Source organism: Microtus oregoni, unplaced genomic scaffold, assembly GCF_018167655.1.
Source record: "Microtus oregoni isolate MIOR12 unplaced genomic scaffold, Mior012 000062F_ref0000492, whole genome shotgun sequence".
Taxonomy (NCBI): domain Eukaryota; kingdom Metazoa; phylum Chordata; class Mammalia; order Rodentia; family Cricetidae; genus Microtus; species Microtus oregoni.
Window position 1 is genome coordinate 5,125,320 of NW_024543872.1, and position 72,089 is coordinate 5,197,408.

The following is a 72,089-nucleotide window of genomic DNA, read 5'->3' on the forward strand; positions in this document are numbered from 1 at the left end:
TATTCTACAGCAGTTTTATGAAAAAACAATGCTTTTTATGGCTGCACCTTTCCATTTTGCCAGTTAAGATATTGAACTCTTAATTTAAAGCAGTAACTTGTCTAATACAAAAGAACAGAATGAAATCTAGAAGATATTTTAGCAGGGAATTGACTATGATCAATGTTATACTAAGCAATTAATTGATAATTTTAAGATAGTGATTCTTGGACAATTGTGTTTGCTCAATTCAAAGACTAGAGTAATCTAGAGTAATAATCTTTTTTTTTTCCAGATGATTGTTGCTGTAATTCGCAGACCTATATTTTGTTAATGTTATAGCTAAAAATCCCTTAAAGAATGTTATGTTGAGGGGGCTGGAGAGATGGCTCAGTGGTTAAGAGCATTGCCTGCTCTTCCAAAGGTCCTGAGTTCAATTCCCAGCAACCACATCGTAGTTGCAAACGCCCCCATAGAGGAGTTGGAGAGGAACCTTTGGTCCAGTCTTCCCCACCCCCTTGAGTGCTGTTGGTTCAGGCCTTGTGTAAGGGTTTGGAAGATGACCAGACTCTGGAGGACATCATTTGTGTGAACAGAGATGGAGTGCCTGATCTGTGGACCACCACTCTATACTTCAGGGTGCCATGCTGCTCTGAGGAAGAGATGCTGAGCTGCTTCCAGACATTTGGGACACACACAGAGACCCAGAGGCCCTGCTGAGATGACCTGACCGTGATGACTACAATTTTCTGCAGTTTGAATCCTCTTTGCTTTGGACCTGAGATGCAGACTGAACATTTGACTGTTTTTGTCTCTGGGACACAGAACTAATTTTCATTAAAATATTGGACTGGAACTGGTATTTGATAACAATGTCATTGTACTCTTACCCAGCAGAAAAGCTTTTCTTCTTTTGTTTAATGTGGATTTAAGAAAACTGTGATATGTTAAACTGTGGACTTATTGTTAAATATGGTATTGATCTGATAATGTTTAATTATGGTAATGACCTAATAGTGTTTGTAAATTCATATAAGATGTTGAGAAATGTTGGTATTGACCAACAATGTTGAAAAATAATGGTATTGACCTGATATTTGTAAATGCTTATAAGATGCTGAGAAAAATTGGTATTGATCAATAATACTGAGCATTATGGTAATGACCTGATGATGTTTGTAACTGCTCATGTTGGGAAAAGTTTGACACACCCTGTAAATGTTTATATTTAATGCATAGGTTAAGAATTTTAGATTTTGATACAATGTGAAAAGTTTGAGGTGCTCTCTTCTCCTTTAAATAGATTATAGCCTTTAGAGCATGATTATTCATAAAGCATTATAATTTATCCTGACAAGAAAGTATGGCTCCAAGACACAGAGCCCAAAATATCTCTCTCCCAAATCTCTTTTCTTCACAGAGATCAGCAGTCAATGATGGGTTTGAAGCTTTTTCCCAGATGAATGCCTGTTCCAAAGATGGGAAAATCTGGGTAAATGGTCTTTGCCCAAGGCAGGTGTGATCTTCTGTCCTGTTGCAGAAGCACAGGTTTTATTAAGAGAGTGGATTGTAGGCCCATATTTCTGCATGGTATGGCAGCCAGACTCAGGCCATAGTTTGTACCTGAGGTGGTCATGTAGCCTTCCAGACAGGCTATCGTTACCGTTACCCTAACAAAGGGTCAGGATGAACCGGGCGGTGGTGGCGCACGCCTTTAATCCCAGCACTCGGGAGGCAGAGGCAGGCGGATCTCTGTGAGTTCGAGACTAGCCTGGTCTACAAGAGCTAGTTCCAGGACAGGCTCCAAAACCACAGAGAAACCCTGTCTCGAAAAACAAAACAAAACAAACAAAAAAAAAAAAAATAAAGGGTCAGGATGTTGCTCTGCTCCTTCTTTTGTGATCTGGAGGATGCCTGGGATAGAGTGGTTAATTCCTACCTAGGTGATACAGCTGGCATAAAGAGCAGGAAGACAGGGAGAGGTGACAAAATGGGCATAAAAAGGTGTGATCAAAGGTGTGGACTTGAATAAAGCCATTCATCTGGTTACCTAGAAAACAGAATGCTAATGAATTCCCCCCTCGGTTTACGTTTTGGTATAAAGGCTCTTTGGAGAATAAACGCAGAGGAATTTTCAAGATGTGAACTCAGGATTTATGAGGGATCACTGAGAACCTCCCTCCTGATAAAGGCATGTGAGTTGTGTCTTAATTCCTGCGCCTCCCACTGGTCCAGAGAGATAGTTTACGTTGGGGTTTGGACTCCGACAAATGATGTCCTCCAGAGTCTGGTCATCTTCCAAATCCTTACACAAGGCCTGAACCAACAGCACTCAAGTAGAGTACTTCAACTCTTTCAAGAAGTGCTGTGACTAAGAGCCAAGCAACCCTGCCCTGCTCACCTCAAGCTTTTACAACACCCCCAGATGATTCTAATAGTTCTCTTATCTGCAGACATATCCTAAGACCCCTCTATCTTAAGATGGGCACAGTATCAAACCCTACATATACTGTTTTTACATGACATTATTACATACACTTTTATTATAAAAGCTTATTTCATAAATTAGAAACCAGATCTGTAATTGTTAAGTTACCTTAATGCCATAGAGAACTGATGTGGGATTCTCCTCTATATGCTGTGAATACCATTAGCTAATAAATAAACTGCCTTGGATGGTTGATAGGGGGAACTTAGGTAGGTGGGGAGGGGGGGGAACCTATGCTGGGAGAAAGGAAGCAGAGTCAAGGAGAAGCCATTGAGCCACCACTGGAGACAAACATACTGAAACTTTAGCCAGTAAGCCACAGCCATGTGGCGATACTCAGATTACTGGAAATGGGTTGTTAAAAGATAGCCAGTAAGAAGTCAGAGCTAATGGGCCAAGCAGTGTTTTAAATAATATAATTTCTGTGTGATTATTTCAGAGCTGCTGGGTGGCGCTGGGAAAGAAACAAGCTGCCGCCTCCATACCACAGTGAACCTGAACTGAGTTGGTTAAGTGGCTAAGAGTTGTGCAGCTTATTCAATTCAAACATGAAGGTTAATTTGCTTCAAGTTCATTTCTACAATTCTATACTTAGTATTTTCAAACCAAAGCTATTGTTGGATAAGAGGACTGCAGAAAAGGATGTGTGTGTGTGTGTGTGTGCATCAAACAGATTTAAGAAATCATTCACAAGTGCCTAAGCTGGGCCAGCAAAAGCCCAACTGAAAGCACAGCCAGAGCATTCCCACCACAAAAGAAAAAACCCAAATCAGATACTGATTATATACAATTTATTTAATAAATTAATGTCATTCAAAATACAGTGCCAGAGCATTATGCAGTTGAACATGCCAGCAATGTTTGTCACGAGGCACCCGTGCTCACGTTGCATTGGTGGTGCCCCACAGCTGCTAGTGGTTCCTGGGATTAATGCCTGAGCAGTGCTAGTGTCTGCTCTCCTGCATACTCAGTGCAGACAATTCCTGCACAGCTCACCTTCCTACCCCACCCCCCAAACATACACACATCAGGTTAAAAAACATACCTAAGAGATACCTACACACAATCACTCTACAGTAATGCTCGTTATTAAATTAAGATGTAATGACCTGGTTAATCCATTCTAAAACTTTTTAAGATGGAGAACTACATCAGCAGCAGGTGGTTATATGCATGAGCCAACGTTAATGTAATATGGAAAGTGGAGACATTTACTGACTAAAGCTCCACAATGACCCGCACAATGAGGGACTAGCAATTCATTTGCAAGCCCAGCAACTTAAGTCCGCACCTGGTAAGTGACCAGCTGACTGGACAACCTGTATTCTAGATAGACAAGTATAGTCAGTGGGAAGGGAATACATGCACCTAGGAGAAGAGTGAGACTGGTCCTGCAGTCACAGCTTCCCTGTGTGATACCATAGACACAGAGGAGATCTTCCTCAGCAACAGTATAGGATTTGAAAGACGTTTCTAGACTGACATGAATATTAGTGTTAAGTACAGCTGAATTATGCTAGAGAAACTATATTCCAGGACTTTAGAAGTACAGGAATTCAATACATATACTAAAATAATCTCAGCACAATTTTGGTATACCACACTAGGAACAAAAAATTCCTTTTAAAAGTGAAGTTTTGGACTGTACATACACAGGGCTAACAATGTTAGATAATCCAGACTCTTATGCTCACATGATACACATCAAAGTCTCTCAATTATCAAATAACCTATTTCATATTACAGAAGCATTATCTTTCTGTATGACACACTGATATATATATTATACTGATGCAAATATTAAGTAGGTCATAAAAATAAAATGTATCAAAGATAGATTTTTATGTACTCATACTTAGTCCTTTCATATCCTCTGGTTTAACAAAGGATATCACTAGTCCAGCATGTGCACCCCCTCAACTCCCCTATACAGGGGGAAGCGCAACCATTTCTCCATCCAGTTCAAACTCCTCAGTCCCATCTGGTGAAAAAAGGTAAGTTGGTGGCTTCCATGGAGATTCTTCAAGACAGGATGGATAAAGCTTCCCCACAGTGCATCGAAAATCTCTCCCTAGATCCCACAGCACACGTTCAGATATGTGCTGCCGCAGAGACCACCGATCAAGTTCCAAATCATACTGGTAGGTGACGTATTTAGCTCGTTCATTTAAGTGAGTTTCTCGCATAAACACACAAAGAGAATTTGAGATCACAACAGCTCTAACACAGGGATCAGAGTACCTTTTAGCAGGGATGTTGGCTGCCATTTTCCATTCGTTTTTATTCACATCATAAATTTCCACAGTTACTGAAGACCCATCCACAGTGCCAGAGGGGAGTCTTATGCCAGAATTAGTAGCAATATGCAACCCTCCAATATAGAAAATTTTATCGCCAAAAGCTGCAGCTGAAGCAAAAGATCTGCTAGTCTGCCTCATGGCCATCTCCACCCACGAGTCAGACCTCGGAAAGTAACAGTACATGAGGTTCAATGTCATCACATAAATGCAGTCATGAACCACAACGGCTGCACTCCACTGCCAAGCACAGGGTAAGGGGCTCACCATTGTCCACTCATCCTTCTCAGTGTCGTATCTTTCTACAGTCCTCCGATTAAGTTCTCCACCAACACTGTCTCCTCCAATTGCATAGATATAGCCTTCACAGCAAACCAAGGATGGCTTCACGCGGACAAAGAGCATCGGCGTCTTTGGAAACCAGGTATTTTGTTGTGCATCAAACCAGTAAAAGCAATTCACAGTTCTGAAGGCGGTCTGCAGTTTGCTTGTCTTACTGTGATTTGTTTTTGTGTTTTTCAGGGGCACCTGGCCCCCTGCTATGTAAATATCATTATCAGGGGTTACAACTGTCCCAACCTTATGCAAATCAGCTGGCGGGTTGCATAACTTGTAAACTTTCTCTGCCTGGGGGCTATAACAGACAGAAGAGTAAAGACTACAAGGGTTTTCTGATGATGCTTCAATGAAAATCATCATCTCCTCCTTAGTCATCCCAAGTCTTGGTTTGAAAAACTTGGGCATAGACTTATAAAGACCTTGAACCACAACAGACTTATCATTGGGCGGGAGCCCCTGGAACCAAGCTCTCTGTGTGACTTCTGAAAGTGCATCAATTCTGATTTGGCTAAGAACCGAAGACAAATACTGGGATCGTGATTCTGTGTTGTACTCCAGCCACAGCATTGCAGCTTCTCGGACTGTCTCTTCCTTCTCGACGTTTAGGTTGTCACTGCTGAGGATGTCTATCAGCAGGTCGTGGGACAGCTGCAGGAAGGCTTCCTGGTGGCACACAGCAGTGAACTTGTGCTCCACCATTCTCTTAGCACTCTGCTTCAACTCTTCACAGCTGAAGAGGTCAGCAAAGCTCAACAACCGAACACAGTTCTCCGCATTAATTTTTTTAATTAAATATTCTCGACAACGCTGTAATACATCTTCTACCTAAAATAAGGGGGATAAACGATGATAGATAAAAAATAATTTAAAAAACGCTGAGAATCTAAATCTAATATCCTACATTGAGAGCTACTCCCATCCGGTTTTTTTAATTAATTTATTTATTATTTTTGGTTTATTGAGACAGGGTTGCTCTGTGGCTTTGGAGCCTCTCCTAGAACCAGCTCTTGTAGACCAGGCTAGCCCTGAACTCAAAGATCTACCTTCCTCTGCCTCCCAAGTGCTGGGATTAAAGGCGTGCGCCACCACTGTCTAGCTCCCTCCAGTTTATTTTCATGTAAGATATAGGTTTCCCATAGCAGACTCCCCTATACTGTCAATTTTTACTACCATATGTATGTATGCATTCATACACACACACACACACAAAAAGAGACAGTTTCCTGCAATAATAAAATTAGACTTCAAGACTACAAGACTAGGCAATTTCCATTTCTTCCTCTTGCCCGACGACCTATTTACCGCTCCTATTCAGGCTGCTGTGAGTGACCCATACAGCAATCTCAGATTTAAGGAGCTATTTAAATGATCTAAATGCCTATTTAAGGCTGGTTCCTGAGATCTAAAAGTTCTTCCTTGGTAGAAACTTTGTTTCTTTTGTTTTTGCAGACAGGGGTTTGCTCCATGTAGCTGGTGTCACCTCAACCAGCCCTTCTCTTCTACCTCCCAGCTGCTGGGAGTACAGCATGGTACCATGCCATCATGCCTGGCTGCAAACAGCAGTTTTCAAAGTACAATGTGTTATTCCAAAGCAGAGAAAGAGATGATGGGAATAGCCATACTCCTATAAAATCTGGAGGGAGTCTAAGCAATACAGAACAGTTAATCATACTAAAATACATCAATCATCATACTAAAATACATCAATCATCTATTTTAGCTAACTACTTAATAGCTCAATATAGCTCACAACCATTACTAGCATCAAATCTTCCATAGCAATCCAAATGTGTTTGTGAGAGTTCTATGAAACATAATGAATTTAGGCTTTAAACACTGTAAAAGCTCTTAACTTCAACAATACTTAACTTGAAATCTAATTCTGAAGAGCATCAGGCAAAATATGAAACCAGAGCCAGCTGGTTGTGGCGCATAGTCTTTAATTCCAGCACTTGGGAGGCAGAGGCAGGAGGATCTCAGTGAGTTTGAAGCCAGACTGGTCTACAAAGTGAGTTTCAGGACAGGCAGGACTGTTACACAGAGAAACCCTGTCTCAAAAATAAAAAGATAAGAAAATACAAAACCAGTACGAAAATGACTCTGTATCTCTTTCAAGACAGGCCTCACTGTATGCAAAGCTCTGAATGCCCTGGAATCTGTGATTTCCCGGCACTCTGATTACAGGTGTGTACCACCAGACTCAGCTCACTGATTTTCAATTTACAGGCTCTGTATTCAGATCCACACAGATAAGACCTTGTGTTTAATAGTGTTACCCCTGAACAAATGGGAAAATAAACTTAGTATTTATTTCTAAACCAATGTGGCTGCTATTTTGTCACTCGCCTATTTGTTTTATGACATTCCTGCCATAAAATCATTTACCAACTGAGAAAAGTCCTGTTTTTTTCTTCATTTCACATTTTATAACCAGAAAGTGACTCATATAAAATTAACATTAAAACTGTACAGATAAAGATCTATCTATCATGAATGCGGGCCTGGTAAGATGACTGGTTATGAGCACTGGTTGCTCTTCTAGAGGACCCAGGTTGAATTCCCAGCACCCATATGGCAGCTCACAGCTGTCTGTAACTCCAGGGGATCTGGCCCTCACAAAGACATACACACAAACACACACACACACAGGCAAACACCAATGCACATAAAGTCAATAAAATAAGCTCCACCTCACTGGCAGGTTAGAAGCCCGCTTTACCTGCAGGAAGCAAGCTGTTTCGTAGAGCTGCTCTACGGTGCTGTCATTCACCGCCAAGTTCCCTGTGTATGCATAGGTTATTATCATCTGCAGGGCCGCAGCATCCACATTCCTCAGGTGCACATGCGTCTGCTTGCTTTCACTTAGTCCACTCATGAACATGGCCCTAGGGGGACACAGAAAGCAAGCTTAATAAAACAAGCTGGGTAACACAGGATGTTTATTCAGGTATCTATTTTAGAAAGACCTTCAGAGACAACGAGAAAATCATATATAATCCAGGGCTGAAGACAAGACCACTATGCCATTTTGAGGGCGGACATCAAAATTAATTTACTCTTCATAGTCACACAATGGGATACTATTCAGCAATAAATCAGAAGTGTTGCTAAATAAATGAACCTCAAAAACACCCTGCTCAGTGAAGAAGCCAGATACAAAAGACACAAGTTTATTTACATGAAATGTCCAAGAATTGCCAAATATACAGAGACAGAACGTTACCTAGATGTAGGAGGACTGAACTGAATATATAAGATAAGCACAAGGTGACAGAAACGCTGTAAATTAGACGGTGGGGATGGCAGCACAGTTCTGTCACCCACAGAATCCAAGTAAAATGGCTCCTGGATACCCTCAGCACACGAAAACAAAGATACTAAGTCCCCTTTTAAAATAAGGCATATTAGTCCAAAACATACACACATCTTTTTAGCTTTATTTATGTATTTAGTACCTACCAATCTGCCTGTCTAGGCTGGTCTTGCTTCTGATTCTCACCTCTCTCTTCAGTGCTGAGAATACTGACATGCCCTATCACACCTGGTTCATGTGGTCTGGAGATCAAATACAGGGCACTTCATGCATGGAAGGCACATACTATACTCACTGAACTACAGCCTCATCCAGCCTGCCACAGGCTACTTGTAATACCTCAAACAATGTAAATACACAAATAGCTGCTCGACTGTAAGGTTTTCTTTCTTAAGAGTATTTTCTATTTGCAGTTGAAGATGTGGTAAAAACTGCAGAGAGCTGACTGCAGACTTAAAAGGACTTATGCTATGTAAATTCTACCTTTAAAAAGCTTACAAACCACTAAAGAATTTTCTAAACATGCAGCTCTGTTACAAAAAAATATGCAGGAAACTATGCTGGAAAGACTATTGACACTGTGGGAAAACAGACCAACTCTTTTGAGACGGGGTATCACTGTTTTATCACTGTTCCTCCGGCTGTCCTGGAACTCACTATGTAGACTAGACTGCTGAACTCAGAAAGATCTGCCTGCCTCTGCTTCTTGAGTGCTGGGATTAAAGGCTGTGGACCACCATACCAGGTTCATACTGAAACTTTCAAAAGTCCACTTAAAAAGAATCGTTCCATTGATTTATTGTGAAGGTCTACTGTGTGTTGTAGGATAGGGCTTAGACCACAGTGCATGCGTGGAGGTCAGAGAACAGCTTCTGAGAGTCGGCCCTGTCCCTCCACCTGTGGAACCATAAGTTGTCAGGCTTAATGGTAAGCGCTGAGCCACCTTGCCGGCCTGCCTGCGAGTATACTTAACTGGAAGAATATTGTTGCATACACAAGAGAAAAAACCTCTGTATGCAGTGGTTTAAAAGAGTGAGTCCCAAAATAGTCACTAGCTTGGGTAATACAGTATGGGACACATGTGCTCAGGGCTACAGCTCAATAAGGTTCATGCAGTAGAACAGAGCATGAACTCTAAAGATGAGTGGCAGGTCACAGGCCTTTAAATGGGCAGGTCTGGGAGGGAGCTCAGTAGTAGAGCACTACGTGTAACATACATGAGGCCTCAGGCTCAATTTTAGTCTCATGCTGCCTCAGAGTCATCTGAGAAACTCATCTGACAGCGAAGGAGACTGTTGTGAGCTTAGATTAACTATGATGGATTCTTCCCTAAAATGAATACTCTACACACAGACAGAGCTCAAGAGCTAAAGGTTGAAAACTAGAGGATTGGCTATGAACCTAGAGCAAGCATCTAGTTAGAGATAGAGCATGCCAGGAATAAACACAAAAACTAGAGCAAGCATCTAGTCAGAGATAGAGCATGCCAGGAATAAATACAAAAACTAGAGCAAGCATCTAGTAGAGATAGAGCATGCCAGGAATAAATACAAAAACTAGAGCAAGCATCTAGTTAGAGATAGAGCATGCCAGGAATAAATACAAAAACCATTACAAAAGGCTGATAAAGCCTAGCTATTTTCTGAACACAGAACAGGATATGGCAGAAAGCAGATAAGAGTCAATGCTACCTGTTTACTTTCAACAAAATACCTGGAAAAAATGTTAATAAGTAACAAATTTTAAGGCCAAGAAAGAAAGTTCATCATTGCAAAAAGGTGAGTTAAACTGCATACGTGAAGACCAGCTGAGTCAAAAGGAAATGATATAATCACCAGTAAAGAATGTAATAGCAGAGGAAAATTGAAGGTTAGGCACTAATACGGGAGCCATGACTCAGCTACAAACTGACCAGTTACAAAAGGAAGACCACTCCTGCCCCCAAATCAAGAAAACCATACTTAAGAACTCCAGTTCAGAAAACACACACACGCCGGGTGGTGGTGGCACATGCCTTTAATCCCAGCACTCGGGAGGCAGAGGAGGCGGATCTCTGTGAGTTTGAGGCCAGCTACAGAGAAACCCCGTCTCGAAAAACAAACAAACAAACAAAAGAACACATACACAACAATGAAGGAGAACTCAGTTTGCGGGGTTAAGGAGTGCTTGAACCACAGACACGTGCAACACCAGTCAGCCCAAGAGGTGTGTGCCTCTCAAACTAAGGAGGCAGCTACCTGGGAGAACTGAGACTATAGTCAGAGAAGTACAAGTTCAAAGCCAGTCAAAACACAAAATTTTTAAAAGGGCCAGTGTGTCTCAGTGGGAAAATTCCTGTCTTGTCTATGTTATACCCTGGGCTTAATGTTCAGTAACTATAAAATATAAAATAATAGTAACAACAATAATAAATCCACCTGTGGCCAGGCACAATAGCTTACACCTGTACTCCCAGCACTTGGAGCCTAAGGCAAGAGGATCACGGTGGGCTCAAAGCTGGGCTACCTAAGTTCTAAGAAACAAGTGACAGCTACGAGGTCAAGAGAAGGCCTGCATTTGGCCTCTGCTTCAGTTTCTTTCTCCAGGTCCCTTGTCTTGGCCTCCCTTTGTGATGGACTGTGGCCTATAAGCTGAAATCATATTTCCCTGCCCCGTCCTCAAAAAAGAGATACACTGCAAAATAAACTGAGGTTCCTAGTGATCCTTAACACCACACAAAATGAGCAATGCAGACAGATACGAAAATCCAGGCAAACAGGGAGGGAACACAGGTCCCAGAAATCCCATCGAAGCTAAAGGACGAACACAAACGCGACTGAGTCGGGACAGTGTTCTTAGAAAAGATGCTACCAGCTTCACTTGTCTGAGAGGGAACTCTGGAGCAGCAGTGCAAGATGAGTGCTCTTTACATTCACACCAGCAGCGGCCTAAGGCCAGGAACAACTGAGGTACACAGACGACAGTGAGAACCGTTCTGTAAAGTGACTGCTTCCTAAACACCAAAAATAGCAAAGTCTGGCCAATGTGACCACGGACACTTAAAAAATGTAAAATTACTGACTGACTGTGTGGGTATGTGCCAGGGTGAGCCAGTCTTCCTCCACTATGTGGGCTCTAGAGAATCGAACTCAGGTGTTAGGCTTGGTTGCAAATACCCTACTCACTAAGCCCTATTAGCTGGCTTAAAAAAAAAAAAAAAGAAAAAACAAATGACGAATTACATAATTATGTAATGAGCTTAAGAGCCATAGAATGCTGAGTAATTCTCAAGTAGTAACTCAATCATTGAGTATAAAATAATCAGTAAGTCAATGTTACCAAGATACAATTACTATTTGAGTAACAAACTACAAAGGAAAAACACAAGGTACTTTAAAGGCAGAATTTTGAGAATGGGGAAACAGCTAGTGGATAAAATGCTTGCTGCCCAAATACTGAGGATCTCAGTTCAAATTCCCAGAATCCATTAAAGGCAGGCCCAATCACATCTGTAATCTCAGTTTTCTACAAGGAGATGGAGAATCCCCAACAAGGCTGGCTTATTAGTGCCAAACAAGGAGACACTGTCTCAAGCAAAATGGGAGGCTAAGTCTGACACCGAGGCCTGTGCCCTGACCTATACACATACATTGGCACGCATACTCCCGCACATACAATATACACATACCACATACAGAAACATAAAAAGAATAAAAAGCAGAATTAGCTGTGTATGTAACAATCCTGAATTCTGAAGGCCGAATTCCACTAAAAATACTTGAGAAAGATGTATTATTAAGGCATATACTATAATCTATTCAGTACAATGAAAAGACACATAAGGGAAAAACATTCTTGTGGCTAAAAAACTAGTCCAAAAATAAGATCTTAATGATACACACGTACCCGACTATTCTATGCACTCAATAAATATAAGTGGTTGCTTTAGGAAAATCATGTTCCCATAAAATCATGGAAGCTAAAGAAGGGAACTACAGGCCGGCGTTGGTGGCGCACGCCTTTAATCCCAGCACTTGGGAGGCAGAGGCAGGCGGATCTCTGTGAGTTCGAGACCAGCCTGGTCTACAGAGCTAGTTCCAGGACAGGCTCCAAAGCCACAAAGAAACCCTGTCTCGAAAAACAAAAAAAAAAAAAACAAAAAAACAAAACAAAAAAACAAACAAACATGGTGGAGAGATGGCTCATTAGTTAAGAACACGGGCTGCTCTTCTGGAGGACCTGGGTTCGATTCCCAGCATTCATAAGGTGGCACACAACCATGTATGATTCAAGTTCCAGGGAATCCAACACCCTCTTCTGGCCTTCATTGGCACTAAATGCAGACAAACATACACATAAAATCTAAACTTGTAAAAGGTGGCTTGAGGGCTGGAGAGATGACCCGATGGTTGAGAGCACTGACTGTTCTTCCAGAGGCCCCACGTTCAATTCCCAGCACCTATACTGTAGCTCACAGCTGTCTGTAACTCATGCATGTAGTGTAGACATGTGCAGGTAGAACAGCAACACACATTAAACAAACAGGAGGCTCGAGTGACGGCTATATACGACTGGTTGGTCTTCCAGGACCTGAGTTCAATCACCAGTGCTGACATGGTGGCTCCCAATCATCTACAACTCCAGTTCCAGGGGATCTAAAACCCTTCTCTAGCCTTTATGAGAAGCAAACATACATGTTTTGAACTTACATGCAGGCAAAACACCTGTACACACAAAATAAATAAATGAAAGGAATTAGCTACTATAAGTAATGGAAGCCTTGAAAGTACTGTTTGTTGCCTGTACTGGGCGGTGGTGGTGCATGCTTTTAATCCCAGCAGCAGGTGGATCTCAGTGAGTTCAATGACAGTCTACACAGAGAAGCCCTGTCTCAAAAAAAAAAAACAAAAAGAAAAACAAAAAGAAAAAACCTGCCACCTTTAAATTGTAATATTACAGTATTAATGAAAGATTAATGCTGCTCTGTTTTCAAAAATCTTAATTCAGATAAATAACTTGATAAATAGTATTGAAAATACTAGCAAGATGACTTGGCAGATAAAGAACCTTGCTCCCCAAGCCTAATAACCTGAGTTCAATACCTGGGAACCCCAAAATGAAGAGAGAACCAACCCCTCCAGGCTGTACTCTGAACTTTTGCACACAATAAACAAATGTGATTAAAATTTACATAACAAAACAACATGCTATTGCTACAACCACAAACTTAATGAAGAAAAAAATAAAGCCATAACACAAAAAATATTAATTGAATTTCTCTTGCATAGTTTTGTGTATGTGTGGGGAAGGAGCGCACATGCATGTTTCTCTATGTAACCCGTAGATCCGCTTGCCTCTGCCTTCCAAGTGCTGGGATTAAAGGCATTGCATAGTTTTGGTACCATATCAGATGACTTCAAAGTTAACTTAACACTAAATAACCTGCTCACTTATTAATAATGCTGAAGCAGGAGACTCATACAAGTTCACACAATGGAGACCAGCTTGGACAACAAAACAGCAGCTCTGTGACTACACAGATGTCGATCTATAACAAAAGCATAGAGCTCTTCCCAACATGGCTAACCAGTTTGCGATTAAGTCATTAAGAGAGAGCTTATAAACTCAGACATCCATTTGCTGAACCTAAAACCCTGAATTTTTACCCCAGCCAAGACAGTGGGTCTGAAACACAAAAATGATGAGCACTGTTCAGTTTACAAGCACTCTTCAGTTTATAAACAACCATGTTTCTAAATGCACTATTAAAAAAATAAGAGTAAATGAAAACTATGCAAGACAAATGCTATTAACATTTCCTGTATTATGGTTTCATTTTTTTCTTCATTAACTCTGTGGCTGCCAAAACAACATGCTGTGTGCGTGTACAATAGTTGATGTGTGGAAGCCAGCATACAACTGGAGGGGCTGGTTCTGTCCTTACACTTTGTGGGTTCCAGGGATTGAACTCGGGTCCTTAGGCTTGGCCAGCAAGGGTCTTTACCTGCCGAGTTATTTTGCTAGTCCACATAATGAGTTCAAGAACCGTCAAAGCCACACAATCTTAAGAAACGAAAATGAAAACTTTAGCGTTTAAAATAATTCCTACTGGTAGAAGACCATCATTCCAGCGATGGCTCCATGGGGTCAGGTGCTGGTGGGTGAATCTGAAGATGTGCGTTCCAGTCTCAGAATGCATATTCACAGTCATGTGCAAAGCTCTTTAATGTATAGCTTCTAAGTTTGCACTTGAGACCCACCAAAAATTCAGTAACCTCCATTTTTAAAGCTGCATCTGATTATTGTAAACAGGCTTTGTAACAGAGAGGAAAATAGTGTCTGAAACTGCATGAAAACCCACACCGTAAACTGAAACCAAAGTGGCTGGCACTTCACAGGCAACTGGCATCCAGGCCCTGGCTTGGTGACGCCACGCTGAGGAATGTGCCATCTCTTCACTTTTAGGTAAATCAATCTTCCAAGTCCATTTAGTCTGCCTTGCTACAGCTGCCACAAACAGGCAGCAGAGGCAATTTTCCTGTAGCAGAGATACTTAGCCCACATTTAATTTATCTTACTCATCCTGACTCTTTTCACACTGAGCAAAACTCACCTTAAAAGTCAGAGAGCAAAAAGCAATTTCTTTACCTTAGTTGCTATTCTCAAGAACCTTAAACCTGAAAGTTCTAATTTTTATTATTTGTCTACAATGGACTGCAACCCGGAATTGTGAGCTAAAATAAACCCTTCTCCTCGAAAAAAGGAAAAAAATGTTTATTATTTCTAAAGAGCACAACTCTATAAACTTCCAGGTTCTAAGACACAGAGAGCACCAACACTATCATCGGCACTGCATGGAGTCTGGTAAGGCTGGGGGGTACCAAAAGAATAATTATCCAAGTTATTTCCCTTAAGGTGGTGTTTCTGTTGTGATTAATGTTTATGATAGCATCTAAACAGCATCAACTAGCCCCTAAAAATTGAGTCTGTTACATAACTCTTCAGTTTATAAACAACCATGATTTCCTAAATGCACTATTTAAAAAAATAAGAGTAAATCTCATTTTTCTTTTCAAGAAAAAAAAAACAGTATACTGAATATAGCACCCCAAAGTAAAACTATAGTCAATTTCAACAATTTTCAAGTATTTAATACTTTTGTAAAAACTTCATCTGTTCCTTAAAGGAAATGCTTTGACAAGTACTGAGTAAAAACACTGGGGAGGCAGAGGCAGGCAGATCTCTGTGAGGCCAATTTGGTTCACATAGTGAGCTTAACGATAGCCAACGCTACACAGTATGACTTTGTCTTAAAAAAAAAAAAACAAAAACAAAACCAAAAACTTTGAAAAGAATTCCTATTGACAGAGGATTAGGTGGTTGTTGGGCAGGCCTATTGATCTGAGTTGCCGTCTCAGAATCCACATAAAGGAGGAAGGAGAGAACCAAATCTGGCAAGGGCATTATCCTCTGATCTCCACCGTGTGCTCCGGCATACCTGCCCACATCCACGCCCACACAGTGCAGTAAACTGAAATAAGACTGTTACTACAAACTAAGAAAGATCAGCTACTCACCTGAAATAGGAGCTGCATGTTGCAAGAACCATCTTATGGCAAGGGAACTCAGTGCCTTCAACGATTAACACTATGTCAGTAAACAACTGCTGTTGGTAAAACAGGTTCAACTGCCCCAACAAGGACACAGCATACTCGGTATTGACCTGCCTTTCCTCCTGAGTGGACATGACTGCATTCCATCAATGTCTCCCAGAACACATTAGAAAAGTCCGTCTTGATGGAAGGTCAAAGGAAAACTTCCGAAATAAAGGAGGGCGTCCACTTGCTCTCATCTGTAGCACTCAACCAGAACTGACGCAATCCGGTGTATCCTGAGGCTTACAGTCTTTGCTAGGTCATCCTGCGCTAGAGTTTTTCAACAGAGTCTCCAGACATCCTGCTCAGATCTGCAACTGTGCAGCTCATGAATAAAAGGAAAAAATACAGGAGGTAGATTTTGTTGCAACATCTTATGTTCAGTAGGCTTTCTGCAGAACTAAAAAGAAAAAAGTTCAGTTAGAATACATAGATCAAGCTCTTAGAATACAATGTTTAAAACAACAGCCTTTGATATACTTTACATTTACGTAAAGTTTCAATCAATTTTAGATACTAGCAGAAAAATGAAACAGAAGAAAAACGAATTGTTCAAGTCTGTAACATTTAAAATAACTAGGCTGCAGAAAATCAACAGCTGTACTTTAAACTTTTTGCCTTCCACACAAGAAGTAAACATTGGAGAAAATAAGCACAGGAATAAACAGCTGACTTTAAGGTTCTTTAGAGAATTTAAATTGCAGAAGCCAGCAACACATGACTGCAATTTAATGGAGAAACAATACTCAAACAAATGCCCTCTTCTGCAGTGGTTGTCACTCTCCAGACATATTTATACAAAGACTACATAGCAATGAGATTCAAAATTATTAATTTCTAAAACTTTAAGAAATTCTAATGTGTACATGTGTCTGTTTATGTGTCAAGCATGCAGTTCGTTTTGAGGAGCTGGGGCTAGAACCCAGAGCCTTACAACACATCATCAAGCACTCCCCCACTCAGTCACACCTCCTTCTCTCAACTATACACTGCAAGTATGTGTAATTTAGCTCTTTGTCATGTGTTTTCTTTTAGAAATGCGTATGAGTGAGAATAACATTGCTACACAGAAAAACACCAATACTATACAAATTACAATGTTTTCCAATTTAATGTGTGAACTTAAGTTGCCAGAATATTTGAATGAAGAAAGAACAAGTTTCTCCTGGAGACTCTATCACATTAAGATGCATTACAGACCACCAATAAACCCAAGTACACATAAAAATTAGACATGATCAACATGGGATTTGAAATAAGACTGACTGGCTAGCCAAGTGGTGGTGGTCCATGCCTTTAATCTCAGCACTTGGGAGGCAGAGGCACGCAGTTCTTGAGTTCGAGGTCTACCTGGTCTACAAAGTGCTACACAGAAGAAACCCTGTCTTGAAAAACAAAATCAAACAAACAAACAAGAGGGACTCCACTAATATTGGAATTGCTAGGCAATCACTAATGATGCCTAATCTTGATTGTCATCTTACAAGTTTTAGGACCACCACGAAAACAAAGCTCTGGGTATGTTTGTGAAGGAATTTCGGGTTAGTTAACGTGACCTATTTTAAAGGTTCATAGCACAAGCAACACTCTGAGGTTCCCATACTGAATAGAAAGGAGAAAGGTCACAGGACAGCGGTGTTCAGTACTTGATGCTCCGTGACTGTGGGGTGCAGTGACAACCGGTGGGTGGGAGGCCCTGCTGGTCAGAGATGGCAGTCTACCATGGCCTGGGAACTTTCACCAAGCTCAGCAACATGGAGGACTCCCTCCTCAGCCAAACTTCCTGCTCTCTATTTGTCCTTCATAAGCGGATGTCTCTAGGCCAGGATGCCTGACTTATCTCACGGATGACCCTTGACATAGTTCCCTGAAAACGCTCTTCCCCTGATGCCCACACAGTAATTAGGTTAATGCGCTAGTCATTTTGATAGGGTCATGCTCCCACTAATCCAGCTAGGATAGGAGTGTGCCACTTACTGCAAATTAGGGTTTGTCCCCAGAAATAAAGTTGTCTCATTGAAGTCGCCTCCCAGAGGGGATGGAGGGCCATCCCTGTCATATCAACAGCCTTCTGAGCCCTGTTCCCCTTTGTGGACCTATGAACCATCCCTGAGGAAGGACAACAGCTATCTCAACTCTTGCCCCATGGACTGTACTCTAAAACCGTAAGCCAAAACAAACCCTTCCCTATGCTGCTTTTATCCATGCATTTTGTTCTATCAAGAAATAGTAGCACCACTCAATGGGGGGAACCCACATCTATATTCTACTACATAACATTCACTTAATAAAAGCAAAAAACTGGAGCTAGAGGGAGGATGGCTTAGTGGTTAAGAGCACTGAGGTCCTGAGTTTAATTCCCAGCAACCACATGGTGGCTCACAAACATTTGTAATGAGATCTGGTGCTCTCTTCTGGTGTGAAGGCATATATATAGGCTGAACACTAATAAATAAATAAATCTAAAGAAAAAAAAGAAAGAACACTGGCTGCTCTTCCAGGACCAGGGGTCAGCTCTTAGGGCCTACAGGGCAGCTACCAACCTTCTTTAACTCTATTTCCAGGGGACTGGAGCTCTCTTCCAGCCTCCTTCAGCTCTGCATATACATGACACAATGCACACGCAGGCAAAACACCCATAATACATGCAAAACAAGCAATAATACAATTTATAAACAAGCAAAAATTCAAATGAATTAAAAGTTTAATTTAAAAAAATGTTTGGAGTTAGAAACTTGGTATTTCTAACATGTGGTATCAAAGGAATTACAAACCAGAAAATGAAGAGGGAAATCCAAATAGGTGGTTACCCATAAATTAACCCCCAAACTACCTCAATTTAAAATTTCATAACCCCGAACTGCAAAATCAGAAAGGAAAGTAATTTTAACGTAAAACATCTATGTATGATCATTGGAACCACTGCTTTTCCTCAAAGTATCAATTATTTAGGGTGACAAAGAGCTCACAATGTATCTTCTGGCCAAACTACACAATTGCTGAAACTACTAGTAATAGTCAGGTGTCTAGTAAGTTAATTGTGGAAGAAACAAAAACAGGTGTAAAGGTTGTGGAGGCCCAAAAATGCAAGTCTATTTCAACCTTGTCGACAACAAATTGGCTACACATTGTGACCGAGGGTGTGGTTAGTTGGTGTTTTTTGACATTAAGATGGCTCATACAGGTAGATCCACTCCACCCTGAAAAATGGTCAGGATATATTTTTTGTTTTAGTTATGAACTGATTGGCCCAGTATCTCAGGCTTCATAACTCTTACAACTTATATTAGCCCATTATTCTTATCTGTGTTAGCTACATGGCTTGGTACCTTATTCAGCGGGGCAGTTACATCTTGTTTCTTTTATGACTGGGACAGAACTGCAGACCAGGACTTCCTTCTTCCCAGAATTCTCCTGTTCTCATTGACCCACCTCTACTTCCTGTCTGGTCAGGATATTCAAGTTCTTTTGAAATAATAGGATGTTTGACCTTGGGAATGGCTACCTTCAGGATACTTGGTCTAGGATGGGTTTACTGCCTAAACAAGAGTAATCCCAGCACTTGGGAGGCAGAGGCAGGCGGATCTCTGTGAGTTCGAGATTAGCCTGGTCTACAAGAGCTAGTTCCAGGACAGGAACCAAAAAACCACAGAGAAACCCTGCCTCGAAAAACCAAAAAAAAAAAAAAAAAAAGAGACTGCTAATGACTTCATGTCTCAAAGTACTGAAGCAAGTAACTGTTCTAGTTGTCCTTTGTGTCATGTTAAAGCAGTCTTCTGTCTTCTTCCCCCTCTGGTATTGGGGTATAAAAGTGTGTGGAAAATTAAACACAGGAGGATTTCAGTATTCACTGAAAATTCCTCCTGGTAACAATATGATATATATTATTATATACTGTATTAAAACCCTCAAGCCAGGCGGTGGTGGCCCAAGTCTTTAGTCCCAGCACTAGGGCGGCAGAGGCAGGCAGATCTCTGTGAGTTTGAGACCAGTCTGGTCTACAAGAGCTAGTTCCAGGACAGGCTCCAAAGTAACAGAGAAACCTTGTCTCAAACCCCCCCCCAAAAAAAAACAAAACACAAAACAAAAAACCCCCCAAGAAATCTATGGCAGCATTCCATAAATGAATACATTATCTTTTGATGGTGTTGTTGTGCTGTGACTCCCACACCTGAGCTGTGTATATGCTAAGCTAAGGATGATTAACAAATTGTGATGCCCACCAACACCAATATTTTCTGTAACAAAATTCCTTGCTCTAAAAAGGAAAACCTGAAAGACTCTAAATACTCTTGAGTATTGGAGTGAGAACCACTTATATTAAGTAACTAAAGGGAAATGTTTGTCAGAGACAAGATCATCTCTGAACTAGAGAAAGACTATTGGGAGTCGGTTGAACTGTGGAAGTGAGACCTGATTGAAGAACAGGTCATAGAGAAGGGGTATTACTGGGGGGCTTTATCTTGTCCTAGCCTCTTCCTGTTATTGCTCTGCTTCCCAGAGATGTGAGCTGTTTTGCTACCATATCCTCCAGTCAGAATGAACCAAACCTCTTCTTCAAGCTGTTCTCAAGCATTTGATCACAGCAGTAAGTTTCACACACTACCCTACATTATGTACCATGTGACAATACACCTTTTTCTCTTTTCAGAAGCTGTTTTGCATATCATTTTATTTTATATCTAAAATTAAAGGACTGGTGATATAGCATAATCACAGAGTGCATACCTGGCATATTCAAGTCCATGGTCTCAATTCTCAGCACAGCAATAAGAAATCATATATGCCTTATCAATAGAAGTTGGCTTCCTTTACTGAACAATATTGAAGAAACTGTTTCTTTGAAGATAAATTAACACTACACAAAATGAATCCGACTATTGCTTTATTGAGTATTTGCCATGTGCCAATAATTAATTATGCTTGAGGCACTGAGAAGAGTTGCCAACCACTAAAGCTCCCAAATACCAAGTACATTTATTGTCAGCTACAAATCACAGCCAAAACTACAGCTGATTTTTAAAGTCTCTTAGAAAGCAGGGAAAGCGTGAGGGCAGAAGAAGGGTGGACAGGTAACTAACTGTAGGACAGGCTGGTATAGAAAACATTTCTCCAGCACAGCTTTCCTTTACCTGTCAACTTGTCTAAGGGAGATGGGGACAAACCTAAGGCCTTGCATCTACTAAAATAAGCTGCTGACACTCCAGCCCAGGCTGTTTTATAGTGAGATACTGTCAGCTTGAGCTCCAAATGTGGGCATTGGTTTGCTAGGGTTTGTTTTTTTTTGTTTTTGTTTTGGAGAAATCTTTATTGCCAAGGCTGGCCACTAAGTTGAAATTCTCTTGCCTTAACTCCCTAGTAGTAGTGGGACTACAGGCCCCTGCCACTATGCCCTGCTCAAACTACAAATTATTGGCAGGCACAGAGAGCATTTTACTTTTTGCCTTAAGAAATTCTGCAGAGAAAGTAAAATGTGCAGACCCAGCAAGTACTTGTCCACCACTAAGAACAAACAGTTCACACTGAGAAGGGAAAATTTATTATCTACTTAAATATTCTGGGTTTTGTTGAGAAATGAAAGTTACCTAGCTTTAAAAAAAAAACAGACTCTCAAAACATGTATTATTTTTCCTTCACACCTCCATCCCAAAGGCAGCATACAACCGAATGGGCTTGGTTTAATAGAATCCTATTCACAAAACTGACCATACCACTGTTTTAATCTAGTTTTGTTTTTAGTAGTGGTGTTTATGTTCTTGTTGTTGCGCTGGGATTAAAGGGGTGTGCTACATCTGGTTTATGGAAATACAGGGCTTCCTGTATACTAGGCAGGCACTTTAACACATGAGCTGGGGGGTGGTGTGGGGAGCTGGATCTTACTATGTGGCTCAGGCTGGCCCAAGGGTACCCTTGCCTCTGATTCCTGAGTGCTGCGAATACAGGAGCTACAGTGTCTTTACAGTATTTCAGGATGAACAGCTACTGACTAAAATATGTTTTATTAGAATATTTTCTCTTTAGATCATAAAGACAAGTAAGCAAGTACAGCCTTAAATTATTGAAAATTGAACTAAATATGATTTTAGTTAACCTTATCTGTATATATTGTACATATTACACTTCTTTTCAAAATTGAAATACTTTTTGGTATTGGTGGGGGTTTTTTTTGGACAAAGTTTCTGTAGTTCAAGTTGTCTGGAACTGAGTTCTGAATGGCTTCAAACTCATAGCAAACCTACAGCCTCAGTGAGTGCTGGGATATCAGACATGAGCCACCACACATGGGTTCATCTAACACCTCTTACCTATTCAAACAGTGCTATTCCTGGTTCAGTGAGCTTTGAAAATAATTTTTCCCCAAAAGAGCAAGGAAGACATCCCTCCTCTAGATATACACACATGTTGAGAATGGCAGTTAGAGATTCAAAAATACTTTAGGCACACATAAGCGCTTGTTATCCCAGCCAACAGCCAAGACAGGAAGAATGCCTGAGCCTAAGGTTCAAGATACCATGTCCAAAATCACAACAACAACAACCCAACCAACTGAACACCCTACTATCTGAGTGTGGTGGTGCTCACCTGATTTAGCTCTTGGGAGGCCAAGCTGAGCTACACAGGAAGAGATTTGTCTCAAAACCAGAAACACAAAGGCAAAATGTGGCAGGGGGTTCTGATTGGACACAAGAGAGAAGGGAAGCTGAGCACTAGCAATGTCTCTCTCTTGAACGTGGATGCACTTAACTCCTGCTGCTGTGGCCTCTCAGCCATGATGGACTATAACCGGGAAGCCTCCTGTGGCTTTGGTTGGGCCATTTGATCACAGCCAGAGGAAGAGAAAGAGGAATAGAAACCAATACAGCTGGGCTACAGTGATACGGTCTCAAACAGCAAAATAAATACATACATAAAAACTGCTAAGGATAGACTTGAAATGTTTCTATCTCCCTAGGTAGTTGAGGCGATGAACATATTAAAATAATTTGATTTAATCATTCAAACATTAAGCTGGGGCTGGAGAGATTGCTCAGAGCTTAAGGGTTTATGTTGCTTTTCTGAGGATCTAAGCGGAGTTCCCAGCACCAGCACCAATGTCAACAGCCTCTGGTATCTGACAACTCTCACCTCCTGGAGCACCCACATACATGTGCACATACCCACATTCAGACTTACATACCTAACTAAAAAGCAAATCTCTAAATTTTACATTGTACCTCACAAATATATGTTATTATTTGCCTGTCAAAAGTAAAACATAGGTTGCAAGTGCAGTCGAGTAAAGTTCTGGCTGCAATCCCAACACTGGAAACACACACACACACACACACACACACACACACACACACACACACGGAGGGAGGGAGGGAGAGGGGGAGAGGGGGAGAGGGAGAGAGGGAGAGAGGGAGAGAGAGAGAGAGAGAGAAAGAGAGAGAGAGAGGGAAAGGGGGGGGCAGTGAGTAAGCTGGGTATGAAGCACATGCTCATCTCAGCTACTCAGGATAATAAAACAGGAGGACAGCAAGTTCTTAGCCTGAGCACATACTAAGACACCAGCTAAAATTTTCTCAAAGAAATGATACAGTGACGAAAGAAAGTCTTTCTCTAGGGAGTGGGCTTCCATCTTCTAATAATGCAAGTGTCTGTCACATAGAAAGTTGAAAATTTGTTAGAAAGAATCCAAGACATTCTGGACAATAAGTATTAAATCGTGTGTGTGCGTGCACACATGAGCATGCAAAAACACAAACTCAAACTACTTTGGGAGGAAGCCCACTTCTGCAGCTCACTAGCTCTGCACCTCAGTTTGCTCATACAAAGAAATGGGAATAAAAAGAACTCTTCCACGGCTTTTTCTGGGATTAGAGTATCATACTTGAACAATGCTGAAAGCAGAGCACTGGACACATTGTGAACAACTTTTAGTGGCCCAATCACTGGTGAAACTTTGTAGCCCCTTCTCAAAGGCCAAATCTCCACATGGTATCAGCCCCAGAGATTCTAGTTACAAGTTCACAGTACCAAGTAGAGCTCCCTCTTTTTATCTTTGATAAAATGTGTGTGTTTCTAAAACAGTATCTCAGGCTGGGTCGGGCTGTCCTGGAGTACTTCATATAATCCAGGTTCTTCTTGATCTCATCTTCCCGCCTCAGCTTCTCCAATGCCAACAGCACACACATGAACCACCATGCTCAGTTCTAAATCATATTTTAGTTAAGAGAAATTGGTTTTTAAGTTGTACAGACTTGTCTGAATTTTCATAATTGTATGAATTATGAAATTTATCAGCCTAACAAGATTAATCTTGATATGGCTGATGTCAGTGCAGACAAATTAAAGCCAGAGGCACTATGGCACAGCTACTGAACAAGCCTCTCTTTGAAAGAGGTCCCTCCTTTGGGAGGACTAAATGGGGTTGTCCTTTAAAGTTACTAAAACAACCAAAACTTGAGAATGTTTAGAAAAGATATCTGATCTTTTTTCTTTATTTTGTTATGTACTCCTGGCTGTGCTGGAAGAACTTGTTATGTAGACCAGGTTGGCCTCCAAGCCACAGAGATGTGCCTGCCTCTGCCTCCTGAGTGCTGGAGAAGTGTGCCTGCCAGCATGCCCAGCTCACGACTTGATCTTTAATGACACACGCCACACAAGGGAGTTTCTGGAGCTATGATAAGAAACAGGTGCGAGGGAGGAAAAAGCTGATGGGTCTTTTTTTTTTTTTTTTAAAGAATTTATCAAGTGACTGCAAGATGGCTCAGTGGTTGGGAGTGTTGGTGTTTTTCCAGAGGATGCAGATTCAAGTCCCAGCACCTACACGGCAGGTCACAGCTGTCTGTAACTCCTGTTCCAGGGGATCCCACACCATCACACAGACATATATGCAGGCAGAACACAAATGTACACAAAATTCAAATAAAAATTAGTAAAAGAAATAATTTATCAAATTTGAGCAGGGAAGTGGTGGTGCACACCTTTAACATCAGCACTTGGGAGGTTCGAGGCCAGCCTGGTCTACAGAGTGAGTTCAGGGCAGGTTCCAAAACTAAACAGAAAAAAACAATAAATAAATACCAAATTTAATAAATTTCAGCACTTTCTCCTACCCTAATAAAACCTGAAGCCTGTTCCTAAGTGTGCCTTCCTCAAACCAAAGAGGCGAGCACATCTCAATCAGGTTAATGATCTGCATTTCCGTAAATTCAAGAATAAGGACAAGCTCCTAAGCTGTATCATGATCAGGAAGCTACCACAGCCTACGACAGAATAACTGAGCACAGGGGACCATTTTGGATTATCACTCCTTTACCTCCATTTTACTCAGTGTCTCAAGAAGGGGGAGGCAGACTTGACTGACGCAAAACTGACCCAAACTTTTCTAGCAGCGCTCCATTTTCTGAAGTCAGTTTCTCCAGCCACAACAGAAGACAGTTTCAGACAAGAGAACCAAGAACTGCTCTGTACATTAATCTTAAATCAACTGTCCTTCCTAATACCCCAAGTTATGTAAGTATCATCTTAGATACTCAAGCACTTTTATATAGAGCTGCAAGGGGCAGAACCCCTTAACATTGATTATAACTACTAAAATGTGTTTCCTTACAGAAAAACAAAACTAAAAACTTGATGCTGAGCATACCCTCAATAGGCTGGGGAGTCCACCTAGCCGACCTTGAGCTACCCAGGAAGACACCCTGTCACAAAAACAAAACCAAGGGCTGGGGCTATAGTTCAGTAATAAGAAGTAGGGTGATTGTTTAGCATTCCCAAATGTTTCAACAAATAAACAAGTAAACCACAAAGGTAAAGTTCTTGGAAGCTCCTGCCTGCAGTGAAAGGCACTAATAGTCACTATTGTCACTGATATGAGTGGAGGAAAGAAGAGATGTTCCCATTGAGTACACTGTCTTCAAGTCCCACAACAATCTCTCCTTTGCACAAAAGAACCTAAGAACTCCAAATCTCTGACAAAGGCATCAGGAACACCCTTCATCACTTAAGACTGCTAGAAACCAAAATCTCTAGCCCTAACACCCCACGTTAGGTAAACATTTGTTTTATTCAAACTCTGCAAAACTAAGACTGGTATGTAACCGACTCTGATTTTTATTTGTTTTAGGGCAGCAAAACTAACCATTCTCTCAGCCCCAACGGTCTTAGGAATGTGGCTGGGAAGGTGGGCCGACTATTTTCTAAATAGCACGCATATCTGTGGAAAACAGGGTATCTTTTGGCTTTAAAGACTGCATTCACCACAGTAGTGCTAGCCCACAATCCCAGGTTTCAAGAGGCGGAAGCAGGATTCCAAGGCAAGCCTAGGTCACGCTGTAATACAGTCTACCTCAAGAGAGAACTCCGGTTTCTAGGAATTAAACATCTGAAACACATTCGATATCGAAGACATAGATACTAAGAAATGCTCATTATGGTAGTCACACTAATCACTAGGTCGCCTCTTACTCCTCTCAGCTCCTTACAGTCTCTGTAAATAAAGTTAACAGCATTGCTCTTATGCATATAAAAGGGAGAAGTTCAGCACTTATCTGAAGAGGAAATAACACTGTGGAAACACACGGTCTACAAAGGACCATCAACGGAAACGCCATAGTTGCCAAGCGCTATATACTCTCTTTACGATTTCTGGCTCTAAACTAAAAGGACCTGAAATAGCGCTAGACTAACAAAAGAGCAAAGCAATAAGGCAGAACGTTATCAGACAGACGGAAAGGACAGTAGAGCATTCCACATCACAGAGACTGGGGAAAACAAGCAACTGACTTGACTTTTCAAATGGACCTTAGATTACAGAGGGCTTTACCCAAAGGCCGACTAAACCAAGGCATTCTTTCAATTGTAAAAGATCGGGTCTATATTACTCAAACTTGGAGAATTCACAACTCAAAAGTAATGAGGAGAAAAAAACAACAAAACGTAAACAAACGTATTAAGTAGTTGCCTCACAGAAGGAAAATATAATTTCAGTCAGAGCACACTGCTGATAGGGCTGTTGCTCTGTGAGCCAGACTTACAGATTCATGTATAAACAACACGTGACCAGAACGGTCTTTTCCCCCGTTTTCACAAAGCAGTCTTTTCAATTTTATTATCTTAGTTTCTTGTTAAGATAACTTAGAGGGACCACCAAGTAAATTCTAGCGCTCTGCTGCCCGGAGAAGGAGTATTCCTTTTCTTTTAAGTAGCTATAAAAAAGGAATCTTAAACTACTAGGCCAGGGGCTTGGGGCCGGGGAAAGGGAGAGCGCACGGTAACTCAAAACAACTGCACTACAGCAGATCAGTCTGTTGCCCGGTCGCCAGCGTCATCGGGAGAAGCTGAGAGTCGAGTTCAAATTCGCGACTTCCATCTAAAGCAAACAGGTTTCAAAGGGCAGCTTCCCCTTCCCACCGTTGGGCACAAGCAGGCCGAGGGCAACAAGACCTCTGCTAACCCGGGTCTCTCCGGGCTACTGTCGATGCGCCAAGTTAAAAAAACAAAAAAAAAAAACAAGGGCTCGATCGTCCTCCGTCGGCCGCCGCGTCCCGAACACGCGGCCAGCACGGGGGAAAAACAGCTCTGCCTCGGAAGGACGCCGCCCCGAGCCCAGCGCAGGCCGCGCCGGAAACACCGCGCGCTCGGCGGAAGCGCCCGGGTTTGAAAGCCGCCGCCGCCGCCACCACCACCACCGCCACCGCCCCGGCCCACAAAGGCCGCCCACCGCCTCGCGCCCAGCCGGGCCCACCTCGGCTCCCGCCGCCCAGCTCACCGCGCGCCGCTCCGCCGGGCAGCGACTCACGCGGCCGCACGCACGGCGGGGGCGTGGCGCTGCGGGGGACCCCGGGGCCGCTCGCTTCCGTCCCCCCGCTTCCGCGCGCCTCCCGGGTTGGGCCGTCACGGCCTTCCGCCCGCGTCCGCCGCGTCCTGGTCCGCTCCTGCGGCCGTTCGGCCGGCTCCCAGGTGCCCGCGGCCGGACCCCGCCTTCATCGGGCTCACCGCGCCCTTTTCCTTTGCCCCACCGGAAAGCCAAAACAATTGGAGCCGCGCAGGCGCGGGAAGGAAACGGAAAGCAGGAAGGGCGGAGGCGGCGCGAGGTGACGCTGGCGTCTGGGCCGGGGCTTCCCGGGCGACCGCCGGGCTGCCAGGGCGCGTGCGCGGAGCGGGGTCGCCGGGCCACCCAGCTGCCGGGGCTCAGGCGTGGCCTGGGAAGAGCGGTGCCGAAAAGATCTCTGCAGCGGCATCGGGAATTCTGTGCTGTTGCAGTTGTTTCTCCTCGAGGTGTCTCCGGGAGATACAGATATTTGCAGGCTTGGTCAGGAGTGGGGACCAACGGGACAAAACAACACAACACCCCTGGGAGTTGAAGTTGGGGAGGTGAATGGCCGGCCGTTTGCTGGATGGGCTCTGTTTCTTTAGTCCCAGTTTCCAACGCCCTTGGCTTTTCAAAGCACGTACAGTTTGCTAAGGCCTGGGACGTTATTGGCAGTCTTGCAGTTTGGGAGCGAATGGGTGCCGAGGACATTCTCCCTAAGTGACGCCTCCCGCCAGTTTTTACTGCAATGCAGCGGCCACCCTTCGTGCCCCAAATTTCAAAGCGTAGCTTGCAGCAGCAAGTACTTTGTGGTCTGCGTCTGTTTTGTAACTTGCCGTGACTTGTTAACAAGCACAAAGTTGTAGATTTGTTTGAAGATACTTGTCACAGAAAAAAAAGACATTCCGAATTGCCTGCTTCCTAACTTCCACTGTTGAAACAAATCCAGTATGGGGAATAGAGATGACAACAAGATAAAAGCATTAGGCAAAATGGCAGACGCCCTCATCTGAGCTGGCAGGAGCCTGGAGACAGGAAAATCAGCAGTTCAAGTTCACCCTTGACTAAATAGTGAGTTCAAAGTTAACATAAACCACATGAAACCATTTAAAAGTACTGGATTTGTACAGAGAATTCGCAGGGCCCTCAGAATGCATTCCAGAGCTCATATACAATGTATTTATCTACTCCATTTGGCTTCCCTGTAATGATACAAAGAAAATCTAGGTAACTGAAGTCGTTGTGAACACCTAGCACAAGAAACTTCTTAGTAATGGAACTGCTCTGCGCTTTCATTGTGTGCATATAGTGCTCATAGCTCACAGGACTATGATGATACATTTTATAAAGATATGAAGTTTAATCTGGTCCTAGTGGTACAGGTCCTAATCTCAGCATTTTGGAATCAGACAGGCAGATTTCTGTAAATTCAAGGCCATCCTGGTCTTATAGTTGCTCAGTATAAGCCAGCCAAGAGTGCATAGTGAGACCCTGCCTCCAAAACCAAAACAGACTGGCCGTGGTGGTGCACGCTTTCAATCCCAGCACTCGGGAGGCAGAGGCAGGCAGACCTCTGTGCGAAACCTTTTCCAGGATAGCCAAGGCTACACAGAGAACCCCTGTCTCGGGGAAAAAAAAAAAAAAAAAAAAAACAACCAAAACCAAACCAAAACAAACAAGAAAAAAAAATGAGTTTATACAAAAGATGATGCAAGATTTGTAGTCCAGTTAATTGCTTTATGCCAATACCAGTTTCAAAGTTTTGATAATATACTATAGTTATCTAAGATGGGAAAGTCATATGAGGGGTTTTCAAGGAATGTGTTTTGATGTTCTCTCTCTCTCTCTCTCTCTCTCGTGTGTGTGTGTGTGTGTGTGTGTTGAGCGTGTGTGTGTTGAGCAGTCAGTGCTCATGCCACAGCACTTGTGTGGAGGTCAAAAGGCTACTCTGCAGATTTTGTTCTCTCCTTCCACTTTTCTGTGACTACCAGGGATGGCACTCAAGGTTTTGGAGGCCTGCATAGCAGGTTCCTTTCCTGCTGAGTCATCATGGGCTCATATTTTGCTACTTTTGAGTGTGTAGCTATGTCAAGATAAAAAGTTTTCCAAAATGTGGGGCTGGAAAGATGGCTCCACAGTTAACAGTCCTCTGTTTTTCCAGTGGACTTGGGTTCAGTTTCCAGTACCCACATTGTTGGGGGCACAAAGATCCTTGTATTTGCAGATAAGCACTAAGGAAACCAAGAATGTTAAACACGCAAGGTCGTCTCCTCAATGGAGGAAATAAAATAAAATACCATTTCACTCAGAAAGCTGAGAGTGGGTGTTGTTAATGACCTGGTGACCTTTGCTATTTGTAGAGCCAGACCTCATCCAAATCCTCCAGAAAGAGTATCTCAGACCCTTTCTCTCTCTCTCTCTCTCTCTCTCTCTCTCTCTCTCTCCCTAGACCTTTAGATTTAGCTCCCAGTTGATAGAACCAAGCCTTAGGTGAGATAGCCTGCTGACTCCTATGCTGTCTCAGTCAGATCACATTAGATTTTAGGTCCTTAAGCTAATACAGGTAGCTTCTCTCTAAACCTATCTTCTTGGAAGAAATGACATGTATTTTGTGTTGAGTTTTGGTGTGGTTATATCTGTATTACACTAGGAAACTTTTTTCCCCCAAATTATACTGTGTTTATATATGCTGGCAATAAACCATCTGCATCAGACTCTCTAGAAATTTGATCTAGCCTGGTTGACTAAGTTGGGCTGAACCGAGTTTTCATTCATACCTCTTCCAGGTTCTTTTCCCTGCATGCCATGATACTCACGGTGACCCCCCCCCACACACACACATGGCAGCCTTATCTATACTCCCGTTCTGGGAGATCCAGCTCTTTCTTCTGACCTCTGAGGGTCACTAGGCATGCATATGTACCCAGACATACATGCAATGCAAAACCATCCATACACATCAAATTACTTTTAAGTTTTTTCCAAGTTCTCAAAAAATGAACATCATGCATTCAACAAATATTTAACACCCTTGGGATCAAAAAAGAAAGTCTCAGGATGGAGAGATGGCTCAGTGGTTAAGAGCACTGGCTGCTCTTCCAGAGGTCCTGAGTTCAATTCCCAGCAACCACGTGGTGGCTCACAACCATCTGTAATGAGATCTGGCGCCCTCCTCTGGCGTGCGGGCATACATGAAGGCAGAATGTTGTATACTTAATAAATAAATATATCTTAAAAAAGAAAGTCTCATAGGGGAATGGAAGTGTTGGGAGGACAGATCCGAATAGACCACCAGTGAGACAAGTTCTAGGGAGGCAGCATGCACAGGGTGCTCTGATGGTCAGGAAAAGTTGTGTGTGGTGGCTCACATCTGTAATCCCAGGCCTTGCGAAGCTGAGGCAAGAAAACTGTCACAACTCAAGATTGTGCTGAATTCTAGGCCACCCTGGGCTACAGTGTGATAGTTAAGAAGTTCTCCAGCAGGTCGAGTGGTGCATGCTGCTGTCCCATCTCCTCTGGAGCATAAATTAGGAGGATAGCTTGAACTTTAAGCTTGCCCAGGAGCTTGAAGCCTGCCTGGGCAACAGAGACCATAGAGGAGAACACAGCAGGAATTATGTCACACATGGCTTTGTTTGGGGGACAGGGGCTTGCTCTGAGTAGTTTGGCATCCCTAGGCTGACCTTAAGCTCTGAATCCAATTATCCTAGGCTCCCGAGTGCTGAAGGTTCAGCCAGGTGCCATTGATCCAGCCTCACTGAAGAGGTCTGAATGAGTGGGGCAGATTTGTGCCTGTCTTTATTTGTATTTGTTCCCCTTTCCATCGCCTCTGTTGTGTTTGCATCTGTAATGCAAATTCCCTCACAGCAGAAACCACCATTTGGGGCCCGACTTTTCCAGTTTTGCACTGTACTGTCTAGATGCTAATAAATATTTATTGAATGGATAAAGTCCACATCTATTACGAGAAAGACAAAATTTTAGGGAAAAAAAGAGGATAGATCTAGATCACAAAAGGGTTTAATCTCTTAAATTTGGTCTCTGTTCTAAAGATACTAGAGAATCATCAGAGGACTATGATCAGCTTTGTGCTTTCTATGATAACGTGAAGAATAGCACAACAGGGACAAAAGATGGCATAGCCTAAAAGATTTAAACTGAAGCTGAAAATATGTGTGTTAGGGGAAAGCAAGCCTGGCTGTCAGTATTGACGATTCTGCTTAAATAGTGAGACATTTATCAGCCAGCCCCATGTTCTGGGACCTTATTTTACGCAAATAACGACAGTCAGTCAAAGACCTAGTATTATTATTCACAATTGAGATGACTGAGTGCCAAGAAGTTCAGTAACTCTTTGCAGGTTATATGAATAGATAGTTAGACCCACCCACCCACCCAGTAGCCCTGCAGCCCAGGCTGTGAGGCTTTGGAGTCTATGATCTTTGCACTCTGCTTTTTTACCCCTTCTTTCCTCCTCATCTGTTGCTTACCAGGCCTGCTTTCAACCCCAGGAACTACAATATTATCTCAGCAACGTGATGCAAATGGTATAAATGGAAAGGAAAGGAGATTTCTTTTTCTTTATCAAGTAAGACAAATATTACCCAGAATTCTGAGCAGAGTCTCCCTTATATCTTCCTAATAAGGGGAATGAGAATGTTTCAGTTACTGTCTAGTCATTAATCACAGGAAAGAGATCCACTTTCTTGAAGCACATTGCTTTTATCTTTCAGGAAGCATCTTAGCACAAAGACCCTCAAACTGTGAGGCCAAGAGAGCCAATCAGACTTCACAAGCACTCTTTTCTGACTAGCCTCCATGATCCTGGGGAGTCGATCTCTTTCACTCTGAGAGGTTAAAAATCTATGCCTTATGATTGTATATGAATATTATATTATCAACGTAAGAGTGTATTGTCAACATAATGCAAACACAGCATTTAGCGCTTAGTAAACGACTTCTTAATATTTTTTTCCACAGGGTGGCCATATGATCCAACAAATCTGTTACAATTAGCTGCTGGAATTCTCTTGCTCTAATTGTATAAAAGCCACAAGTAGGAAGGGAGAGGCTTTTCTAGAACTGATAGTCCTGGGCCTTTGGATGCTGGAGGCCTAGAGATAGGGCTGACCCAGTAATGAGAACAAAGGCCCTTTTGCTCTAGCTAGAGACGTAGGATTTTAGGAACTCAAATTTATAAGTTATTTCTCTGGGCTTTAACTGTCAGAAACCTCAGCACTGGTCAGCAATCTTAGGCTGTTGTGATGGTCTGTTCTGTCCATTTAAGAAACAAGCCCCACCTACTCCCTTTCCTGTCTACCACTGAGGCAGGCAGATCTTCCTTCTACTTCCAGCCTGAGCTTTCTTCCTTCTCTCTCCCAAAGAGATAGCTGCTGCCATGGCTCCTCTCCTCTCCCCACTTCCTCTCTCTCTCTTCTTCTTGTCCCTCTTCGCCCTCCCTCTCCCCTTTCCTTCCATAACCCACTAAATAAATGCCCATCCTCACTCTGTATGGCGTACCTATCCATCTCTGGCTTTCACCTACCGCGTGGCTCCCTGCTTGGGATCTGCTGTCCCATGGGCCCCTTGGGGACCAGCAGTGTTTTATTTTTACCATTACAAATATTAAAGCCCTAAACAGCCTTAGGTATTGGGACCCTTGGCTTCTTGTATGATTATAGCTCTCTGACAGAGGTTGTTGGGACTCTTGGCATTTAAGACTTGGAGGGTTTTGTCTTCAGCTCTTCACAGCTGTCTTCTGCAGCTCGTGTTCTCCATTCTGTGTTGTCTGCAGCTTCCTTCTCACTGCCACACCTCCTGCCACGGCTGCCTTCATGTCTGCCCCCACTTTACTTCCGTGTCTGCCTAGCCCCTCTTCATATTGCCAGCTCAAGATTTAATAATGACTATCAAAAGCAGGCCAGAAAACTCCAGCCCTGAAGGATGGAGAGGTAAATGAATGGGGAGGAGCACTTGTTCTTCAAGCAAGTGGAGCCGAGTTTGAATTCCTAGACCCAGATGGGAAGCCAGGTATGGCTGCACATGCCTGTAACCCCAGAACTAGGAGCCAGAAACAGATGGATCCCAAGAGCTTCCTGGCCAGCCAGCCAATGGCACAGTGACAGATGAAGATATCTGTTTTTTCACATTAGCCTGTGCATGCACCTGTACCTGCACACTCACATGCACAGAGTGCACACACACACAACACACACAGCACTTTGACAGGCTGTTAAAGATTTTTTTTTTGTATTTTTAAACTATATGCATGTGGGTATGTGCACATGGTTCCTGTGGAGGCCAGTCAGGAATAATCTCCAACAGATGGAATTATAGGTGTTTGTGAGCCACCCCAGGTAGGTGCCAGTAACGAATGTCCTCTGGACGAGTACTTACTATGCACTTTTAATCTCTGAGCCACCTCTCTAGCCCCAACAGAAGCCCTTGCAATGCCACGCATGAGGGGGTCCCCTAGCTGACTCAAGGAGTGTTCCAGACAACTTGCTTATTCTATAGCTAGAAAAGGGGCATGGCATGGGAGCCCCTCACACAAATGAAAGACACTATGCACCAGTCATAAACCTACTGAGTCACCAAAGGAAGGTATCCTCCTGTGCCATGGGCAAAAATGGCTGCTAGAGTTCTTCAAGGTTTGCAAAGGCAGAAATTCAGTGCAAGCAATTTGAAATTCTGCGGTTGATTAGTGCCTTCTGCAACCAGGCATTTTGGCAATAAACTATGGTCACACTCTATCCTTAGGGTATCAGTGAAACATTGAGAGTAGCCAAACCATACTTATGAGCCCAAAGATAGAGCACTTGACTGACAGTCCTCCACACAAGGCAGAGGGGAGCCAGGGAAGGACCTAACAGCCGTCAATTAGAGTCAGATTTCCCCAGCCCAACCACTACTGGAACATCTAAGTTAGTGGGAAAATAAACATTAAAAGGAATGCTTACAATAAAGGCCTATTGTTACCATTAACAATGGTAATAATTAATAGCTGGGAAAGACAGCCCTTGCCTATAATCCCAAGGCCGGGCTGAGGTAGGAAAGTCAAAGTTCAAAGCCAACCTGGGCTGCACAGCAAGTTCTGTGTCAAAACAAAAACAAAATTGGAAACATCAACAATGCTCTTATAATATTTAATAGTGTTTGTCACCAGGCCAAAAAACATTGGAGAGAATTGGGCCATTTTTCTGTCTCAGTTCTACCATGGGATACATGCCAAAAAAATAACCAGAAGCAGGGACCTGAGCAGGGTTTTGCACACCCATGTCCATAGCAACATTAGTCACAGTTGTTGAGAGGTGGAAACAAATGTGAACTCAGGTGAAATGCGAGAGAAAGGAGTTACCTACGTCAGACTATTTCTGCAACGGTGTGGAACTTTATTCAGGACTTTCAGAAGGAAACCGAGACCTGCACAGAAGACATTTACCGAAGGAAATAAACTGCATACAAAGCAACAAACATCCCATGGTTCCACTTACACAAGCCACTTGGAGGAATCAAATTCACAGCGACGAGATGGCTTGTCTTTAACTTGGGAGGATCTAGACTCACCCAGGAGACATACTCGTGAGGGACCGTTTAGATTGCTTTAGCCTCTGCCCAGGCTTGTGAGGAATTATTTTGATCAGGTTAATTGAAGAGGGAAGATCCACCCTAAAAGTGGGGAACGTAAGGGCTGGAGAGATGGTTCAATATTCAAAGCACTTGTTGCTCTTGCAGAGGACCTGGGTTCTGTTCTTAGAGCCCACATTGTGGCCTACAGCTATTCATAACTCCAGTTCCTAGGATCTGTCACCCTCTTCTGACTTCTGGGGGCACCAGGCACACATATAGTATACATACATACATGTGGAGGTTTGAATAAGAATGGCCTCCATAGACTCAGATTTGAATGCTTGGTCACCAGGTAGTGGCATTGTTAGGAGGTGTGGCCTTGTTGGAGTAGGTGAGTAGGTGTGGCCTTGTTGGAAGTGTGTCGCTGGGGTAAACTTTGAGGTTTTAGATACTAAAGTCAGGTCCAATGTCTCTCTCTTCTTGCTGCCTTCTAATTCGGATATAGAACTCTCAGCTCCTTCTCCAGTACCATGTCTGCATGCCACCATGCTTTCCATCATGATGATAATGGACTAAACCTGTGAACTGTAAGCCAACCCCAATTAAATGTTTTCTTTTACAAGAGTTGCCATGGTCATGATGTCTCTTCACAGAAACAGAACACTGACTAAGACAAAATTGTAAGCAGAACACCCATACACATAAAATAAGTAGGTCTTTTTTAAAAAGTAGGTAACACCATCTGCTGGGACTGGGTCCTGAAAAGCACAAAAAGCAGGAAGCAAACTGAGCACCAACGTCATCTGCTTCCTGGCTGTGAATGCGATGTGCCCAGCGACTCCATGCTACCAGGCTTTCCTTACCATGGTTGACTTTACCCTTGATCTCTGAGCCAAAACAAACCCTTTTTTTCCCTTAAGTATTGCATTTGTCAGGGTATGTTGTCATAGTAACAGGAAGAGGGACTAAGACAGAACCTTTGTAGCAGGAGTGGGGCTGCTACTGTGATAAACATGATCACATGGTTCCTAGGCCTTCGATCTGGTTTGTGGGAGGAATGTGGAAAACTTTGGTAAACAGAGCATAATGGACATTGTAAAATGTTGAGAGAAATCAGATAGTGGAGGCCTGGCTCACAAAGCTTCAGTGGGGAACAAAGGACTCTGTTAGGAACTAGGATAGAGGCCAAATGCTATTTTGGCCAAGATTCTAGTTTTATTTTCCCCTAAGACTCATTTTTTAATTGTCTGTGATATAAATACCCTCCACTTTGGGATGTAGCTCAGTGTAGCCCCTGGACTCAAACTCCAGCATCAGAAAATGAAAGAGGAAGGCAGCAGGAAAGGAAAAGAATGAGAAGAAAGAAAAGGAAAGTAAAGTAAAAAGGCATTTTACACACTCTCCTATACTACCCAGCTCAGTCAAAAATTTCATGACTAAGTTCCTGAAAACACTACTTTAATCAGTGTTCCAAGAGTAAAGGTGTGGAAATACCCGCTATGGAGATTAAGGGAAGCTTAGTGACTGGAGAGATGGCCTAGCAGCTAAGAGCAGCGAATGCTCTTCCAGAGCATCGCATATGCGTGGCAACTCAACCCTCTGTAACTCCAGCTCTAGGGCATCTGACATCATCTTCTGACCTCCTCCATATGCACTGAACACGTGGTACACAGACATACAGGCAGGCAAACAACCATACATATAAAATAGGAAAAGTTCTCTTTAAAGAAGGGAAAGTATTTAACAGTGAAGGACTCTGGTAAAGACCCCAGAGTCCAGCTGAGTCAGGCATCTGAAAAGATATGTGTTTCAGATCCCAGAAGGGATGCCAGACTGCAGGCGCATTGCAGCAGGAGAGTGTATGGATTTTACACAGGAGGCCCTAGATCAGTCCCTAACACCAACAAACGAGAAGGAACACAGTCTCGGTGGGCTGCATAACCTGTACAAATAGTTAAGTGAGCCAAACTCTATCTAAATCCCAGATCATTGTCTGACCACAGCTGAAGCCCAAGTTAGATTGTGTAAATCTTTATGTTTTATGCTAATCGTTTTACTTCTCCCAAAGTCCATGGTCTGACACTCACGATTCATCGGTCAACACACAGAAAAGAAGTGTGAAGCAAGATTCGGGAGATGTGAGCAGTTGTGGCGGAAGGCTTGATGAACATACCAAGGCACAAAGCTTGATGAACATCCCAGCACCCAAAGCCACAAAGTCACTGGACAGGTCAAATGGTCAAATGGCCCTTTCACAGGGGTTACATAGATATCCTGCATATCAGATATTTACACTATAATAGATAACTGTTTTAGTTTTGGTTTTTTTTGAGACAGGGTTTCTCTGTGTAGCTTTGGAACCTGTCCTGGAACTTACACTGTAGACCAGGCTGCCCTCGAACTTACAAAGATTCACCTTCCTCTGCCTCTCAAGTGCTGGGATTAAAAGCGTGTGCCACAACCACGCTACTTTTTAGTTTGAAAAGATTTATTTTGCTGCATGTACACTTATATACCACAAGAGGGCATCAGATCCCATTATAGATGGCAATGAGCCACCGTGTGGTTGCTGGGAATTGAACTCTAGGACCTTTGTAAGAGCTGCCGATGCTCTTAATTTAAAAATCAATATATAAATAAATTTTGAATACTAGACTGGACATGGACATGCCTACAATCTCAGCTTTCAGAAGGTTGAGGAGAAAGGATTGAGAGTTTGAGGCTAGCCTGAGCTACGTAGCAAGACTATGCCACAAAAACCAAAGGGCTAGAGATGTCAGTGGTGGAGTCCTTGCCTGGCATGCCAAAAGCCATGGGTTTAATTCTACACAGACACACACACACACACACACACACACACACACTTTTACTTAGTTCTGTTCCTCTAGAGAACCTGAATACAACAGATAACATAACAATACACCATTGTCTCACTTTATGTGAAAGCTGACACTGGAAAATCACTTGATCTCACAGAATCCCAACCTAGACGATAAAGCAGGATCCTGCTCATCCAACTAAAAAACAGAGTCAGGGAGATGGCTCAGTGGGTAAAGGAATTTGTTGCCAAGCCCGATGACCTGAATTTTATTTCTGGGACCCACATAATGGAAGGGGAGAACAGACAAGTTGTCTTTTGATTGACGTACTTGTACATCCATGTTCATTGCTGCTCTGTTTACAATGCCTAGGAAGCAGAATCAACTTCGTTGTCCACCAACTAAAGAATGGCTAAGAAATATGTGGTACATATTACCACAAATTACTCAGCTATAGAGAAAAATAAAAGGCATGAAAGTTTCAGGTAAATGCATGGAACTGGAAAAAGTACCGCGTGAGGTCACTCAGGCCCAGGAAGACAAACACTGTATGTCTTCTCATACATGCTGACATAGATTGTCTACTAGTACAGTGATAAACACCGTGACAAAAAAAATGACTTCTGGAGGAAGGGGTTTTATTGTCTTACATGTCTCTTAATTACAGTCAACCATTGAGAGAAGTCACGACAGAAACTCCAACAGAGCGTGGTGCGGGAGAATTGTCTGTATTCTGTCAATCATGTTTTAAATAAACGCTGATTGGCCAGGCAGGAAGTATAGGCGGAAGAACCAGACAGAAAGTAGAAATGATAAAAGGAGAACAGGAGAATTCTGGGAAGGAGGAATTTGATTCCTCCCACTCCCACACTCCTGCCCAGACCACCGAAGCAGCAACATGTGACCTGCCAGCTGAAAAAGGTACCAGGCCTTATAGCAAAAATAGATCAGAACAATGGATTAATATAAGCTACAAGAGCTAATAAGTAGCCTGACTAATGGGCCAATCAGCTTTATAACTTATTGAGATCTCTGTGTGATTTTCTTTGGAGGCTAAACAGTTGTGGGGTACAGGGTGGAACAGAAACCCCAACAAGGAGGCCCCCGTTCGTGTTACAGAGCAGAGGTAGGAACCATTAAGGAACACTGCTCACTGACTTGTTCCCCCTGCTTTCCAATACATTCTAGAACCTACTTCCCAGGGACCTACCCCACCCAAAAGTAGGCTGTAGAGAGCTGCGTGGAGCCGCACCTGATGGCAATGTGGAGAGATGCGTGGAGCCACACCTGATGGTGCTGGCTCCCGCCCTCAGTGATCCCAAAAGTGAGTGCTCTCTGTGATAATCAACTCCTGTTATGGCTAAGGCCTGACTCATGCTATTATCACGCAATGATTGTCAGCTGCTTGCATATGCGTGGACCTATGGACAGTGCCCATGTGGCAATCCGGGGTTGGCGATCTGTGCCTTTTTAAGGGCTGGGAGAGGTTTGCCCAGAGAGAGAGGAGAGAGAGAGAGAGAGAGAGAGAGAGAGAGAGAGAGAGAGAGAGAGATCTGGAGCATGGGGGGGGGGGGGAGAGGGGGAACAGAATCTATGATGTCATTATCTGACCTCTGTGACATAGGCTTTTGATACCAGAGAAAGCCACTTCCAGGGAATGAGCCCCTCAGCTCCCACTGGGGGCAGCAATGCCGCCCCTTAGGCAAAGCTTCAGTCTCTGGGAGCCATTTACCTGCTGACCCTACTGTTGCTGCCACTGGGTCTGACAATCACCTCTGTCAAGGCCAGGTTGAGTGAGAGGGACACCACTGTGAAGGGTGACAAGTGGCCAGGGGAGCCAGCATGCCAGGAAGTCAGGATGCTTACAAAATCTGTGTGTCAGGGATAGAGGGACAAAACCCTGCACCACAGAAGAGCTCTGCCTGACAGAGGCCTTGAGGCACCACTAGGAGTGGAATTCAGGGTAAGAGTCTGTGTAGGGGTCAGAGGCTGGAAGCAGAGGAGACTGTTTTGTGACTCTGCTTTCTCTTCCCTTTTTGAGGAAGTGTCTTGGAAACAGCAGAAGGAATCCACATTGGTAAAACTGCCTATTATCTCCATCCTTTCCTCCATCCTTCTGATCTGCTCCGCTGCTTTACCCTTCTCTAGAGCATCCGCCAGGTTTTCTGACCTCAAAGGTGACAAACAGCTAGTGTCTTTGCTGTTATGTTGAGACAGATGCCTGTAACCCAGGTTGGTCTTGATCTCCTTGTGTCCCTGCTGGGGATACAAGCTTTAGCCAGCATGCCATGTTTATGTGCTCTTGGAGATCAACCCCAGGACTTCTTCATGCATGCTAGGCAAGCCCTGGCTCTACCAGCTGAACTACACCCGAAGACCTCACATCTAGGGTTGTGATAAGTTCACACTGGAACTGTGTGCCTGGAGCAGAGTCCAGAAGTGGACCGATCGTTCCAACATCCTAATCTCTGTCTTTTTCTCTGCAGGTCTTCCAGACTGGGTCGTCTTCTCATTTCTACCCACCGAGTTAGGGTTGCCCCTCGGCTCCCAAGGGACAACTCTCATTCCCCATTTCTGTACATCTCTAGCGAATGGCTAAGAAAAAGTGAAGAGCCAAGCTTAGATGCAGGCTCCAGACTGAGCACGCGAGAGACAAGCAGAAGAGGCTTCGTGTTCCCTTGGCCTGCTGCTGACATCTGCAGTGAAACTAGGCAGCGGCCACACTGCTGTGGCAGAAGGCAGTCACCAACTAGGAAGGTCTCTAATTAGTCTTGTGGCCCCGCCCACTTTTTTTCCTGGATTCAAGGCAATGTTGCCTCAAAACAAGGACCAGGTGCTGCTACAGAACACAGTACCCCCAGGGTGTCCCCCTCAGGTCCTCTCACAGTTTGCTGACTCCCCTCCATCTAACTTAGCATCTCTCTCCCCCCATCAGTCCCTCCCTCCTCCCCACCTACCTTTGCCTTCTCACAGGCCAGCCTATTTTTCCTTCTCTTCTCCGCCACAGCCCCACTCTCCTGGGCCTCACTTCAACTCAAAGTCTGACTGTGTTTCCCTCCCATTCTCTTCCTCCCTCCCGAGTTCCCCCACTTTCTTTCACCAGAACTACCCTCGTCTTCCTTCACGACACTCATCTCCTCCCCTCAACTACCAGCTGGGCGCCTCCCCTCCTCTTTCCCATCACTCTTCTCTTTCCCAGGTACAAAATTCCTCTCCTCACTCTTGCCAGTCTCCTCCCCACCTACAGGGCATCCATAGTTCCACAGCCACGTCCCCCAGCCCCAGCCCCACTTCTGGAGGGATTTCCAGTAACAAACAAACATGGCAGTGTCCTCAATCCAAAAACACCAGGTCCCTTGGGGTGGCAGGGGGATGCAAGGCAAGCAAGGTGGACCCTGCAGAGTTCAAGGACCCAGTGGCCCTCGCCCAAGCCCTAGCCGACCGTGTGGGGCGCCGCAGAATTGCAACAGATCTCCAGCTACTGTTTCTGCGGCGCATGTGTCTCGGCACATCCACACCCGGCCAGGCCCCAGTCGTGGAGTATCCCATTTGTCTACAGTGCCTCCAGTCCCGCACCCGGTCTTGCCCCACCCCCAAGGACAAGATGGGGGCAAGGCTTCTTGCCTTCCCTCAACTACTGCCCTGTGCTCAGGGCCAGGAGTCTGGGCCTCTCCGCATAGGTATTGGCTTCGGCCTCCACTTGTCTCGCGGCCAGGCCAAAGCCTTGCATTTGCTACCACCAAAAAAACGGCAGGAAGCAAGTCCTCAAGGAGAGGTCGTCCTGAGGCAACCGCCTACAACCCAGACCCCAGAAGCTCAAGTTATGGACACACTCTCCCAGGCCGGGCCCCTCAAGTTTGCAGGCCTCCAATCACTAAAATCCAGCCAATGTTCCGTGCCTCCAGCTCAGGCACCAAGATGGGTCACTGCCTCCCTAAGGCCCAGATTGTCTACAGCCCCAAAGAGGTTGGCGACTCCAAAATCTATTCTCCAAAAGTTACCACCTTAATTCCAGAGCAGCGGAGACCCTATGGAACACCCTCTCCAAACCCCACCCTCCCTACCAGGACTTCTCAGACCTTAGGAAGCCACAGCAACACCTTGAAGGGCTGGCTGGCCGGAGGCCAAGTGTGTTCTCCTGCCCTGAACCCTGGAAACCCCTTGTGAAGTCTGCTCTCCCCTGGTTGAAGACCAGAAGCACCCAAGGCCCCATTCAGCCTTCACTGTATCCAATAAAGTCTAACCCTGAGACTTGTGTCTGAGTCCTACTGTGCCCACAGGGTGGATTCAAAGGCTATAGGATAAGGTCTCTCAACAAGGTTGGAGGGAAAGGAAGGTCAAGGACAGAAAGTGCCACACATCCCAGTATCTGAGCTGCTTAGAGACCTCTGCAAGGCCCTTTTCTGGTTTAATTCTAGTCTGTGGACACATAACTGGAATCAAAGAAGAGGTCACTGGGCCCATTTCTCAGGGCATGCCTGGGTGGACACACAGCAGCCCATTTTCCTCACTGGGAAAGACATGGCGAACAACTCATTCACAGGCAAACAAAGAAATCCCATGTACAGACCAGAAGGCTCCAGGACTGGAGAGATGGCTGAGTGGTTCGCTAGCTGCTGCTCCTGCGAGTTCAGGTTCAATTCTCAGCACCCATATGGCAGCTCACAACTGCAACCCTAGTTCCAGGAGACCTAACACCCTCCTCTGGCTTCTGTGGGCACACTACACACGCCAGAGAGAGAGAGAGAGAGAGAGAGAGAGAGAGAGAGAGAGAGAGGGAGGGGAGGTGATGGAGGAAGGTCATTGGCTAATAAAGGAACTGCCTTGTCCCATTTTATTGGTTGGAAGATAGGTGGGAGGAGTAGGCAGAACAGGACGCTGGGAGGAAGAGGAAGTGAGGTCAGACTCGACAGCTCTCCTCGTGGGGGCAGACGCCTCAGAGAGATGCCATGCCCCGCTCCTGGGCAGACACACGCCATGAAGCTCCGACCCAGGATGGACTAGGCTAGAATCTTCCCGGTAAGACCGGTTCTCACAGATTATTAGAGATGGGTTGATCAGGATGTGAGAATTAGCCTGTAAGTGCTAGAGCTAAAGGGCCAAGCAGTGTTTAAAAGAATACAGTGTCCGTGTAATTATTTCGGGGCATAAACTAGCCGAGCAGGCAGCTGGGGTGCTGGGGACGCAGCCCCGCCGCCCCTATTACTACAGGGAGGGAAGGAGGGAGGGAAGGAGGGGGAGAAAGAGAGAAGAGAGAGAACAACTTTAAAAGGGGTAGCAGTAGCCCTGCAGTGGTGGTGCATGCCTTTAATCCCAGCACTTGGGAGGCAAAGACAGACGGATCTTTGTGAGTTTAAGGCCAGTCTGGTCTACAGAGCAAGTTCTAGGATAGCCAAGGCTTCACAAAGAAACCCTATCTTAGAGAGAGAGGAGAGGAGGAGAGGAGGAGGAGAGGAGAGGAGAAGAGGAGAGGAGGAAAGGAGAGGAGAGGAGAGAGAGAGAGAGAGAGAGAGAGAGAGAGAGAAAACAAGGTCCTGAATAAAACTGCTAGCAAGAAGAGCTCCGGTGTTGCGTCTTCCTTGCTGGTCGAGGTGGCTGCGACAAATGGTGGCCCATATGGGGAACCTCCAAACCTCTCTCCATGGAGCCCAGAACTTGCTGCAGTCAGGGGGTGCACCGGTAAATCCTCAGGTAAGGCTGGGGATCTATGACAAAAGCGGGTTTTCTGCTCTCCCCAGTCGCTGCTATGACCTGCGTCCCAGCGCGGCTGGAAAATGGCAGTAAATTGCAGTAAGAATCCAGAATCCCCGCTCAGCAGGAAATAGCCAGAGAGACTGACAACACCCCAATTCCCTATAAGATAATTTAAGCAGGGCCCCTTCAGAGCAGAAGCAGGATCAGCTAGGCTGCTAGGGAGGCCAAAGAGGTTCACGAGGGAGAAGGTGTCTTCCATGCACTCAGCTGACAAGAATGAATGTGCCACAGGGGCATGGCAGCTGGGGTATGTTATTTAGGGGACTGCTGAAGGAACAGTGGTTTCTGTCTGCTCCTGGGGTCATGGCAGAGCCACTCCTAAAGGTCCCTAGTCTGAAATGGTCACACACCTCTGTTCACTTGAGGGGAAGAGGGTGTGTGGGAAATAGTCTGGGGAACCAACAGTCTCTGGGATAAAAATGTTTAGGGGGAGAGAATGTTGGGAACAGTGAGACCCCAGATCCTGAATTTCTTGTTTTCCCCTGATCTGAGTGCCTACAACTGCTCTGAGCAGGAGACCTTCAGGAGTTCCTGATGGCAGGAGAATGGTTTCTGGTGGGTTTGGCTGGGGCGTGGCTATCTCTATATAATCTGCCCCTGAACACTGAATAAAGGGGGCATTCTTGGGGAATTCAAGGATGACCTGTGTCAATTTACTCATGCAGCTAATTTGTCTAGAGAATTGTCTAGCTATCTTTTAGGTAATTGGTCTGGTGAATTCGAAAAACAACTGGAAAAGCGACTGCAAATTCCACATGCATGGATACCAGCCTGGCAGAAGGACTATCCTCCTGGATTATTACAGCCATGGATCATCTGAAGGAGTGCGCAGGAATAGGAGCCCTAACAGGCTTAATGGTGCTTGCCTCCCTGGTATGCCTATGGTGCATTTGTCACATAAGGGTTTCACAGCATTGCAATGCAGTTATGATCATTCAGGCGTTCACGGTCATTGAAGCAGGACAGTCCCCTCAAGCTTGGTTATATATTTGAGCACAGGATGCGAGGCTTGTGCACTGCACTTGAGGTCAGAGAAGTCCTCAAGAAGAGCAAGTCTGATTGCATGTGGGTTGGTGTCTAACTCCCATCTCTGTAAAAAGGCACTGGACAGGTCTAATGTTCTCTGAGTGGATGACACCTGGACAGACACTAGTACATGTTCCATTTTTAACAGAGATCAGACCTCTACTCTTGCCTGTTGCTTTACAAAACAAAAAGGAGGAACTGTAGAGAGCTGCGTGGAGCTGCATCTGATGGCAATGTAGAGAGCTGCGTGGAGCCACACCTGATGGTGCTGGCTCCCGCCCTCGGCGATCCCAAAAGCGAGTGCTCTCTGTGATAATCAACTTCTATTATGGCTAAGGCCTGACTCATGCTATTATCAAGCAATGATTGTCAGCTGCTTGCATATGCGTGGACCTATGGGCAGTGCCCACCTGGCAATCCGGGGTTGGCGGCCTGTGCATGTGTGTGGTGTATTGTGTGTGGTGTTTGTGTGTGTGGTATCTGTGTGTGTGGGGGGGGGTGTGTAGTGTTTGTGTGTGAGTGTGTATGTGGTGTGTGTGTATGTTTGCATGTGTGGTACGTGCATTTCCATGTGTGGTATGTGTGTGTGGTGTGTGTGCATGTGTGTGTGTGGTACATGTGTGTGGTGTTTGTGTCTGTGGTGTATGTGTGTGTGGTGTTTGTGAACATTAATCTGTCCACGCAGACTAAAGAGGTTCTGATACCTGTTACAGCAAAATGAACATTAGGCTAAGTGAAAGACACAGCATGCCATGTGGTATATGGTTCTACTCATGGGCGATTTCCAGAAAGGTAAACCGACGTGGACTTTGGATGGACTGGTGGCTGCCAGGGCTTAGAGGAGGCGGTGGCACTGGAGGAAAATTGCTAGATGGATTTGGAGTCCTTTGGAAGTGACAGATGTTTGGAAGTGTTTAAAATGGTGGATAGTAGGCTAGAGAGATGGCTCAGCAGACAGAGGTGAAGTTACTGTTGAATATCATCTCAAAGGAAAAGTCAAGCTGACAGGTCTGTTGAGTCTCAGTTGTCTTTGCTAAAGTGGCATGTTTGGGGCTTGCATAATCAGACTCATTTTGAAGTATGATTTACGCTGAGATATTAATGTAGTAAGACTTGGCTGTTACAACCAAGCTATCTCTTCTCTCTCCTTATTTATTTAATTTTTTTTATTTATTAATTTTCAAGACAGGGTCTCACTATGTAGCTGACTATGTAGACCAGGCTGGCCCTGAACTCACAGAGATCCACCTGCCTCTGCTTCCTGAGTGCTGGGAATAAAGGTGTGCACCATGCTTGGCTTCCTACCTTGTTTTCTATTTAGAAGAACCAAATCTCTAAGTCAGATGACTCGGTGTCCTAAACCCCCAGAAATATCCCTGCAGACAGAGATTGCAACTAGGAAGGTAAATAAGGAATGAGCACTAGAAAGAAGCGTCTAATCAGTCAGTCTCTGTCAGGGTCTGTCCAGTGACGGGATGCACCTTGTGTGTGTGTTCCTCATAGCAGGTCTTCCACCCACCTCCAGCCCCCAGGTCACTTGCAGATCTGGTACTTCAACTCAGGGTCATCTAGAGTCATCATGCAGAGTGAAGAGAGAGATTATTTCTTCAAAGGCAGGCATGCTGGGTGGAGGAAAACCACTGCTTCTCTGATCATGTTCAAGTAAACAGAGTTAATATAACGAACAAGCTCCTTCAGATCTCTGGGCCAGATCCTCTCACTGCTGAAAGGGCGATTAAAAGTCTCCACACTCTTTCCGGAGCCCAGGACATAGCCTCTGAGAAACCTACATACTTCAGTTTGATTCCACAAAGTGTCCTCACTGACAAAGTACAGGGAGAGAGGTACAAAGTACAGGGAAAGAGGTATAAAAGTCTGGGACCCCTAAATATGATAAAGAAACATCACGGAGGCGAATTTTATAATAAATAGTTTCTAGTCAACACAGCCTTTAACAGAGAGAACTCAAGAGGGGATGATCATGCAATGCCAGCAGCCTGCAAGCCCAAGGAAGGCAGTATACGCCTGTGCCATGGGTGGGTGGGGGCAAGATGACGTGCTGTGGACACAGAGAACTGCCCCAGTGTGGGCATCACTGTCCAGTGGGCTGGGGGCTGCTATGGAAACCAGAAGAGGAAGGTCTGCGTGTGGTTCTTCCTTCCAGAGTGGCCCTGGGCCCAACCTGAATTCCCCAGTTGGAAGAGGCCAGTGTGAGTCATCCGTCCCACCCTTCCCCTGCCTTTTGAGGTGCTGGGACAAGCAGGGGCAGAGAGCATGTGCACTCTGTACAGACTAAGGGGGCAGGCAGCAACTGGAAAGCTCCTACGAATAGGTTTAATAGTAGTGCGTGGGCCACACCTGTAATCCCAGCCATCAGACAACAGAGGCAGAATCGGGAGCTCCAGGGTAGACTGAGCTACACGGAAAGACTGCCTCAAAGCAAATGAATAAACCCCAAACCAAACTCATAAGGAGCCAAAGCGACAGGAGTTTAATTTTGCGTCCCCAGAGAAGATTCAGAAGTAAAGAAAGATCTAGAGAGGGACAATCAGAGGGGCTTGTGCCTTAGCTAAAGCCCAGCTAAGACTTGGGACTCCTAGCAGTTTTCCTTAGTGATGACCCCGCGACATCACCTTAGAGTGCTCTGACCCCGTGGCTGTTGATAGACTGAAACCCTAAATCTGAATCCACAGCCATACAGAAATTGACATTTAAATAAATCTTCTAGAACTTTGACACACCTAAAAATGGGTCAAACCTCAGGCAAATTTGAATGCTGGGCACTGGCTGTGGCCGTACACATCTGTAATCCTGGGCACTGGCTGTGGCAGTACACATCTGTAATCTTGGCCCTCTGGAGGCGGACACAGAAGGACAAGGAATTTGAGACCAACCTGAGACATGAGACCCTGTGCTTACGATATCTCCTGTGGGCTTCTTTGTGACAGTCTGAACCTAGGAGTGATGTGTGAATATATTCACATACATGTTTATGTATATACTTACATAGGTGTTTGGACTTAATGGAATGGCTTGCAAGACCACAGATGTGAAAAGTCGCGCTCTACGAGCTAGTCGTGCCATTCAGCCTAAGCGAGAAGCCTCAACCAATGAGGCAACAATGAAGCCCCCAGGCAGACGCCAAAGAACTAAAGCATCAATGGGCACTGGTGGGGATCCCAGAGCCTAAAGACAAAGCAACCTGGAGACCGAAGAGGAGAGCAGCAGCAGCAGCAGACGGCTAACTCAGCAGAAGATGGCTAACTTCTTCTTCCCGGGCCCAGCCCTGCCCACACAGGGAGCAGTTCTTTTCCGCTCAGTTGGCTCTCTCTCTGAAAACATGCTCACGGACATGCCCAGAAGTGAAGAACACTCTATCTTCATGCATCGCTTGATCATGTCAACATCCACCCCACTACCACCAAGTTAGCCATCCCATGACTGAAACAACATACATCCAATTCAGGCTAGTGAAAGTCTCTTCAACCAAATGAGCTCAGCCAATGTTCCTTCCTTCCCACCCTCTGCACACGCTTGGAAGTATGAGAGCTTTTCATTCCCGCAGACACTTTGGTGTAACTAAATGACTTCCTTTGCTTCTCCTAATGTAGACGATGCCACAGGAGCCCGACCTGAGAGAGCAGAGTCCCCAGACAACCTTTCCTGAACGCACAGCGATAACAAACCTCCAAGGCAGAAGCCACCACCCACCTCTACACTATTCATTTTATCCTTATGGAACCTGAAGTGGGCATTTTCCCACAGCCACAGACAAGGAAATCAGGCTTTGTTTGTGGCTGACACAACTCCAGAACCACTCCACATGCAGTTCGTGAGCAACTGGGCTGGGGCAATCCAAACTAAGGAGGTAGCGTCAGTGTGAACCCCACGTCAGGCTAAAAAAGCCATGAGGAGAGAAGGTCAAATGTCTCATTTTATCAGACTCTGGGGTGTAACTCAGTGGTAGGGCATGTGCTTCCACACCCAGGGCACTGAGCTTAGTCCCTAGTTCAATGCAAACAGCGTCACTGGGGAGCTGGAGAGACGGCCCTGTGGTTAAGAGCAGGTGCTGCTTCTGCTGAGGACTGGAGTCTGATTGCCCACACCGGCCCCAAGAGGCACACAGATCCCTGGAACTCAAACACCCAGGGACTCAGTGCCCTCTTCTGGCCTCCTCTGGCACTGCACTCAGGTCCACAACCATAATCCCCAGACACACACACACATACACACACAATTAAAAATCAAAACAGCTCGGTGTGGCAACTCAGACTTTTAATCCTAGCACTTAGAGGGTGGAGGCAGCTAGATCTTTGTGAATTGGAGGCCAGCCTGGTCTAAACCAGTTCTAGGCCAGCCAGAGCTATATTGTAAGAACCTCTTTTAAACTGGACGATGGTGGTGCATGCCTTTAATACCAGCACTCCAGAGGCAGAGGCGGGTGGATCTCTGGGAGTTTGAGGCCAGCCTGGTCTACAGAGCAAGTTCCAGGACAGGTTCCAAAGCTACAGAGAAATCTTGTCTCAAGAGACCTTCTCTTTAAAATAGTAAGTAAATAAAAACTTAAAAATTTAAGTCTTTGAGTGTATAATTGTTATGTGAAGAAATAATATCCTAGATACATCGGGTTAGATAAAGTGTCATTTTAAAATTAATTTCACCTGTTCTTTCTTACTTGTAAAACTGGAGTTACTAAATCTGCACAGCTGGCGTTTGTAAGTTGCACTGTATTTTCATTGACTGACGCTGGTTAACAGGTTACATGCTGTTCTTCTGAATCTAAGTGCAGTATTCCTGTACCATAGGCCTCTTCCCCAGAGAGGCAACTGACCCAGTGAAGGCACATATCTGCATTGATATAGTCATAGATTCACACAGCAGCTATTTTTGTCCCATTGCTCTCCATGAAGCTCTGTAGGAGGGGACTTCGATTTTTGCTCAGAGCCCAGAATCCTGCTGAGGTGAAAGTTTTCTGCTGGAAAGGTTGACCAACAGCCAAGTTAGGAAGTGCATTGGATGCTCATAGGAATGAGGCTCAGAAAGGGGAAATATGAACTGAGTCAGGGGAGTAAAAAGCAAAGCTGCAGAAGAGCACTAGGGCACACTTTTTTTTTTGCGGGGCCCCATCATCTGACCCTTGCATTTATTTATTTATTTATTTATTTATTTAAGATTTCTGTCTCTTCCCCACCACCGCCTCCCATTTCCCCCCCTCCCCCAATCAAGTCCCTCGTCAGCCCAAAGAGCAATCAGGGTTCCTTGCTCTGTGGGAAGTCCAAGGACCACCCACCTCCATCCAGGTCTAGTAAGGTGAGCATCCAAACTGCCTAGGCTCCCACAAAGCCAGTATGTGCAGTAGGATCAAAAACCCAATGCCATTGTTCTTAAGTTCTCAGTAGTCCTCATTGTCTGCTATGTTCAGCGAGTCCGGTTTTATCGCAGGCTTTTTCAGACCCATTTCATACTAGGGCACACTTTAAAATGCAGACCGCAATCAAATTTTGTTGCGCAATCGCCATCCATGGAAACCCAGCCGGTGGGTGACAACTCACTTCTCATCTACCTTCTGCAAGCCAAGAGAGCTCAGCACTCAGAGGAAGATGCCCCGGGACTCTGTTTCCTTCTGTCCCAATCAGACATTGAAACGCAGCCACACACTGCACAGCAGCCCTTTGATCAAGGATGGGCCGCTTGGAGGTCATGCAGTGTATTGACTGGCGACTTTGAAAATGGTTTACGTAAGCATGTTCTGGGATGTTTACATGGTGACAAAACCACCTAGTGATGTATTGCTCAGAACACATCCCTTCTGTAAAGCAGTCCAAGACTGCCATCAATGCTGTATCTTATAAGTGAAGATAACCATGCCATGCTAAAGTTCATTCTTCTGTGATTAGCTGCTAATGGGAGATTGAAATGCAAGATGTGGATCCTTTTTTACTCTCTCATGTCCAGGGATTCAATGTTTGTGTCAAAAGCCTTTGATCGTTACATCTTTGTGTGTGTATATGTTCATGAGCATGTGTGCATGCGTCACATCAGAGGTCGGTCTCAGGTGACATTCCTGAGGAGACTTCTACCTTGTTTCTTGAGATCACGTCTCTTTCTGGGACCCGATGTTTCCCAATTAAGCTAGGCCGTCTGACCAGCAAACCCCAGGAACATCTCCACCTCCCCAGTATTGGGATTACAAGTGTCTGCCACCATTTCTGTTTTGTTTTGTTTATTTTACGTGGGTGGTGGGGATTGACCTTGGGTCCTCATGATTCCCCAACAAGTATCTTGCCGATCGAGTCATCTCCCCGGCCAATTTTCATATCTGTCAAATGACATATAATGTATGATGAACTATGCTCTGTATCTTCCATATTCAAGTGAGTCCCCTCCATCCGGGCTTTTCACCGTGTGGTCTACAGCCAGTTCACTAATATCAGAGTTCTTGTCAAGGGAAACAGCTTACTCCTTCCAGAACTTCCGTGAGTGTGGCCTGAGAGCCTAACTTCTTACCAGGTGGTTTTTATGCACACTAACTGGAGAGAGTTAAGACACCCCCCCCCCCCCGCCCGAAGCATTTGGAGAGGCTTCTAAGGTTAAGCAGGGTGGAGAGAGCTGTCCATCATCCCCTGGTGCCAAGAAATCTGCAGTTCCTAATGCTGTGGGCTAATGCATCTTTTGTTAGTTACCTGGCACACAGGAAACTCTTCACCCACAGTACCAGGAATGCAAGACTTGGCATCTTCTAAGTCAAACATTCGGGATTTCAAGTTACACAGGGCTTTGTATTTCCTATATTAGCTATGTCGTGGGATTCACAGGGGAATGGTTTCAGGGTCCCTACAGACACCCACAGCTGTGAATGGCCAAGTCTCTTATAAAATACCATTTTATTTTCATGTAACTCATTCAGTCCCTTGCTACTTAAACAACACAGATAACTAGAATACTGATCAATGCTGTGTAAATAATCATTACTCTGTATTGCTCAAGGAATAATGACACACCAAGGTTCATAAATATTCAATGAAAACAGAATTTTACCTCAAATATCTTCAATCCATGGTTGGTTAAATGCAGAGAGAGCATCTTTTCCTTCTTCAAGATTGGTGAGTATTTCTGGTAATTGTCTTCCTTCCTTCCTCACTATCCCTCCCTCCCTCCCTCCCTCCCTCCCTCCCTCCCTCCCTCCTTCCCTCCCTGTCTGCCTTTCCCTTTCTCTCTAGACCATATCGCCAGCTCCAGAAAGCTTTCCTAACTGTGTGAAGGAAATCACAGTTTGCAGGAAGGTACTGAACAAAATGGCTGAGGAAGAGGGGACTGGTTGAGGTTTACGTCTCCCTGGGGAGAAGAGAGCAGCCTGTAGCGGTTAGTTCAGCTCTTTCCTCGCTGTTCCATAAACCCGAGCTCTTGCCGGTGTCAGATCTCGTGACTGGTGTTCCACACTTGAAAAATAATATTAAAATTGAGCTTCACTCAGAAAGCCTGTGATCTGAGAATATAGTGGGCAGCATCCTGGTGATGTTTTACATCTCATCCCAGTCAGCAGATTATGTGGGGAGAAACAAGAAAGGCAACAAGAAATAGAAAACAAAGGCAATCTACCATTCCCGAGCAATGTCCTGCCCCACTCTGGTCAGGGTTGTCAGCCATATTCCTGAGACTTGTGGCTTTTGTCTTCCTCTCCCTGCCAGCCTTTTGCTCTTCCCTGGTTCTGTGGGTGTTCGGGTTAGTTTCTGCCACTGTCAATCTTGTTGCCTTGGCTAGGGTTTCTATCTATTGCTGCAATCAAATACCATGGCCCAAAAGCAAGTTGCAAGGGAAAGGGTTTATTCAGCTTACACTTCAGCATTGCTGTTCATCACTAAAGGAAGTCAGGACAGGAACTCAAGCAGGGCAGGATCCTGAAGGCAGGAGCTGAATCAGAGGCCACGGAGGAGTGCTGCTTACTGGCTTGCTCCTCATGGCTTGCTCAGTTCTCCTCCTCCTCTTCCCTTCTCCTCCTCCTCCTCCTTCTTCTTCTCCTTCTCCTTCTTCTTCTCCCTTCTTCTTCTCCTCCTCCTCCTCCTTTTTATTTTTTTGGTTTTTTTGAAACAGGGTTTCCCTGTGTAACAGTCCTAGCTGTCCTGGACCTAGCTCTTGTAGACCAGGCTGGGATTAAAGGTGTACACTAACACGGCCCGGTCAACCCATCTTCTTATAGAACCCAGGACCAGTGCCCAGGCATGGCACCAACCACAATGTGCTGGGCCCTCCCCCATTAACCATTAAATGAGAAAATACCTGGCTGCTGGATCTCACTGAGGCTCCTTCCTCTGATGACCCTAGCTTGTGTCAAGTTGACACACAAAACCAGTCAGTACACTTGTACCATTTCCTCCAGGGGCATGGGAAGGGACATAACTCAGAACAAAAAAATACTCTAAGAGTGTAGCTGTGTTAAACTACTAGTGACATGTACGTATTCCACTAGAATATGGAGCACAAGTGTGTCACACTAATGCAGAATGTGAAAGTGTACTTCCTTACCTCGGACACAACATTTCACTCTAGTTTTAAATTTGATTTTACATTTACTTTCTTTATCTTATGTGTATGTACTACATGTGTGCCTGGTGCCTGAAGAGGTCAGAAAAGGTCATCCAATCCCCTAGAACTAGTGTTAGAGATGGTTGTGAGTTATCCTATGGATGCTGGGAATTGAACCCAGGTCCTCTGCAAGAGTAACAAGAACTCGAAACCACCAAGACCTCTTTCCAGCCCCAACCTTATGCTTGGAATTGATTTTAGAGACACAGAAATTGCCAACTAGTACAGTTGATTTCTATATAACGCCCACCCCCCAGCTTCTCCCTGTAATAACAGCTTACACGATCAATGTCCACAGCCTATAACCCAAACCAGACTTGAGGTTTTGCAATATTGACTACTTTATATGCTTAGATATCACTTTTGATGTCTCCCCCAAATTCACCCCCTGAAACCCATCTCCCTTCATTCATATTGATAGGGGAGGACGTTAAGAGTTGATTGATGGGGGGCTGGAGAGATGGCCCAGAGGTTAAGAACACTGACTGTTCTTCCAGAGGTTCTGAGTTCAATTCCCAGCAACCACATGGTGGCTCACAACCATCTGTAATGAGATCTGGTGCCCTCTTCTGGGGTGTAGGTTCATATACAGGCAGAACACTGTACATAATAAATAAACTTTTGAAAAAAAAAAGAGTTGATTGATGGGGCCTGGGCAGAAGAATTTGTGTGAATGGAGCCAGAGGACATCAGAGGCACCTCTGTGAGGAGCACACCCTCATCAGGCACTGACTTAATTGATTTTAGACTCTCGAGCCTATAGATCGTGAGAACACATATCTGTCACTTGTGAATTGTCCAGACTCAGCTAGTCTGTTACAGTGACTCCAATGGATTAAGATAGGCCCTTTGGTTCATCTGAGGAAGATAGCTCAGCAGCAACTCCAGCATGGTTGCAGACATTCTGGAATTTTCTAAGAGCCGTCATCCTACCCCATGGTTCCTTTTCCATGACCCTTGGCCACGCCCTCTCCTGCGCCTTGCAGGGACTTTCCCTCCAGGATGTCCGAGGGCTGCAAGAATGAGAGAGACAGCTATCGATGCTAGCTGAGCTGAGCTGAGCTGTCTGTCGTTCTCCTTGCAGATGAAGTAAGCCGCTGACATTTCTACAGGATTCTGAACTGATAAAATGTTTGATTTATTCATGCTTCTTTATCAGCACAGGAAATTAGACTGTATCCTACAGTTAGCATTTGGCAAGGGAAAACCCTGTCTGACAAGGTGGGAAGGTCCTTGTTCAGGTGTTAACTCATTTCATAGCCACATTTATGATTTCTGCTCTCCTAATTTGCTATCCTGTTTAATAGATGGCAAACTTACATGCATGCCAAAGATTTCCTTTCAAATAAATTTATGATTATTGTTAGCAACTGTTGGATTTGTATACCTATTTATTTCTATTTTAGGCCATTCTTATTTTAGTGTCTCAGTCAGGTGTTTTATTGCTATGAACAGATGCCAAGACCAAGGCAACTCTTACAAAAGAAAGAATTTTTGTTGTGGTGGTTGTTTTTCAGCAGTTTTTGTGGTTTTATTTAAACATGGATTAAAACATGCGTGCAAGCTATGGTAGCCGGGCATTGGAGTTGGTGACTCTGGTGGTGTTGGGGTCGGTGACTCTGGTGGTATTGGGGTCGGTGACTCTGGTGGCATTGGGGTTGGAGGCTCTGGTGGTATTGGGGTCGGTGACTCTGGTGGCATTGGGGTTGGTGACTCTGGTGGCCAGCTGTGTTGCTCTTTCTACCCTGTTCCTTGGAGGAAACATTGTGAGCAGTCTCAGCATGGTAAGATTTGCTGGACATCAGAAGTCCTTTCAGCTCCTTGACATTGTGAACCAGCAACTTCCTGACACCGCTAGGCAGATGTGCTTGGTTTTCTTGCTGTTCTCATATCCAGTGCTGGACATTAGGATCTGGCCCTGAATCTTCTCTGTACACTGCTCTCGACACCTCTGGGTTTTAGCCAGTTTTGCTTAATTTGGACATATCCATCTGACTGGTGTTGTGTGAACTTCTTGGTCCTGCTTTTGAGGACCTTGGACTTCACCAGAGGCCGGAGGGCAGCCATAATGATGCAAAAGAGCTGGCAGCCACCTCACAGGTAGTGCTGAGGAAGAAGAAAAGAAAGTATTTAACATGGTGGTGAGTATGACAGCATGCAGGCAGACAGGGTGTTGGAGCAGTAGCTGAGATCTCCTTCCTACTCCACAAGCAGTAGACAGTGGCAGACCAGGCATAGTGTGGGCTTTCAAAAACCTCCAAGACCAGAGTGACACACCTTCTCCAAGGAAGCCACACCCCCTAATCTTTCCCAGTACATCAACTGATGACTGAGCCTACAGGGATCATTGTCACACAGTGAACATGCGTATCTGGGTGTGCACTACACATGGGCCAGTGTCCTCAGAGGCCAGAAGAGGGTGTTGGATCCCTTGCCCCAGGTGGTTGTGAGTCTTCTGGCATGGGTCCCCTGGAAGAGGAAATGCTCACAACTGCTGAGCCATCTTGCCCGCTCTTGTCTTTTTCTATCTCTATGTGCCCAGAGTTGCACAAAAATGTCATGGTCCAAAAGAAGTCGCAAGCGGAAAATGTTTAAGAAATTGTGATATAAACTACTGTTCTTATATATTTATTTTGTATTCTGTAACCTTACTGAAATAATTTACCAGTTCTAATAGTGTTCTGTTCTTGTTTTTGGTTTTGGGAAGGGGGACCCGAGGGAGCCCTGCCTGTGTAAAGAACAGATAAAGCTTTGAGTGCATGCGTATTGTATTCATAGGCACCACCATGTCAAAGGACCCAATGCCTCAGTTCCACGGGAATAGACGAATGTCCATCCGCCCCACCAGCCCAGGGAGTGTAGTGACATTTTGTTTGTGTTTTAACAAATAAAGCTTGCCTGAAGATCAGCTGGCAGAGCTAAGCCACTAGAGTCCAGGTGGTGGTGACTCACACCTTTAATCCCAGCACTAGGGAGGTGGAGACAGGAAGGGGTATGACTGGGTGGAGAGAGGACTATAAGGTGTGAGGAGACAGGAGCTCAAATGCAGTCTGAGGAAGCAGTCCAAGGACAGGATGGTTTCTTTGGTCTGAGCATTGGTAGAGGTAAAAGGTCTCTCTAGAGGTTGGCCACTCTGCTTCTCTGATTCTTCAGCTTTCACTCCTGATAACTGACTTCAGTTTATTCTTATTAAAAACAATTAGAAGTCAGGTGGTAGTGATGCACGCCTTTAATTCCAGCACTTGGAAGGCAGAAGCAGGCAGATCTCTGTGAGTTCGAGGCCAGCCTGGTCTACAAGAGCTAGTTCCAGGATAGGCTCCGAAGGCTACAGAGAGCTGAGCAATGGTGGTGCAGGCCTTTAATCCCAGCACTCAGGAAGCAGAGGTAAGTGGATCATTGTGAGTTCGAGGCGGGAGAAGAGAAGGGGAGAAGGGGAGAAGGGGAGAATGGGAGAAGGGGAGAAGGGGAGAAGGCTCCTGAAAGCTCTAGAAAAAAAAAGAAGCAGACTAACCCATGAGGAGTAGAAGACTGGAAATAATCAAACTGAGGGCTGAAATCAACAAAATAGAAACACAGAAAACAATCCAAAGAATCAATGAAACAAAAAGCTGGTTCTTGGAGAAAATCAACAAGATTGATAAACCCCTATTCAAGCTAATCAAATGGCAGAGAGAGAACACGCAAATTAATAACATCAGAAATGAAAAGGGGGACATAACCACAGACACAGAGGAAATTCAGAGAATCATTAGATCTTACTACAAAAGCCTGTATGGCACAAAATTGGAAAATGTGAAAGAAATGGACACTTTTATAGATAAGTACCATATACAAAAGTTAAACCAGGACCAGGTGGACATTCTAAATAGACCTGTCAGTCACGAAGAATTAGAAGCTGTTATCAAAAATCTCCCTACCAAAGAAAGCCCAGGACCAGATGGTTTCGATGCAGAATTCTACCAGAACTTCCATGAAGAGCTAATACCTATACTCCTTAATGTATTTCACAATATAAAAATAGAAGAGTCATTGCCAAATTCCTTTTTTGAAGCTACAGTTACCCTGATACCAAAACCACACAAAGACTCAACCAAGAAGGAGAATTACAGGCTAATCTCACTCATGAACATCGACGCAAAAATTCTCAATAAAATACTGGCAAACCGAATCCAAGAACACATTAGAAAAATTATCCATTATGATCAAGTAGGCTTCATCCCAGAGATGCAGGGCTGGTTAAACATACAAAAATTTATCAAGTGATCCATCATATAAATAAACTGAAAGAAAAAAACCATATGATCATTTCATTAGATGCTGAAAAAGCATTTGACAAAATTCAACATCCCTTTATGATAAAGGTCTTGGAGAGATTAGGGATACAAGGGTTGTACCTAAATATAATAAAAGCTATTTACAGCAAGCCAACAGCTAACATCAAATTAAACGGAGAGAAACTCAAAGACATCCCACTAAAATCAAAAACAAGACAAGGCTGTCCACTCTCACCATACCTCTTCAATATAGTGCTTGAAGTTCTAGCAAAAAGACAACATAAGGGGATCAAAGGGATTCGAATTGGAAAGGAAGAAGTTAAACTTTCATTATTTGCAGATGATATGATAGTATAAATAAGCGACCCCAAAAACTCTACCAAAGAACTCCTACAGCTGATAAACACCTTTAGTAACGTGGCAGGATACAAGATCAACTCCAAAAAATCAATTGCCCTCCTATACACAAAAAATAAGGAAGCAGAGAGGGAAATCAGAGAAGCTTCACCTTTCACAATAGCCACAAACAACATAAAATATCTTGGGGTAACTCTAACCAAGGAAGTGAAAGATCTATTTGACAAGAACTTTAAGTCTTTGAAGAAAGAAATTGAAGAGGATACCAGAAAATGGAAGGATCTCCCTTGCTCTTGGATTGAGAGGATCAACATAGTAAAAATGGCAATTCTACCAAGGGCAATTTATAGATTCAATGCAATCCCCATCAAGGTCCCATCAAAATTCTTCACAGATTTTGAGAAGACAATAATCAACTTTATATGGAAAAACAAAAAACCCAGGATAGCCAAAACAATCCTATACAATAAAGGAACTTCTGGAGGCAACTTTCGTTGCAACTTCTGACTTCAAACTCTATTACAGAGCTACAGTGTTGAAAACAGCTTGGTATTGGCATAAAACCAGAGAGGTCGACCAATGGAATCGTATAGAAGACCCGGATGTTAACCCTCAATCATATGAACACCTGATTTTCGATAAAGGAGCTAAAAGTATACAATGGAAGAAAGAAAGCATCTTCAACAAATGGTGCTGGCACAACTGGATGTCAACCTGTAGAAGAGTAAAAATACATCCATATCTATCACCATGCACAAAACTCAAGTCCAAATGGATCAAAGACTTCAATATCAATCTGAACACACTGAACCTGATAGAAGAGAAAGTGGGAAGAACTCTACAACATATGGGCACAGGAGATCGCTTCCTATGTATAACCCAGCAGCACAGACATTAAGGGCAACATTGAATAAGTGGGAACTCCTGAAACTGAAAAGCTTCTGTAAAGCAAAGGACACTGTCACTAAGATAAAAAAGCAACCCACTTACTGGGAGAAGATCTTCACCAACCCCGCAACAGACAAAGGTCTGATCTCCAAAATATATAGAGAACTCAAGAAACTAGACTTTAAAATGCTAATTAACCCAATTAAAAAATGGGGCACTGAACTGAACAGAGAATTCTCAACAGAAGAAGTTCAAATGGCCAAAAGACACTTAAGGTCATGCTCAGCCTCCTTAGTGATCAGGGAAATGCAAATCAAAACAACTTTGAGATACCATTTTACACCTGTCAAAATGGCTAAAATCAAAAACACCAATGATAGCCTTTGCTGGAGAGGTTGTGGAGTAAGGGGTACACTTATCCATTGCTGGTGGGAATGCAAACTTGTGCAACCACTTTGGAAATCAGTGTGGCAGCTTCTCAGGAAATTCAGGATCAACCTACCCCAAGACCAAGCAATACCACTCTTGGGAGTATACCCAAGAGATGCCCTATCATATTACAAAAGCATTTGTTCAACTGTGTTTATACCATCATTATTTGTAATAGCCAGAACCTGGAAACAACCTAGAAGCCCCTCAATAGAAGAATGGATGAAGAAAGTGTGGAATATATACATATTAGAGTACTACTCAGCGGTAAAAAACAATGATATCTTGAATTTTGCATGCAAATGGATGGAAATAGAAAACACTATCCTGAGTGAGGTAACCCAGACCCAAAAAGATGAACATGGGATATACTCACTCATAATTGGTTTCTAGCCATAAATAAAGGACATTGAGCCTATAATTTGTGATCCTAGAGCAGCTAAATAAGAAGATAAACCCAAAGAAAAACATATGGTTATCCTCCTAGATATTGGAAGTAGACAAGATTGCCGTGCAAAAATTGGGATCCTGGGTGTGGGGTGGGATGGGGGTTAGGGGAGATGGGGGGAGAAAAGTGAGAAAGGGAGGATGCGGGGAACTTGGGGGAATGGGATGGTTGGTATAAAGAAAGGGTAGAAATGGGAGCAGGGAAGTATGTATCTTAATTAAGGGAGCCATCTTAGGGTTGGCAAGAGGCTTGACCCTAGAGGGGCTCCCAGGTGTCCAGGGAGATGTCCCCAGTTAGTTCCTTGGGCAGCTGAGGAGAGGGAGCCTGAAAAGTCCCTATCCTATAGTAATACTGATGAATATCTTGCATATCACCATAGAACCTTCATCTGGCGATGGATGGAGATAGAGACAGAGAACCACATTGGAGCACTGGACTGAGCTCCCAAGGTCCAAATGAGGAGCAGAAGAAGGGAGAACATGAACAAGGAAATCAGGACTGCGAGGGGTGCACCCACCCACTGAGACAGTGGGGCTGATCTATTGGGAGCTCACCAAGGCCAGCTGGACTGGGACTGAAAAAGCATGGGATAAAACCGGACTCTCTGAACATGGCGGACAATGAGTGCTGATGAGAAGTCAAGGACAATGGCACTGAGTTTTGATCCTACTGCATGTACTGGCTTTGTGGGAGCCTAGCCTGTTTGGATGCTCACCTTCCTAGACCTGGATGGAAAGGGGAGGACCTTGGACTTCCCACAGGGCAGGGAACCCTGACAGCTCTTTGGACAGGAGAGGAAGGGAGAGAGGAGTTGGGCAGGGGGAGAGGAGTGGGGGGGGGGAATGGGAGGCTGGGAGGAGGCAGAAATTTTTTTCAAAAAAAATATGTTACAAAAAATAATTACCAATTATCCTATAAAAATAAACATCATATAAGCCACCTCTGCTAAAGGGATTGTGAATGAGAACTCCTGGGAAGAAACTGTGCCTGCAGACAGACTGAGAGAATGGCTGACTGACTGACTGACTGACTGACAGACTGGCTGACGGACTGACTACTAAGAATGTCATCTTGGGCCTATAGTAAAGCTCCCTCCACCTCACTCTAACTGCCTCTCTGATGTGTTCACCAGTCTTGCCTTGATTTATGACCTCCTTTACTCTACAAAAACTAGAAAACTCCATGAAACTGCTTCCACATTGGAACATGGCATTTAGGATGACATAAATCTGTGTTCTGGGGCCATGGTCACAACAATTTGGCTCTTCAATAAGCCATCTCTTATTTTAAGATGACATCTGTGTTTTTGTTTTGACAGGAAACATTAGGCACGGTTATACAGGATCTTTAAACATAATAACTCAAAATGCGGAACATTGTGGGTCAGTCGACAGGAAGCCCCTAGATCAAAGAATGAGAGTGATGAGAACTGAACCGCTGTGGTTTCATGGAGAATGGAAAGAAGGCTTCTAGCAGGTCTTTCTACCTGCTCTCTGTGTTGCAAAGCTTCAGGAGCTAGATTCACAGATACACACTGGTCGCCTTGAACTTGAGCCACCTTCTTCTGAAAGCACATCAATGTAAACTTTCCAAAAGTTGAGTGCTAATCATGTACTTATGCCGACATTCAGTACCCCAGTGTCAGGGCTTCTATTGCTAGGAAGAGACAGTATGACAGCGTACCTCTTAGAAAACACTTAAATCATGGCTTACAGTTCAGAGGTTCAGTCCGTTATCAACATGGTGGGACATGGTGGCCTGCAGGCAGACGTGGTGCTGGAGAGGTAGCTGGGAGTCTGACCACTTGCAAACAGCAGGAAGTGGTCTGGACGCTGGGCATAAATGAGACCTCAAAGTCTGCCTCCACAGTGACACACTTCCTCCAACAAGACCACACCTCCTGATAGTGTGACCCGTCCAGTAGGTCCATTTATTCAGGGTCTGAATAGGCACTACCTGAAAGAATCATGGGCAGGAGAGAAAAAGGAGACCAAGCAAAGTTCTGTTGTCAAGGTCTCCGTTTATTAGTGTAGTGGTTATGGTTTATATAGCCCTTGAATGAGGAGTTTGGCTTGGGGTGGGGGGTAGGGGTAGGAAGGAACTTTGCCAGGGTAGCAGAAGTCACCAGTTAGCACACCTAGTGTTCTCTGTGCAAGTGGAAACCTTTCTTTTATGATTCCAACAACAAACAATTCTCAAGATAGTTGGAATGTGGGGCGGGTTCCGTCAACAAATAGTTCTCAAGATAGTTGGGGTGTGGGGCTCTCTGCAAACATCCTTAGGACGATGGTCCCTGCTATCATCTTTAGGACAATGGTCCCTGACAATAGTGCCACTCCATTTGGGGGGCATTTTCTTTTCTTCCACCACACCAAGTGTCCTGGCTAGTGTTTTGTGCACTTGTTACAACTGTAGTCATTTTGGAAGAGGGACTTTCAGATGAGAAACTGCCTCTGCAAGATTTGTTAGCAGGCAAGTGTGCAGTGCATTTTAAAAGGTAGTCTCTGACATTGGAAGACCCAGCCTATTGTGACTTGTTTTCCATGGGCTGATGGTCCTCTATGAGAAGGCACACTGAGCAAGCCATGACTGAGCAAATCAGTAAACAGCACCTATCCATGGCCTTTGCATCAGTTGCTGCCTCCAAGTCCCTGCCTTGGCTTCCCTGGATGAGGGAATTATAAACTTTAAGAAGAAATAAATCCTTTCCTCTCCAAGTTGCTCTTGTTTATAGTGTTTTATCTCAGCAGCATAAATAATAAAGACACTAAGTAAATGAACTGAAGCCCTTCTAACAACAATTCCACTAACTCAGTGTTCCTGTTTTTAGGGCTGGTGAGATAGCTCATCAGGGAAAGGTCTTACCCTGTAGGCCGACAACCTGCGTACCATTCCTGGAACCACATAAAGGTGTATGTAGAGAATCTATTCCATGAAGCTGTTCTTTGACCTTCACTGGCACACCATGGCTTACGTGTATGTACTACCCTCCCCCACCAAAGTTAAAAAAATAAAGTAAGATACACCTTCAAATCTTCTAATAGATATTTTAAAAATGATTGGAGATATTTGTAACTTTCTTTATTTCTAAGTGATAGAGATAATGCTAATCGTGGTTTTAATGAAGCTACAAATAAGGATGTTATTATGTTCTTTCAGTAATCAAACCTAACCGCACCAAGGGGCTGTCTGTTTTCTTCCCATTCCAAAATCTGATCCAGCATCACTTAGGTTCTTTGAGAGAACTGGGTGGAGAGAGAAGGAAGTGTGAATATCATGTTGAGAGAGACTGGGGGGGGGGGAGGGAGGAAGGGAGAGAGGAAGAGAGAGAGAGAGAGAGAGAGAGAGAGAGAGAGAGAGAAGCATATAGGGAGCTAGACTTGATTTTAGAAGATCTTTTGCATTGTTCGATCTCCCCTTAGTTTGGGCAAGGAAGGGTATATTGAATGGGATTGAGGAGTCCCTGGGCCAGCCAGAGGGATCCCTGTCTGGGGAATCTGTGTCTTTTCTTTTCCTTGGAACTCAGTTTGGCCTGGTTGTTTCCTGTTCTGATCCTTAGTCCTCAATCCCCAATCCCTAAGGAGGAAATTTCTTATGTGTAAGTTAACAGTCACTTAGGGATAGCTAAATCTCACTCCTTCACTTTCATCTCTAGAAGTCCCAACACCAAGGTTTCTTACCTCTTTGTGCACAGTTGATACTCTACTGAATTGTAAGAAACATTCTTTCTTTGGATTGGCAAATTCAAAAGAGTGTCATTTGTCCAAGACCCTGAGAGCAAGGTGATAGGACTGTGGAACCTGTCTCCACAAGGCGGGGGGGCGGGTATTGTAGATAGGGTTTTTGTTGCTATGAAGAGGCACTATGATATATCTTATATCTCTTATATATTCCGTAATACTCTTATAACAGAAAACATTTAATTGGGGCTGGTTTCCAGGCTCAGAGGTTTAGTCCATTATTGTCGTGGCTGGAAGTATGGCAGCATGCAGGTAGATGTGGTACTGGAGAGGAGCTGAGAGTTCTACATCCAGATTGGCAGGCAGCAGGAAGAAAGAGTGAATCACTGGGCCTGGCTTGAACCTCTGAAACCTCAAAGCCCACCCCAGTTAATGTACTTCCTCCAACAAGACCACACCTCCCTATAAGGGCTATTTTCATTCAAGCTACCACAGTGGGTGTTCCAAGCACCCTCACAGCTGTGCTTGACATCTTGAATGAACCTCCAAATTTTTAGAAACAAAGGAAGACACAAAGTGAAATAGCTCTACAACTTCCCTGGTTGCTGTATGTATGTATGTATGTATGTATGTATATATGTATGTATATATGTATTTATGTCAACATGACACAAGCTGGAGTCACTGGGAAGAGGAATTTCAACTGAGAACATGCCTCCATCCGGTTGCCTGCTTGTGAGTCTGTAGGGCATTTTCTTGATAGCTGATTGATGTGAGAGGGGCCCAGCCTGCTGTGGGCTGTGCTCACCATCCTTGGTCAGGTCCTGAATTGTATAAGAAACAATGCACAGGCAGACGGTAAGTACTGTTCTCCATAAAATCTGCTCGAGTTCCTGTCTTGAGTTCTTTCCTTGGCTTCTCTCAGGGACGGACTATGACTGAAAGCTGAAATGGACCCATGCATTCAAAAGCTGGTTTTGGCAAGTGTCTTATCATGGGACTAGAAAGCGAACTAGGGCAGCAAAGCAATTTTGTTTTGCAAAATGGCTGAACCAAAATCCAAACTGGGTAATAAATGTGCTAGAGCAGGAAGTTTATTCGATTATTTTATAGAGTCTTATAGCTCCAAACTTTAAGGGCCAGGGGTGATTCTATGCTTTAAAATAAAGACTAGGGGTCTAGACACTCAGGTTGAAGGTTTGACGCTCAGGCTAACCACTGGCAAACAGCCGTGTTCATGGTTGTCCTGTATTTAGTGTACTCGACAGCAACAGACAGAAGTAAGTGGTACCTCCTAATGTTAAAGCTTTCCCTCAGGCCCAAAGCAACACCTATTATAGTCTCAGGCTTGGGATATCTGAAACCCTCGAAACTTAAGGCCTGGCAGCTAGTTCCCTGGACCTCACCCAGAAATTAGGGCCTGTAGTTTTTCTTCTCCCGCTTTTCAAAACCTTCTGCTTTTGCTCAGCCTCAGCTCTTCAGTCTCTCTTGCCTTTTCTCTGTACTGCAACTGTCCCTAGTTTCTAACATTTCTGGTCCCTTGCACAGATCATAATTCATTAGCGATTAACTCAAAGTTACCAATAAAGCAAAAGTGTTGCATAAAGAGATGAAATAAAGCACTTCCCCTCAGACTCCTTTAACTAGGAGCGAGTTCAGAATGAATTCTCTCCTTCAGGTTCCCATGCCTTCTATGTCTGTGTGTATCTCTCCCACTGACAAAGGGCTTCAGTCTATTTATTGAACAGCACGTAGGGAAGGAACGGGATACTTTACAGAAGCCCTTCACAGAGCTTCAACAGGGATAAGGTTGCTGGTTCCAGCAGACCTCAGCTGACCCAGGCAACAAACATCCTTGTCTGTCAACCCATACCCATAAATGGATGCTTTCAACCTTTATGGCAGAGTCTAGGAAGTTGCTTTCAATTTCTGTATTTCCTTCTTTCAGCAAATATGCACGTGCATTGTGTGGGTCAGCTGCATGAAAAGTGTATAATGTAAGATCGCAGCTATGCCTGAGCTTAGGCTGTAAAAGCTGATTACATGGGAAATCCAAGGCAAACAAGGTCAGCTGGTACATGGCCCAATAGGACGGCAGTATTAAGTGACACACACACACACATATATATATATATATATATATATATATATATATATATATATAATTATTAATTTGTCCATGAGGGTTCAATAAAAATTTCAGTATCTTAGAATGTAAGATATTTTCATATTATTGTATCTGCTGGTTTCTGGAACCATTCTGCTGCTTTCTTGTCATTATTGTGCCATTGCCATTGCTGCTGCTTCTACAGCTTTTGCCGCCTTTGCCACCAGTCTGGCTCTTTGGTAGCTTCTGTCATCCTTTCTTTATGTTACTGTTGCAAGAAGAGCGGCGGGCTGCGTACCTGCCAGGATCCCGGCTCCCTGGCTAGATTACACCCGAAATAACAACACACAAACTGTATTCCTTTAAACACTGCCTGGCCCATTATATCTAGCCTCTTCTTGGCTAACTCTCATATCTTGCTTTAACCCATATCTAATAATCTGTATGCCACCACGAGGTTGTGGCTTACCGGCATGAATCTAGCCAGTGTCCATCTCGGGAAGGGGAATCATGGCTTCTGACTCACTTCCCTTCTTCCCAGCATTCCGTTCTGTCTTCTCCGCCCACCTAATTTTCGGCTCTATTAAAAGGCCAAGGCAGTCTCTTTATTAACCAATGAAAGTAACACATAGACAGATGACCCTCCTACATCATGTTACCAGCTCAGTACACTCTAATAATGACAAAGATCAAAGCTAGGCAAGCTTGTTCCCTCTTATTGGAGGCTCCTAGCTCCAAAGCTTAAGATGTGAGTACCTAGTCTAGAGAAAACTGCAGAAACCAGGAAGGTAGAATGGGATCATTGTCAGGAGTAGGGCAGTGTGTGTGTGGGGGTGAGGGGGTGGGAACGGGGGTAGTGAATTACAGCAGAGAGGGCAATAGCAGGGTATGAATAATCTGGTCAGGGAAATGGGAAAAGGAGGCGCTTGTTGCAGGTTGGGAGGCTGCCTTAGTTAGGGTTTCTATTGCTGTGACCACAGTAACTCTTATAAAGGAAAACATTTAATTGTGGGGCTTGCTTACCAATCAGGGGTTTTGTCCACTATCACCTTTGTAGGGAGCATGGTAGCATACAGGCAAACATGGTGCTGGAACTGGGAGTCCTACATCTTGATCCAGAGGCAACAGGAAGTGAACTTACTGGGTGTGGTTTGAGCACATATGAGACCTCAAAGCCCACTCCCACATTGACATACTTCCTCCAACAAGACCATACCTACTCTAAAAAAAAAATCACACCTCTTAAAACTGCCACTCCCTTTGGCAGTTATTTTCTTTCAAACCACCACAGATGTAAACACAGAAGAATCTGAAGAAAGAGTAAGGGAGAATGGTAGTATATAGGTGATCTGATAGGGGAAGTGGGAAAAGTGGGGCTCCTTCGGGAAGGGAGAGGGAGGTAACCACAGGAGATGGAAGGAGGTGGGTGAAAAAAAAACAACAAAGATGTCTGAAAAGCCACAGAAAGTATACTATTAACTATTTACCTTAAAAATACCTATAATGCGGAAACAGCCTACCTAAAGCCTAGCACTACCACTTCTGGGTATATACCCAAAGGATTCTCAATAGTGCCACAAGGACATGTACTCAAGCTGTTCATAGCAGCATTATTTGTCATAGCCAGAACCTGGAAACAACTGAAATGACCCTCAACCGAAAAATAGATAAAGAAAATGTGGTTCATTTATTGTCAGGGACCATTGTCCTAAGGATTTTTGCAGAGAGCCCCACACCCCAACTATTTAGAGAATTATTTGTTAATGGTACCCGCCCCACATTCCAACTATCTAGAGAATTATTTGTTAATGGAACCCGCCCCACATTCCAACTATCTAGAGAATTGTTTGTTGTTGGAATCACAAAAGGAACGTTTCTGCTTGCACAGAGAACACTAGGTGTGTTGACTGGTGACCTTTTCTGCCCCCAGCAAGGTTCCTTCTCGTCCCTGCCCCCCATCCCAAGCCAAATTCCTCATTCAAGGATTATATAAGCCACAACCATTACCCTAATAAAGGGAGACCGTGACAACAGAACTTTGCTTGGTCTCCTTTCTCTCTCTCTCACCCATGATTCTTTCAGGTAGTGCCTCTTCAAGACCCTGAATAACTGGACCTCTGGACGGGTCAATTTATACAATAGAGTACTACACAGCAGAAAAAAAGACATCTTGAAATTTGCAGGCAAATGGATGGATCTAGAAAGCATCATATTGAGTGAGGTAACCCAGACCCAGAAAGACAAATATCATGTGTACTCACTCATAAGTGGTTTTTAGACATAAAGCAAAGAAAAACCACTCTACAATTCATAATCCCAGAGAACCTAGATAACAAAGAAGACTCTAAGAGAGAAATACATGGATCTAATCTACATGGGAAGTAGAAAAAGACAAGATCTCCTGAGTCAACTGGGAGCATGGAACTCATGGGAGAGAGTACAAAGGGAGGGGGAATGAGGGAAGGGGAACAGAAAAAATATAGCTCAATAAAAGCAATTTGAAAAGATAGACTATAGATATTTATATACATATATGTAAATATAGACCGTATGTGGTTAGAAGAGGGGTGATAGATAAATTGGTAGATAGATGAAAAACTATTAAAAATTATATAAAAGTTGAAAGAATTATGTTAAAAGCTATACAGATAAATAAAATATAGACCAATAAAGTTAAACTTTAAAAGAAAAAAAACAGCCGGGCGGTGGTGGCGCACGCCTTTAATCCCAGCACTTGGGAGGCAGAGGCAGGCGGATCTCTGCGAGTTCGAGACTAGCCTGGTCTACAAGAGCTAGTTCCAGGACAGGCTCCAAAGCTACAGAGAAACCCTGTCTCGAAAAACCAAAAAAAAAAAAAAATAAAAAAAAAATAAAAGAAAAAAACAGCTATAATGCATATAATTCTGCATGTATATAGTTTTAATGAACTTTTATCATCTGGACTGATGATACTTCCTACAAGAGCCAAAGACCACCTAACAAAAAAAAAAGACCCCAATACTACATATGAGAAATCTTACTTTTGAGTTGTTGGTCAGGTCTGTCTAATGGTGTACAGGTCGGGGTTCTCTAGAGGAACAGAACTTACAGAGTGAATCTCTCTACATATAGAAAAGAGATTTAGTAGACTGACTTACAGGTTGTGGTTCAGGCTAGTTCAATGATGGCTGTCTTCCAACAACATGTCCAATAATTCAGTAGCTGTTCAGTCCATGAGGCTGGATGTCTCAGCTGGTCTTCAGTTTCAGCCAGAATCCTGAAGAAGTCGGCTCTACAGCCAGTGAAGCACTAGACTTGCTAGCAAGGGAGAGCATGCAGGCAAAGAGCCAAAGCTTCCTTCTGTGTCTTTCCTCTTGACCTCCAGCAAAAGGTGTGGTACAGGCTAGAGGCCTATCTTCCCGCCTCACATGGTCTGAATTAAAGGTGTATCCTCCCACTTCAAATTATTTAATTAAGAAACAAAAAACCCTGACAGGTATATCCAACTGCTTGGGGTTTAGTAATTCCAGTTCATCACAAAAAGACTTTTAACTATGCAACCTATTGCCATTGCTCCTGGTTATCCTGCAGAGGTGGAAGGTAAGTCCCTAGTGTTGAAGACATCACACACTTCAGAGACAGGGCCTGGAGACCTCTGACTGAGAACGCCATTCCCTGAGGCGAGTTTTCATGCTGCCAGACGGGCACCATTTAAACTTTCAAACGAGGGAGGCACCACTAGTCTTACGTAGCAATGATGCCTACAAACCACATCAATGACATGCGAGGCACAAAAGCTCGAGAGACGTATTAGTGGCTGTGCCCATAGGGAGTGGCACTATTAGGAGGTATAGCCTTACTGGAGTAGGTATGGCCTTGTTGGAGGACGTGTCTGTCACTGGGGTGGGTTTTTTTGAGGTTTTGACACTCAAGACAGGCCCAGTGTCACTTTGCTGCCTGCCGATCCAGAGGAATAACTCTCAGCGGCCTCTCCAGCCTCAGATCTGCCTGTATGGTGCTGTTTCCCACTGTGATGGTAATGGACTAAACCTCCAAACTGTAAGGGAGGGAAGGGAGCATAGTGAGGAAATACTGGACCAAATGAACACTGAAAAACAGCTAGGCAAACTCCAAACTCTATATCTCCATGCCTGGTATCAAACTGCTCTTCAGATTTCCAGCTCCTTTCAGCTGTGTAGACTGCAACACCCTTCTCTCTCTAGGGTTGGTTCCAATCCCTGTTAGCAGTTCTTCTTGGCAGATATCCCACAGCTCAGGCATTTCCAAAAATTTCAGGTCTTTGAGGCAATCCAGGCTTCAATTCCACAGCTTCACATAATATCCTTTCTAGGCCTCCATTTAGGGATACTCCTGACACATGCCAGGCCTCAGTGACTTTCCTTAGTTGTGGAGGGAGAGTCCATAACCCGTTTTCTCATCCTTGACTCTAAAAACAGAACCACGTGGCCGAAGCTGCCAAGTTCTGATTTTTGCTGGTGTAGAACATGGTCCCCTCTTCAATTACATCTTCCCCAGCTTTCTGTTTCCAGTGGTTTCCTTCAATGCCTAAGCTTGGCTGTCCTGGAACTCACTCAATAGACCGGTGAATGGTATTATATATCCTGTGCCATTGTATGTTAGAAGTATTTGATCTGGTTTTTCATTTTGATTATTTAGGGGTTACTGTTGTGGAATATTTGTTTACACTATGAGATATGCCATTGTGATTGGTTTATAAAGAGCTGAATGGCCAATAGCTAGGCAGGAGAGAATAGGTGGGACTTCCAGGGAGAGAGAGAGAGAGAGAGAGAGAGAGAGAGAGAGAGAGAGAGAGAACGAACTCTGGGAAGAAGAGAAGCAGAAATGCCAGAAAGACTCTGAAGAAGTTGGACATATGGTACAGAAGAGAGGTAACTGAGTCACATGTCAGAATGTAGATTAATAAAGACAAGTTAATTTAAGTTATAAGAGCTAGTTTGGGAAAAGCCATAGTTAAGGTCAAGTTTCCATAATTAATATTAAGTCTCTGTGTTGTTATGGAGAGCTGGCAGTCCCACAAAAGAAAGTTCAACTACATTTGAGAAAGCTTGTTACAGGTTATGGTTAAGAAATTGCCATGTGTCTCAGAAGAGAATCTGAACTTAGAACTTTTATTCAGTGCTGATAGTGTGGTAGGCTATGAGGACTTCTAAAGTTAGATTATGATGTAGCTACAAGTCTATGGGGACCAGGGAGTGGAATGTGGAGTTTGTATGGACTTGGCCCCCATAGGTCCATTGGGAACGGCACTATTAGAAAGTGAGGCTTTGTTAGAGTAAGTGTGGCCATCTTGGAGGAAGTATGTCATTGGGTGTGGGTTTTTAAGTTTCAGATGCTCAAGCCAGTCCTAGTGTCACTCTCTTCTTCCTCCTGCCTACTGTTCTCAGCTACTTCTCCAGCACCATGTCTGCTTACATGTTGCCATGCTTGCCACTATGACGTAATGGACGAAACCTCTGAACTGTAAGCCAGCCCCAATTAAAAGTTTTCCTTTATAAGAATTGCCATGGTCATGGTGTCTCTTCACAGCAATAGAAACCCTAACTAAGACAGTGGCACACATACCTTGTCAGTAACCAACGGCTCTCTAATTGGGCTCAGCAAGAGGGATACCATACCTGGTACTGGAAGCCTAGCTAACCATGATGCAGTGCTAGTGAAATCATGCTTGCTGGAGGAGAATCTACAACCACTAATTTATTAAACCAGCATAATCCTGAACAACAATCTATAAACATTTGTCCTCAGCCTACTGGTGGTGGCTCACACCTTTAATCCTAGCACTTGGGAGGCAGAGGCAGGGGGATCTCTGTGAGTTTTTTTGGGGTGTGTGTGTGTGTGTGTGTGTGTGTGAATGTTTAGGCAGGGTCAAGGCTGTGCCACAACTCTTTATGTAGCAAAGAATGACCTTGAAGTTTAGACTTTCCATCTTCCACCTCTGGATACTGAGACACAGTTAGTTGCTTTCTCCTACTATCTGGAAACATTCACCATGAATTTTCATATCTCCATTCTTCATCTAGTTCACAATAGGAACAGGCTTTCTAGAAACTGTGCTCAAACTCAATATTCTTGCGACACAGCGGTTAGAACGGTGATCTACAACCATGGTATAATGAAGACTGTGAACACTGGAAAGGCGCAAATGCACTTATATGCCTGTGTTAGTTACATTTCTGTTGCTGAGACAAAATACCATGACCATAGCAAATTGGAGAAGGAGGAACGTATTTGGGCTTGTAGTCCCAGAGAGTTAAGAGTCCATCACAGTGGGTCGGCAAGGTAGT

At 44.2% G+C, this 72,089-nt stretch overlaps 2 protein-coding genes across 3 annotated transcripts; one reads left to right on the plus strand and one right to left on the minus strand.

Annotated features, from left to right (window-relative positions):
- Window positions 1-3,211: 3,211 nt before the first annotated feature.
- On the minus strand, window positions 3,212-28,091 carry Kbtbd2 (kelch repeat and BTB domain containing 2). Of its 2 annotated transcripts, none has more exons than XM_041640300.1 (4): window positions 27,809-28,091; window positions 15,973-16,450; window positions 7,823-7,988; window positions 3,212-5,928 (listed from the first exon to the last, which is right to left on the minus strand). In XM_041640300.1, the coding sequence occupies exons 2-4, from the start codon at window positions 16,140-16,142 to the stop codon at window positions 4,393-4,395; spliced, it is 1,872 nt and encodes a 623-aa protein (XP_041496234.1). In that variant the 5' UTR covers window positions 16,143-16,450; window positions 27,809-28,091; the 3' UTR covers window positions 3,212-4,392. The 2 variants fall into 2 exon arrangements, with proteins under 2 accessions (XP_041496234.1, XP_041496233.1); XM_041640299.1 differs by having other exon boundaries at window positions 27,785-28,091.
- Window positions 28,092-41,017: 12,926 nt separating this feature from the next.
- On the plus strand, window positions 41,018-42,247 carry LOC121439610 (proline-rich protein 30-like). The gene has a single exon (XM_041640150.1). The coding sequence runs from the start codon at window positions 41,048-41,050 to the stop codon at window positions 42,245-42,247; it is 1,200 nt and encodes a 399-aa protein (XP_041496084.1). The 5' UTR covers window positions 41,018-41,047.
- Window positions 42,248-72,089: the final 29,842 nt, after the last annotated feature.

What these genes read in the sequence shown, in the direction of transcription:
- LOC121439610 (XM_041640150.1), top strand. Translation starts at nt 41,048, where the DNA reads ATGTTGCCTCAAAACAAGGACCAGGTGCTGCTACAGAACACAGTACCC.
- Kbtbd2 (XM_041640300.1), bottom strand. Translation starts at nt 16,142, where the DNA reads ATGTCCACTCAGGAGGAAAGGCAGGTCAATACCGAGTATGCTGTGTCC. An exon ending in ACATGCAGCTCCTATTTCAG is followed by an intron (nt 7,989 to 15,972) that starts GTGAGTAGCTGA and finishes GTGTCCCCCTAG; the next exon opens with GGCCATGTTCATGAGTGGAC. An exon ending in AAACAGCTTGCTTCCTGCAG is followed by an intron (nt 5,929 to 7,822) that starts GTAAAGCGGGCT and finishes CCCTTATTTTAG; the next exon opens with GTAGAAGATGTATTACAGCG.